General features: G+C 41.3%; 2 protein-coding genes and 1 long non-coding RNA gene across 4 annotated transcripts in view; 2 read left to right on the forward strand and 1 right to left on the reverse strand.

The window, feature by feature from the left end:
- Positions 1 to 13,462, forward strand: part of LOC110504505 (glycine receptor subunit alpha-2-like) — a 17,284-nt gene extending 3,822 nt beyond the window's left edge. The window contains exons 3-9 of the mRNA XM_021583262.2: positions 2,173 to 2,240; positions 3,927 to 4,150; positions 7,746 to 7,828; positions 7,934 to 8,077; positions 8,275 to 8,489; positions 9,595 to 9,744; positions 10,536 to 13,462. Coding sequence (XP_021438937.2) covers positions 2,173 to 2,240; positions 3,927 to 4,150; positions 7,746 to 7,828; positions 7,934 to 8,077; positions 8,275 to 8,489; positions 9,595 to 9,744; positions 10,536 to 10,814 — 1,163 coding nt within the window. The 3' untranslated portion in view covers positions 10,815 to 13,462. The remainder of the gene's footprint in view (positions 1 to 2,172; positions 2,241 to 3,926; positions 4,151 to 7,745; positions 7,829 to 7,933; positions 8,078 to 8,274; positions 8,490 to 9,594; positions 9,745 to 10,535) is intronic.
- Positions 13,463 to 26,188: 12,726 nt separating this feature from the next.
- LOC118964314 lies at positions 26,189 to 38,495 on the reverse strand. Its single transcript, XR_005051358.1, has 3 exons — positions 37,030 to 38,495; positions 36,597 to 36,939; positions 26,189 to 27,609 (listed from the first exon to the last, which is right to left on the reverse strand). It is a non-coding gene; the product is annotated as an uncharacterized LOC118964314 (long non-coding RNA).
- Positions 38,496 to 38,574: 79 nt separating this feature from the next.
- On the forward strand, positions 38,575 to 60,748 carry LOC110520430 (motile sperm domain-containing protein 2). Of its 2 annotated transcripts, XM_021597741.2 has the most exons (15): positions 38,575 to 38,884; positions 38,986 to 39,049; positions 40,646 to 40,798; positions 41,571 to 41,657; positions 42,313 to 42,467; positions 44,920 to 44,980; positions 45,767 to 45,805; positions 46,021 to 46,145; positions 46,890 to 47,060; positions 52,821 to 52,942; positions 55,778 to 55,871; positions 55,992 to 56,088; positions 56,891 to 57,020; positions 59,172 to 59,274; positions 59,522 to 60,748. In XM_021597741.2, the coding sequence occupies exons 1-15, from the start codon at positions 38,852 to 38,854 to the stop codon at positions 59,663 to 59,665; spliced, it is 1,578 nt and encodes a 525-aa protein (XP_021453416.2). In that variant the 5' UTR covers positions 38,575 to 38,851; the 3' UTR covers positions 59,666 to 60,748. The 2 variants fall into 2 exon arrangements, with proteins under 2 accessions (XP_021453416.2, XP_021453420.2); XM_021597745.2 differs by lacking the exon at positions 59,522 to 60,748 and having other exon boundaries at positions 59,068 to 59,271.
- The last annotated feature ends 200 nt before the right edge of the window (positions 60,749 to 60,948 follow it).

A 60,948-nucleotide genomic window follows, 5' to 3' on the forward strand; every position in this document is an offset into this window, starting at 1 on the left:
GAGGCAGGCATGCAGGTAGACCCAAGGCTGGGACACTAGTGATTGAACCGTGCTGGAGAGAAGGCCACTGTGAGGAGAGTAGCACAGGAAACACAGTCTGAGATTGGTCAGCAAGACTCACCCAGAAACACTGGCCCAGATCTATCCACTCCATCTGGGAGAATAGGAAACAAGTGTACACAAGATCTCAGAAATGGACTCGAGATCAGGGGAAGACTTGTCTGTTTTATGCTGGATTTTTTTTTTTGAAATTCAAGAACTATTTTTATTAGTATAATAAATTATTTATTAGTATATGGAAGAATGCTGGAGTTGTGAGTAGAGGAAATTAAAAGTACTGGAATGAAGAAAGTGATCTTACCTTGTCTGGTAAATTGGTGAGTTCAATTTTCTGGTCGACAGAGTATTCCAGTCTAATGTTTCTAATGTTTCTACAAGCAGCAAATTTTCCATTTATTAGGCAGCAAGCACAAACACACACATATACACAGGTAAAGTAAACAAGCATACACATAGATTATGTTATTTATCACATACAAACCATACTGTCACAACTCTACCCCACAGTGCTGCTGGAGCTTGACCTACATTTGCCTGCCAAGGTTGTTGTGTGGAGTTATTCCGTTACATTTTTCTGTTACTGATGCAGTTGCCCGACTACAAACTGAGGCGAATATTAATACCACCACGTCACATGCAATATTGATGAGGAATACACAGGGGAAGGGCTATGAACTCACAACTTCACTTAACAACACCTCTCTCTCTCCCTGGCTGACATTGTTGTTTTTATTCAAGACAGTGTTACTGTATTGGATAGAAAGTGTCAAAAACAGTTTTTCAGTCATTCTGTGACCTCAAAGATAGCGGTAGAATGCCTGTGAAACTAAGTTGACTGTCCTGCTCGTGATTGTTTCATAAGAAACATGTGCCACTATTTCTAATGCCAGTGTGTGCGTGTGTGTGTGTGTGTGTGTGTGTGTGTGTGTGTGTGTGTGTGTGTGTGTGTGTGTGTGTGTGTGTGTTACCGTGTGTCTCTCAGCATGTGTTTTTGTTTATCTGTTTTTTAACCCTATCAAGTAAAACATTCCTTGTCATCCTCATTGAGTTAGTCAATGACTAGTACCAGTTAGCATAAGCAGGCAACATTCTTTTGATTGAACTAAGTCAACATTTTTTAACGATACCACTGTTTGTTGAATTTTGGAGTTGATCCTGACATTTCTAACTATAACTGGACCAGGCCTGCTGTTGAAGACAAACGGCTGGTGATGAGATTAGTCAATGACTAGTGCAGCTGTTTTGACTTGCCTGGGGTGCTTAGGAGACCAACAGGCCCTGTTTATGTTGACAGAAAAACGTACTCGGAGAACAACAGGCCCTGTTTATGTTGACAGAACAACATATTAGGAGAACAACAGGCCTTGTGTATGTTGACAGAAAAACATACTAGGAGAACAACAGGCCCTGTTTATGTTGACAGAAAAACATATTAGGAGAACAACAGGCCTTGTGTATGTTGACAGAACGACAGGCCCTGTTTATGTTGACAGAAAAACATATTAGGAGAACAACAGACCTTGTGTATGTTGACAGAACAACAGGCCCTGTTTATGTTGACAGAAAAACATATTAGGAGAACAACAGGCCTTGTGTATGTTGACAGAACAACAGACCCTGTTTATGATGACAGAAAAACATATTAGGAGAACAACAGGCCTTGTGTATGTTGACAGAACGACAGGCCCTGTTTATGTTGACAGAAAAACATATTAGGAGAACAACAGGCCTTGTGTATGTTGACATATATACACACAGTCCATATTGTGGTGGTAGACAGGTAATAAAGCACATGCTCGCTTTCACAACTAATTATACTCAGATTTCTGTACATCCAACAGATATTGTACTGCTATCATCCTCAAACTCCCTCATCTCGATTTGCTAAACCACCCTGTGGAGATGGCACATGATGATTAAGTGCAAAAAAACATCTTGACTTTTTCTTGTCACCTCGTTCTCATTCCATTTCACAGGTCCCCCTGTAAACATTACATGCAATATTTGTATCAACAGTTTGGGCTCGGTCACAGACACCAGCATGTTAAGTGTTCTTGCTTAATCTCTTCTCTGTCAAACATGTCAATGTGTTATCTATCCTCCAACCTGCAGGTCCCCCAGTTAATGTTACCTGCAACATATTTATCAACAGCTTTGGTTCTATAGCAGAAACTACAATGGTGAGTTGGAGCATTGTGCTTGGCCATGTTATCTACATTTACATTTGACATTTGAGTAATTTAGTAGATGCTCTTATCCAGAACGACTTATAGGAGCAATTATGGTTAAATGCCTTGCTCAAGGGCACATCGGCATATTTTTCACCTCATCGGCTCGGGGATTCAAACCAGCAACCTTTTGGTTACTGGACAAATGATTTTAAACTACAGCCTTGCTCTTATGCTCCTCTGGAGTTTAAGATTGAAATCATCCAATTTCTTTAGTGTTCATGAGTTAATTTTCCTTTTAGTTTATGGATGTTTTGAACTTTTGCATCCTCATGTGAAATGATTCACTTTGACCCATCCCCATAGTCTATTGGTGGCTCCATGGTGAAATAGCACACTGACACTGAGAACCGCAATTGAATCAAATATCTTTCACATTATACTCAAGGCAATATTGTATTGCTATTCCCATGACACTCCCTTGTGCATGTGTTGGATTAGTTCTGTTTTAATAATTCACACAGTGAATGCCAGCACATAATTCATTTTAAATGCAGCCAGTAGCTGTAGGTTTGATGTCTTAGGGCCTGAGATTTAAGCATGTTGATCGGTTGTAATGTCCCATAGACATCCAACTGCCCAAGGGGTAAACAATATCAAAGCTGGAATCCACATTGAGATCCTATTCAATAACTACTCTCGCAATGCATTCATAATTAGTTAGAACTTTGTCCATTGAATGATTGCAATTTTTGGTAGACAATCTTTGCCAAAGTTAATCAACAGACGAGCCGGGTTTCTAACACTTGTCCACAGTTGTTCGATAACTCTCCACTCATAGACATACACATCTGGGACCACCAATACACTGCTGCCTACTGAATAGGTATGTTCTAAGAGGGAGAGAAAAAGCATCTAATTCGATGCAATCTGTTCATTCATTACTAACTGCATCTTCAAACGTCAATGGAGTTTCTTGGTCTACTATTCACACAAACATCCTCTATCTCCTATAACCACCATTTAGCAATAACAATTAATGAGGAAACTGATCATATAGATCAAGTAACTAAATTAGATTCATGAATTCAATTTTATTAGATTGCTCCTTTCAATACATGTGTATTTATTGCCGCATTTAACTCTTAAATTGTAATTTGGATTTTAGATTATGGTATTGTGTGGTGATTTACAAGCATACAAATATGCATTGAAATCCATGCATTGTATCCATTCATTCCTCCTATCTTTTATCATATTACAATTCTGTGTAAAAACAAGGAGCAATTTCTCGGGTTAAAGTTTTGTAGCACCACTTCAAATTGTGGTAGTGTTACAGTCAAAGTGTTAGAATTGTATTTTACTATTAGTATTAATATTATTTATTCTATCATTGGTGCTTTATTAGTGACTTTGTGCCAAATGACATGAGGTGATACTGCATGTCACTGCGATAGAACCAAATATCTGGGGCAGGCACTTGGCCTACATATTGACAAGACAATGTTGTTTTGTATTAGTGGCTCTATCATTCTAAATATGTAAATGTCTATAGGAAAATTATTTTCGTTTTCACTGACTGTGTGACACAATATATTCTGGTCACCAAAGTGATAGTACTGTATATTTAACGGAGATAGACAGTAGTTTATATGTCAAAGTAAAGCAGTTTAAAGCTGATTTCACTATTTCCCCAAGGATTACAGAGTGAACATCTTCCTGCGACAGAAGTGGAGAGACCCTCGGTTGGCATACAGCAAATACCCAGACTCGTCTCTTGACCTGGACCCGTCCATGTTGGATTCTATTTGGAAACCTGATCTGTTCTTCGCCAACGAGAAAGGCGCCAACTTTCATGATGTCACCACAGACAACAAGCTCCTGAGGGTCTTCAAAGATGGGACCGTCCTGTACAGTATCAGGTCAGATGTGGGGCGTGCATTGAATGGTGGGCTCAACTCTATTTCTCGGGGAAATTAGTACAATAGTACAAAAGGATGTCGAATGAGGTCATGTTCTAACATTCCCTGTTGGAAACATCCAAACAAAGAATAGATTCAAATCCAGTGAAATGTCAGCAGAGTCAGAGATTCCCTTCTACCTCCAGGCCCTTCACGCACTTGTAATTACTTTTGAAAGAAAGAAGTTTCTACATCCAAGACTACCTCTCAGGTTTAATGGGATTCATCTCAATAAAATATTCAGTCACCTGGAGGAATTGGATGCAATATGATCTCATTAAGAGTACATAGAAACACAAACCACCAGAGTATCCAAAGGCTACAGGGAATTTTTCTCCAAAGATGTTTAGAATATGTTCAGGGAAGGCATATAGAAATAACCCACTCATGTAGGCTATTCATTTCCCTGGGCATTAGCTACAAGTCAATATGCTTCATCCCTAGCGTTGCGCAGGATCAGTAAGATGGAATCACTTCAAAGTAAATGCAGCCCACTCGTAGTAGATGAGACGGGTTACATTTTAGTAATTCAGCCGACGCTCTTATCCAGTGCGACTTACAGGATCAATTAGGGTTAATTGCCTTGCTCAAGGACACATCAACACATGTTTCACCTATTCGGCTTGGGAATTCGAACCAGCAACCTTTCATTTACTGGCCCAACACTCTTAACTGTTAGGCTACCTGCCAATTGCCCCCTCTTACAAAAACCACTCCTACACTTAAGCACAAATCTGTGATTCAAGATCTGAAAATACATTACCTTTATTTCATTTTAATATCACTTCAGTCACACCACTCCTCCTTAGATTCACACCTCGAAGCAGCGGAATAATGCAGCTCAATTTGTTGTCCATTTGGAGAGCTGATTCAGGTGGTGGAGCCTAGGTGTGGAGGGAGGCAAGGGGATTCTGAGAGAACAGATGAAAGAAAGGTGGTTAGTCGCTTTCACCATTCATGAGAGAAGAGATGAGAGAGGGAGCAGACTGCTGATGACAATACATCTCAGAGACGGTCCAGTAATAAAAGTGTGATAAGAACATGCTGTGTGGGAGGAGGAGGCTCTCTCAGAGGAAAAGGAGGGAAGGAGAATGAGCATTCGCTGCAGACAAGGAGCATATGCTTAGTACATACAAAGGAAGTCAGAAGTTTACATACACTTAGGTTGGAGTCATACTCGTTTTGCAACCACTCCACAAATTTCTTGTTAACAAACTATAGTTTTGGCAAGTCGGTTAGAACATCTACTTTGTGCATGACACAAGTACTTTTTCCAGCAGTTGTTTACAGACAGATTATTTCACTTATAATTCACTGTATCACAATTCCAGTGGGTCAGAATTTTACATACACTAAGTTGACTGTGCCTTTAAACAGCTTGGAAAATTCCAGAAAATTATGTAATGGCTTGGAAGCTTCTGATAGGCTAATTGACATCATTTGAGTCAATTGGAGGTGTATTTGTGGATGTATTTCAGGGCCTACCTTCAAACTCAGTGCCTCTTTGCTTGACATCATGGGAAAATCAAAAGAAATCAGCCAAGACCACAGAAAAAACATTGTAGACCTCCACAAGTCTGGTTCATCCTTGGGAGCAATTTCCAAACGCCTGAAGGTACCACGTTCATCTGTACAAACAATAGTAAGCAAGTATAAACACCATGGGACCACGCAGCCGTCATGCCGCTCAGGAAGGAGACGCGTTCTGTCTCCTAGAGATGAACGTACTTTGGTGCGAAAAGTGAAAATCAATCCCAGAACAACAGCGAAGGACCTTGTGAAGATGCTGGAGGAAACCGGTACAAAGTATCTATATCCACAGTAAAATTTGTCCTATATCGACATAACCTGAAAGGCCGCTGAGCAAGGAAGAAGCCACTGCTCAAAAACCACTATAAAAAAGCCAGACTACGGATTGCAACTGCACATGGGGACAAAGATCGTACTTTTTGGATAATGTCCTCTGAAACAAAAATAGAACTGTTTGGCCATAATGACCATCGTTCTGTTTGGAGGAAAAAGGGGGAGGCTTGCAAGCCGAAGAACACCATCCCAGCCGTGAAGCACGGGGGTGGCAACATCATGTTGTGGGGGTGCTTTGCTGCAGGGGGGACTGGTGCACTTCACAAAATAGATGGCATCATGAGGGAGGAAAATTATTTGGATATATTGAAGCAACATCAGTTAAAGCTTGGTCGCAAATGGGTCTTCCAAATAGACAATGACCCCAAGCATACTTCCAAAGTTGTGGCAAAATGGCTTAAGGACAACAAAATCAAAGTATTGGGGTGGCCATCACAAAGCCCTGACCTCAATCCCATAGAACATTTGTGGTCAGAACTGAAAAAGAGTGTGTGAGCAAGGAGGCCTACAAACCTCACTCCGTTACACCAGCTCTGTCAGGAGGAATGGGCCAAAATTCACCCAACTTATTGTGGGAAGCTTGTGGAAGGCTACCTGAAACGTTTGACCCAAGTTAAGCAATTTAAAGGCAATGCTACTAAATACTAATTGAGTGTATGTAAACTTATGACCCACTGGGAATGTGATGAATGAAATAAAAGCTGAAATAAATCATTCTCTCTACTCTTATTCTGACATTTCACATTTTTTAAATAAAGTGGTGATCCTAACTGACCTAAAACAGGGAATTTACTAGGATTAAATGTCAGGAATTGTGAAAAACTGAGTTTGAATGTATTTGGCTAAGGTGTATGTAAACTTCTGACTTCAACTGAACATAATGAAAATCTGTGTAAAGTAGAAACAGAAAAGTATAATATACTGTATACTTAAATGCACTGCTATGATGACGACCATTATGGTTTTATTCCTTATTAAATTGTAAAAAATCTGATATTGACAAGATCCGAGATATGGGTCTCGTGTGGCTCAGTTGATAGAGCATGGCGCTTGCAATGCCAGAGTTATGGGTTTGATTCACATTCCCACAAAAAATTTAAAATAAATATCCACTCACTACTGTAAGTCCCTCTGGATAAGAGTGTCTGCAAAATTATAAGAAATGTACAGTATTTACAAATAAAAGTTTATTGGTTGTGTACTCAGATTATCTGATGTCACAGCTGAAATGCTTGTGTTTCTAACACAAACACGCAGACTCCTGTACTTACGTACTCACAAACAAATGCAAATGTAAACTTCTGACTTCAACTGTACTTTATACAGTCACACAGTAGGTATACATTGTAGGGAGCTTGTATTTTAGTCTCACATGAAACAGTAAACAATTAGAAAAAATGCAGAAAATATTTGGGTTCTGTGTAAGATTTTTTTATTTAACAGTAAATGTATCTGTTGAGTGAGGTATAGAGCATGCTACTCTAATAACTACACTGAAAAATAAATCCTGTTGTTTTTACAGTAACTTACTGGCGGCCAGTTACCTGTAAGTTACTGTAAAAAAAGGTACAGTATGTTACCGTACATTCCTAAGAATCTTTGGTTTAACAGTACATTACTGTAGGCTTTATTTGTACATTCACAAATAATGCTTCCACGGTTGTTTCATGACTTTTACACCTCTTCCTCAAAGGTTGACTCTCATTCTATCTTGTCCGATGGATCTGAAGAACTTTCCCATGGACATGCAGATCTGTACCATGCAACTGGAGAGCTGTAAGTGTCTGCTCCTTACAACTCACATGGTAAAGCACATGGAATATGGTTTGTGAAAATGCAATATCATATCAAACATATTTGCTGTGTTCATTCATTCCTCAGTTGGCTACACCATGAATGATTTGATCTTTGAGTGGGAGAGCAAGGACAAAAATCCTGTACAGGTGGCCGCTGGGTTGACCCTCCCCCAGTTCATCATGAGAGATGAGAAGGAGCTTGGCTACTGTACCAAAAGCTACAACACCGGTCAGAGAGCCACACAGAGACACACACAAACACACACACACACACACACACACACACACACACGCACACGCACACGCACACACAAACACACAAACACACACACACACACACACACACACACACACACACACACACACACACCACATCTCTCATCACACCGTCCCTGATCTGAGGTGTCAGTGTGTTTTGTTCTCCAGGTAAATTCACCTGCATTGAGGTGAAGTTCCACTTGGAGAGACAGATGGGTTACTACCTGATCCAGATGTACATCCCCAGCCTCCTCATCGTCATCCTGTCCTGGGTCTCCTTCTGGATCAACATGGACGCCGCTCCCGCCAGGGTGGCACTGGGCATCACCACCGTGCTCACCATGACAACCCAGAGCTCCGGCTCCCGAGCCTCCCTTCCTAAGGTAAGCCTGTTAATCCAAGCAGTAACAGGATGAGCGGACAATCTGATGGAGGAGAGAGGGGAGGGTCAATGGGCCATGTTCAGATCAATCAACCTTTCATTTTCCACCCATGTTAGAAGTCATACATACTGTAATCAGATACTGTTCATGAAATGTAAATATGCCTATGATTGAAGTCTCTGCGCATCACTGAATTTTGACTCAGATGTAAGTATCCTATGGATAAATAACAATCAATGGATTTACAGTATATCAAGAGAATAACAATGTAAAGTATTTCATTTTTAATCAATAAGTTGTAAAAACAGAGAATACTATTTAACATAACATTATCACAATTTATGTTAGAAATTACAATTACAACATTGATTTAGGAAGTGATATAATGTTACTTAATCAAATAGCAGTGGATACACTACAACTGTACATGGTCAAATATACAAAATTAGTATTCACACTTACGCTTGCAAGAGTGCTTCAGTGTGAGTCATCTCTTGAAAATCAACCATTCTCTCACACTTTGGCCCATGACCACATCAGAGGCCCACATGAAAGAGACACACTCTAATAAATATTTAGAGAGAGGTCTTTGAGAGGCCCAACTCAGAACAACAAGAGCTCAATATACCTTAAGAGCACTCGACAAAGTAAAGTTGTTTTCTCTCCATGCAAATGACCTGTCATTTCGAGACATAGACGAGGTCACTGTATGAGGAATAAGAGGGCCTCCTTTAGAGTCTAGCCTTCATCGCATCTCCGGCATGGACATAGATCAAATAGACCGATAAAGGCTCCAGTCGAGCTGCTACTGTTTCCATTGTGTTACTTTGGTAATTAAAGCGACAATTATTTCCTTCCACGCTATCACTGAAAATCGCTGATATCAACATGAGTTTTGAGAGTTTAAAGCACTCGTTAGCAAATACCACCCCCTTAATTATGGTGATTTAGAATTTACAGCAACTCTGATTAACATAAAAAAGGATGTCATTGAGAGAATATTATATTCCCATTGAAATGTTAATTGAACGAGGCATTGTGAAAACAGCACATGAAAGGATTATTCATTCCCAGTAAATTACTGTTTGTTTGGTTCTTGTCACAGGTCTCCTATGTGAAGGCCATTGATATCTGGATGGCCGTGTGTCTTCTGTTTGTATTTGCTGCCCTACTGGAATACGCTGGGGTTAACTTTGTCTCCAGGCAACAGAAAGAGTTCCTTCGCTTGAGGCGAAGACAGAGGCGGACTCACAGGGTAAATAAACACTCTAGGCTTGAGTATAATTCCCTATAAAACAGTCCCTGCAAAGCCCAGACTCATGACCACAGGTGGTTCGTGGCATCTTAATTGGGGAGGACGGGCTCGTGAGAATAAGTAGAATGGTATCAAATACATTCAATTTGCTCTGTTCCGGCTATTATTATGAGCTGTCCTCCCCTCAGCAGATTCCTGTGCTCATGACTGAACCATTTTTAAAGAGTGGGAGTTCCACTCTAGTAATTGTTCATTGCTATAGAAGAGATAGTGGAGAAACAGGAAAGATGGAGAAAATGTGTTGAAAATGCGATATGGGACTGGGATTCGACCGATCCCACACTCAAACAGACTTACATGCACCAAAGGTGGTGGCAGAAACTGTTAGACCAAATCCCAGAGCCTCATGACTGAACATATGAGCAGTGTAGGGCAGTCAGAGACGGATATTAAGTTGGCCATTTTTAAGGAAATGTGTGTCAGGTCATCTGAGGCTATCTAGGTGTGTCAGCTGGTTGTTGCTGCAGCGGAGAAACGGAGGGTGTAATATCTGGGAGACATTCAGCTGTGTCCCCTCTGTTAATGAAGCCGCTGTAGATGTCGCCTGGAGGCATCCTCAGGTAAAGTGTACAACACCTGAGTCACAGGCCAAGAAAAGGACGCAAGAACATGGCTACTGGCCATACACCAGAATATCATAGTGTGTGCACATGGGATTGTGTCTGAAAGTCTTTCTCTCCATTGAACAGAGGCATACTCACTGTGAGTCCGTCTTTGTTTTGTTTCACCAGGATGACGACATGAGGGATGGCTTCAATTACTCGGGTTACGGCATGACTCATTGTCTGAAGGATGGGTCGGCTGTTAAAAACGCTGTCCCAAACCCCGGCCCAGCACCACCTACCTCTAAAGAAAAAGAGGTGATAAGGAAGAGGTTTGTGGACAGGGCCAAGAGGATTGACACTGTGTCCCGAGCAGCCTTCCCTATGGCCTTCCTCCTCTTCAACATCTTCTATTGGATAACATACAAGGTCATCAGGCATGAGGACATTGGCATGCAGTCAGGGTAGTCGCTCTGCCCTGCAGGTTTTACCTATGGAACTCTCAGCTCTCTCTCTTTCTCTATCATTTCTCTAAATGAGAAACGCTAGGACAGCACAGTGAGACTAATGTATCTTATGGGACTATACATGGAGGAGAGGCACAGGGATGTTGATGGTGTTGGTGTTCTTTCAGGGAAAATATATAGGTGTTCATGCAAAATCTAAAAGACTAATGCACATGTTTAGGATTAACAATTGAACAATTGGTGAGTAACAGATGTATGTTTTCGATGTGTTCCTGTGAGCTAACGCATCCTGGAGATTCTAATGGGTTTTTACTCAAGGCACAGAACAATGATATGAAAAGGTGGACCAAATTTTATGAGACAATTCTGACTTTGCATTTGTACAACCTTGCAATGGAGCAACATTCCATGGATTTGTATGTGCAGTAGTCTGGGCCTTGTAGTTAAGGTGTGGTGAAAAAAAAAGTTTAATAAAAAGGTTGATTAGAGCAGTTTTATACAATTGTACTGCAGTTCCTCACTGTGTCTACAAGCAGCAATTATTGTGTTTATTAGGCAGCGAACACAATACACACACACACACACACACACACACACACACACACACACACACACACACACACCATATAAGGCCTACATCTGTTAATATTACAGATGCATTTTCCAGGTCGATTTGGTTTTACAGTTGGAGTGTAAGTTTTGTAAATTTAACTGTAATGAAATGTTTATTGTAATGAAGGCAGATGACATGTTTCTAAAACAGAGATTTCTACTTCTAAAGATTCCTCTGAGGACTGTTGAATGCATCCCCTCACTTCCACACTGCAGTGCCCTCTTTGGGCAGTACGTATTACAGTTGACATTGTATACTATACAGTATTGCAACTATGAAGTAGATCTTTATACTAGGGCCCTGTGTTTTGGTAAATCATGTCACATGACCTAGATTTGAACCTTTATTTAAAGCTTTTTCAACAAACGGTCCCCTTTTCGTTATATGTCAGATGGTCCAGCACATTCTTTAGACAATTGCTTTCATTTTTTTGTGAAATTCAAATTTCTGGAAAAGGCTTAAAGATGCATTATGCAGAAATCACTCTGCCATTTCCTGGTTCCAAAATTATTAATTGTTTGCCTAATTTCCTATTAAGTGACAAACAAGCAAGTATAGTGTAGAGAATCATTGTACCATCTATACTGCTTTGAAATATATTTTACATAACTAAAAATATTGTATTTTCAGCTGTTTGAAGCCGAAAGTAAAAGACAAAAAAAAAATCAACTTTAAAACGGGAAGCATAGAAATAGCGTACATAGACCATATCTACCGCTTCAATGAATATGACAGATGTATAACTCACATTTCTATGTGAAGTTTGTCAGGTCGCCCCAAAACATATTGCATCTTTAAAATAAAATATTAAAATCTAGGTCATGTGACATTATAGCCAAAAACACAGAGCCCTTCTCATAACACATAATAGTATAGAGCAGTTATTGGTCCTTGCACTTCTGACATAATATGAGGAAAGTTTTTTGTTGAATGGTGTTTCTGAAAAAGGTTGTTTACTAAACTGTACATCAATAAAGTTGAGTGTGCACCACACATATGCTCTCCCTCATCATAGTCGTGTGTTACTGTATTGTCCCATCTTCAAACAGGTTGTCATATCTTTAGATGATGTGTACTGTCTGTTTGGAACTAGCTGACCACATTTTAGAAGAATAATTATGATGCAGACTACAGAGTTGAATATTTCTAGAGGGATGGCAACAAGGAATCAATACTGATGAATAATGATTACAGACAAACCAAGAGCAGACATTACTATATTAACTTGGGAATAGAGAAGGTTAGAGGAGAGAAAAATCAACAACTGTCCTTTCTACTTACCTGGCCAATGACTCAGGGTGACTGCTGAAGCCTGGCTGGGCTCTCTCTCACTCTTTCTCTCTCTCTCCAGGTCGCTCCGTGTGACACAGACCCGGGGCGACAGCGGGCTTCCGTTAATGTGGGATAATGGGCCTCACGGTGCGTTGGCGAGACATCACAGCAGGTGACATTTACCTATGTGGACTACAGCTGAATAAAAAACGCTAGGGTGGCTTCAACGACACTGCAGGACAATTCTATTAGACACACACCCGGGGATAAGTGGTAGAACATATTAAATGGTCTCCACTCAGTGCAATTGTCTCTGAAGTTGTTTAATGTGAGAGCCATGCAAATTACTGCTGCCCAGAAAGGCATCATGTTATGCCCCGACACCAAATTACCATGTGAATTATTTGAATTAGACAGAAAATATAATATTGCTCTACTGTATATAGGACTTACCTTTTCCACTAGTCAATTCACTGAACCTTATTATTATTAAGCTGGAAATGAATGAGAGAGATCAATATATATATAGATAGATCAATATTGAGCCATATCCAAGAAAATGTGTAATGTTGGGGATTAAAGAGATTTTTCTGTACTTTTGTGTACTTTCTAGCCAGTAGTTCTGAAAGTAGCGCTCATGAGCCAAAAGTGGTCTGTCTCGCTCTGCTGTGTGTGCATCTTGCTAGCTGTCACTCAAAAGGCGAGGGGCTGAAGCTCATTGGCTAAAACTCTAATTGCTAGGTGCTGGTCCACGTGGGGGGAAAATGGCACCGCACAGCTTCCAGTAAACAGTTGCTTCCAAACTAGGTATTTCGTGGCTAATTGAGGTAAGAGTAATTCTGCTCACAGATTATGTATGTATGAACTACACATTGACACATTCAGCACAATGGGAATGACAGATCTATAACTCACATTTCTATGTGAATTTTGTCAGGTCGCCCAAAAACATATTGCATCTTTAAAATAAAATATTAAAATCTAGGTCCTTTTGAACACTTCCTGTTGAACGTGGGAACAAGGGAGAGCTCGGTTTGTTGTTTTGAAAAGTTAGTTGTTTTGAAAGTGTGTTGCAAAGTTTCTTAGTAGCTAGCTAACTTTTTAGTTTGGATCCCGGGATGCATTTGGCATAAGTTGCTAGGACTGAAACTCTCTGTCCAGTAATCCTGCTAGCCTAACTGTTAGTTACCTGCATATCAAGCTAACAGGGTTTACTGAGGGCTTGAACGCAGCCCGCAACGTGGTTAGCCATTGTGGCTGGGACCGCGGATTGTCCTGGGTTTGTGGCTGTCTAGATCCCTGCTGTTTGTTGTGTTCAATCTTCCCTGTGACCTGCCCTGTCTGGAACTGCAAGGAGTAACCTCGTAACCTATGTTGTTAGCTATCATGACAAAGACCAAAGCAGGCAGGAGTACCGTTGAGGACAGTGGTGTCTCTCTATCATAGGTAAAGGATCTTTTAAACTAATAAAAATAGTTCTACAAGCAGTTGTTACAACAAAAAGAAAATAGCTTCAAGTGTTTTGTCTAAATACTGGTCGATTCAACTAATGGACAACCTGACCAGAGAGGTTCAGGACCTGAAGAACAGTTTGCAGTTATCCCTGGGTCAGCTCGATGAGGTGAAACAGGAGAATAGCAAGATGACAACAATCTGTAAGTCATTGAGAGAATAACTACAGATACAGCTAACATCAGATAACATTCATATATTAGCCATTTCTGAGACTCACTTAATTTATATGATGATACAGCAGTAGCAATACAAGGATATAAAATATATAGAAGAGACAGAAATGCTTATTGGGGATGTGTTGCTGTATATATTCAGAGCCATATCCCTGTAACACCTAGAGAAGATCTTATGTCAAGTGTTATTGAAGTGTTGTGCTTGCAGGTTCTCTTGGCACATCTAAGCCTTTTCTTTTGGGGTGTTGCTACAGGCCACCAAGTACAGTCCATTTCTAAATATTATGTGTGAAATGCTTGATAGTGTATGTGATGTAAACAGAGAGGTCTACTTTCTTGGGGACCTGCATATTGACTGTTTTTCTATAAGCTGTCCGCTCAAGAGGAAGCTTCTCACTGTAACCAGTGGCTGTAATCTGGTTTAGGTTATTAATCAACCTAACAGGGTGTTTACAAACACTAAAGGAACAAATATCATCCACATGTATCGATCACATTTTTACTAATACTGTATCCATACCCATTGGATGCAAATATCACAATATTGTGGCTACATCCAGGAAGGCCAAGGTTCCAAAATCTGAGCCTAAAATAGTATATAAGAGATCATGCAAAATATTTTACTGTGACTCTTATGTGGATGATGTTCAAAATATTTGTTGGTCTGATGTGATTAATAAGGAGCATCCAGACACTGCACTTGATGAATTTATTCAATTGCTTCTTCCAATTATTGATAAACAGGCACCTGTTAAGAAACAGATTTTTAGAATTTTTAAGGCTCCATGGATTGATGAGGAATTGAAAAACTGTATGGTTGAAAGAGATGGGGGCAAAAGAAGTGGCCAATATATCTGGCTGCACATCTGACTGGCTGACCTACTGGAAATTGAGAAATGATGTGACTAAGCTCAACAAAAAGTAGAATAAACTGTATTATGAAGCCAAGATCAATGATATAAAGAATGATAGAAAAACAACTTTGGAGTACTTTAAATTAAATTATGGGCAGAAAGACAAATTCAACTCCATCGTTTATCAAGTCAGATGGCTTATTCATCCAAAACCATTTGATGTTGTCAGTTATTGTAATGATTACTTCATTGAACAATGAGCCATCATATCCATGCATTAAAAAAACAATGAAAGAAAAGTATTGCAAGTTTGAATTTTGTAAAGTTAGTGTGAATAAGATTGTTATTGTTAATAATCAATAATGACAAACATCCTGGCATTGACAGCCACTCCTATCTGTCATATCTTTAATCTGAGCCTAGAGGAAAGTATTTGTCCTCAGGCCTGGAGGGAATCAGTGGTTAAGCGGCCAATAGAGGTTAAACGGCCTTTAGTGGTTCTAACAGCAGACCTACAGTGGGGTCAAAAAAGTATTTAGTCAGCCACCAATTGTGCAAGTTCTCCCACTTAAAAAGATGAGAGGCCTGTAATTTTCATCATAGGTACACTTCAACTATGACAGACAAAATGAGAGAAAAAAGCCAGAAAATCACATTGTAGGATTTTTAATGAATTTATTTGCAAATTATGGTGGAAAATAAGTATTTGGTCACCTACAAACAAGCAAGATCTCTGGCTCTCACAGACCTGTAACTTCTTCTTTAAGAGGCTCCTCTGTCCTCCAATCGTTACCTGTATTAATGGCACCTGTTTGAACTTGTTATCAGTATAAAAGACACCTGTCCACAACCTCAAACAGTCACACTCCAAACTCCACTATGGCCAAGACCAAAGAGATGTCAAAGGACACCAGAAACAAAATTGTAGACCTGCACCAGGCTGGGAAGACTGAATCTGTGTCCCCCTGCTTAAGCCAGTACATGTCCAGGCCTGTCTGAAGTTTGCTAGAGAGCATTTGGATGATCCAGAAGAAGATTGGGAGAATGTCATATGGTCAGATGAAACCAAAATATAACTTTTTGGTAAAAACTCAACTTGTCGTGTTTGGAGGACAAAGAATGCTGAGTTGCATCCAAAGAACACCATACCTACTGTGAAGCATGGGGGTGGAAACATCATGCTTTGGGGCTGTTTTTCTGCAAAGGGACCAGGACGACTGATCCGTGTAAAGGAAAGAATGAATGGGGCCATGAATCGTGAGATTTTGAGTGAAAACCTCCTTCCATCAGCAAGGGCATTGAAGATGAAACGTGCCTGGGTCTTTCAGCATGACAATGATCCCAAACACACCACACGGGCAACAAAGGAGTGGCTTCATAAGAAGCATTTCAAGGTCCTGGAGTGGCCTAGCCAGTCTCCAGATCTCAACACCATAGAAAATCTTTGGAGGGAGTTGAAAGTCCGTGTTGCCCAGCAACAGCCCCAAAACATCACTGCTCTAGAGGAGATCTGCGTGGAGGAATGGGCCAAAATACCAGCAACAGTGTGTGAAAACCTCGTGAAGACTTACAGAAAACGTTTGACCTCTGTCATTGCCAACAAAGGGTATATAACAAAGTATTGAGATAAACTTTTGTTATTGACCAAATACTTATTTTCCACCATAATTTGCAAATAAATTCATAAAAAATCCTACAATGTGATTTTTCATAATCAGAGGGCTTATATAAATACTATGCATGCCAGTCTCTATTGGCTTGAGGAGAGACTGACTGCCTCACTTCTTCTTTTTATAAAAAACATTGTGTTGAAAATCTCATTGTTAGCATAGTCAATTGACACACAGCTCTGACACACACAAACTTACCCCACCAGACATGACACCAGGGGTCTTTTCACAATCCCTAAATCCAGAACAAATTAAAGAAAGTGTACAGTAACTCCGCTCCATCTCATATTGCTCAAATGAACAGTGAACTTGGTTTCCAAAAATAGATAAAGCAACACCTCATGGCACAACACCTCTCCCCTACTTGACCTAGATTGTTTGTGTGTATGTATTAATCCTAATAAAATACCAAAGCGAGACATTTACCCCCCCCCCCCTCTCTGTTCTGTAACAGGGATATTTCCGTTTTTTTTTTTTATACATTTGCAAAAGTTAATAGAACCTGTGTTTGCGTTGTAATTATGGGGTATTGTGTGTAGATTGATGGGGGGGGGGATTTTAGAATAAGGCTGTAATGTAACAAAATATGGAAAAATGTCAAGGGGTCTCAATACTTTCCGAATGCACAGTATCTCCAGCTATAGGACAGACACTTCAGAACACACATCCTTTAGATTTTTGGGGGGACTATCTGTTGTTCCATGTGGTGAATATGTTATTCAATACGTTTGTATGGGCTAATAGCATGAAGGCCAAAAGTCATTTTTTATCAAAAAAATGTTTTATGTTTCAAGGGGTCTTCAAAATCAAATAGCTAAATGGTCCTTGTTAAACAATCCCATATTGCTTAGTGGAACCCCCCTCCCTCGGCTTGAACAGGATTTATGGGTTAAAAAAAGACTTACTAGTCGCCAAAGTGATGTAGTGTATGTGGCAGAATATTGCATACAACTGCAGGTGATAGTGCATAAGGATTATGCATTAGGATTATGCATTGATCCATAATGTTAATACTCTACAAATAATACCACTTTACATCACTGTTCATTATTGGTCTAAAAGGCAGTCTTATAGAAACATCCAATCAAGTTGAATCGTGACAGCTTATAAAAATACAATTATTTTCAGCATAAAAAGTAAAAATAGACAGCATCTTAATTGTCTCAGATAGAGAAAACACGACTTTCAATCATTCATTAGGCTTCAAGACGTTCTGGGAAGGAGAAACAAGAAATTACAGGGTTTCCATAGCAACTGCACAGAAATGGAAAGTCCAGCATGTGGGGATTGATTGGATTTGGAAACTGGTGGATCCTTTAGTTCACAGAATATATTTTTGGTCTTTCTCCTCTTTAACAATTTGGGAGATTAATATGTTAACAAACAAACTGTTTTACGTTATTCTAGGGATTAAACCAGCTTTATATAGATGACCACAGCAAAGCTTTTATCATTATCATCCATTTAAAACCAATGTTTACCCATTATACTGCCTGGAACTGCAAAACAGCCCGCCAAGTCTACACTAACTAACAAAACCACCCAATGGGCTCCTGAGTGGCGCAGCGGTCTAAGGCACTGCATTTCAGTGCTAGAGATGTCACTACAGACACCCTGGTTCGAATACAGGCTGTATCATAACTGGCTGTGATTAGGAGTCCCATAGAGCGGTGCACAATTTGCCCAGCATCATCTGTGTTTGGCCGGTGTAGCATGTTATTGTAAATTAGAATTTGTTCCAAACTGACTTGCCTAGCTAAATATAGGTACAAATAAATACATGTTAATTTCCACCTTTTTAGAGGTTGGACACAGACTTCATGTGCTACTAGATGTGAACTTATGTGGGGTCCTACTGATGTTAGTGTGTGAGGATGGTCTGGACATATTGATCTCAGCTCCTTTGTCATGTCTCAAGGTAGCTAGTCTATAATCAATGAGACTGGACTGCTTTGATCCCCCTTGAGGCCTGCCAAGACTGGTTTCCCTGCTGTCTTGGGAATGGTTTCAAAGCACAGCCATTATATCATTCTAAATCTCTAGTCCAAAGTGCATAAATAAATATCCCTTTATAATTTCTGAGTTTTACTGCTCAGAGAAATGGTTACTAACGAAAGCTGATAAACACTGTTTATGCTCCTGATGGGACAATTATAGGAATGATATGAATTAGACGGAAAAACCCCACACTTTCTGACTGTATCTGGAAAGTTCCACTAGTCAGAAACCCAAGAAGTCAAATCAGAAACTAAAAATAATGTGGTTAAAAAAAGAAGCCTTTTGTGAAATAATACGCCCACTTGACTCTTTCCCCTCTTACTAGCTCTGACTTTGCTGATAGCTACTCTATTGAGGAAACATGTACTTCCTGTGATATGTGGTTGTCCCACCTAGCTATCTTAAGATGAATGCACTGACTGTAAGTCTCTCTGGATACGAGTGTCTGCTAAATAACTTAAATGTAAGTGGTAGAATGTGATAAGGAGGGAACGCAGGGGAATCGCTAAGTTGAACAAATATCAGTATACATTATTGATATTTGATAGAGTCCTCCACTTGCGAGTTACGTCTGAGGACTACTTTAAAAGGAGCTGTGATGGTTCCATTGAAACACATTACTGGGAATAGCTTTTAAGATAAAAAAAAATTAAAATCTGCATAGGAAATGTTGAATTTGGAAGACTGTAAGTCGGCCACTTGGAATTGTGGTCAATAAACACAGGGTGAGACGTTACTTCCGTCAACGATGAGTCGAGGTATAGCCAAAATAAATCTTCTATGTAGAAAAGCTAGGTAGAGTTGTTCCTACTTCTCTTTTTTGATAAATAAGCCTATGTATTTTCACATACATTTAACTGACATGCCATTGTTTCCCCTCAGATTTTTTTCAGCTGGGTGGCAAGGGTAACGTGCATACCATTATTTCAGAAACCCTAGACCCACTCCAATTTGCATACCGGCCCAACAGATTGTTGGGTTCTGAGAATATGAAATATACTTATTTATGTCACTGAGGGAGTGCTGAGGTTTAGAGGGTCTACACTAGAAGTGCATTGTTATTGGAGGAAGGTATATAGTGTGTGCAATTAAGCTTGGAATGTGTTGGGCGCAGGGAAGCGATTACATGTGGCAGGCATTGATAATGGAAGAGAGCCATGGATTAGTGACGGAGGGGGTTGAGGTCAGGTCACCTTGAGGGAGAAATAAAAGTTTATGGCCCGTATCACTAGTGTCCTGCCTAGCAGTAAAGAACGATGTTTGTACAGATGTGTAGGAGGAGACTCAGCCTTGAGGAACGGTTAAATATCAGTGCTTGTATGAAAATGTTTTTGTCTAATGCAGCCTTATTGATTCTCTGGGAAGAATACATTTGTGTTAAGCTTTCATAGTGTTCATATGAAAGTGTTTACTCTGAGAATTAGAACCTAACAAATTCCGCAGATGATGCAATCTCTACTGCACTCCACACTGACCTTTCCCACCTGGACAAAAATAACACCTATGTGAGAATGCTATTCATTGACTACAGCTCAGCATTCAACACCATAGTGCCCTCGAAGCTCATCAATAAGCTAAGGACCCTGGGACTAAACACTTCCCTCTGCAACTGGATCCTGGACTTCATGACGGGCCACCCTCAGGTCGTAAGGGTAGGTAACAACACATCTGTCACTCTGATCCTCAAGACAGGGGCCCCTCAGGGATGCGTGCTCAGTCCCCTCCTGTACTCCCTGTTCACTCATGACTGCATGGCCAGGCACGACTCCAACACCATAATTAAGTTTACCGATGACACAACAGTGATAGGCCTGATCACTGACAATGATGAGACAGCCTATAGGGAGGAGGTCAGAGACCTGACCGTGTGGTGCCAGGACAACAACCTCTCCCTCAACGTGATCAAGACAAAGGAGATGATTGTGGACTACAGGAAAAATAGGACCGAGCACACCCCCATTCTCATCGACGGGGCTGCAGTGGAGAAGGTTGATAGCTTCAAGTTCCTTCGTGTCCACATCACCAACAAAATAACACGGTCCATGCACAGCAAGACAGTTGTGGAGAGGGCCCGACCAAACCTATCCCCCGTCATGAGACAGAAAATATTTGATATGGTTCCTCAGATCCTCAAAAGTTTCTACAGCTGCACCATCGAGAGCATCCTAACTGGTTGCTTCACTGCCTGGTATGGTAAAATTGTCAAAGACTCCAGCCACCCTAGTCATAGAATGTTCTCTCTGCTACCGCACATCAAGTGGTACCGGAGTGCCAAGTCTAGGTCTATGAGGCTTCTAAACAGCTTCTAGCCCCAAGCCATAAGACTCATGAACACCTAATCAAATGGCTACCCAGACTATTTGCATTGCCCCTCCCCCCTCTTCTACACCACTGCTACTCTCTGTTGTTATCATCTATGCATAGTCACTTTAATAACTCTGCCTACATGTACATATTACCTTAACTAACCGGTGCCACCGCACATTGACCCTGTACCAGTACACCCTGTATATAGTCTCGCTATTGTTATTTTACTGTTGCTCTTTAATTACATGTTACTTTTATTTCTTATTCTTATCTGTATATTTTAAAACTGCATTGTTGGTTAGGGGATCGTAAGTAAGCATTTCACTGTAAGGTTGCATTCGGCACATGTGACTAATAAAATTTGATTTGATTTGATAGAGTGCATTGCTACTAATGTTAGCGCAATGACATGCTAGATTTCCCCCAAAAACTTCCAGACATTGATCTAACGACTCTCCATTTAGAAGCGTGTCTCGGCAGAAATGTATGTACAAAAAATACAGTTGAAGTCAAAAGTTTACATACACTTAGGTTGGAGTCATTAAAACTCGTTTTTCAACCACTCAACAAGTTTCTTGTTAACAAACTATAGTTTTGGCAAGTCGGTTAGGACGTCTAATTTGTGCCTGACACAAGTCATTTTTCCAACATTTGTTTACAGACAGACTATTTCACTTATAATTCACTGTATCACAATTCCAGTGGGTCAGAAGACTCCAGCCACCCCAGTCATAGTATACACTAAGTTGACTGTGCCTTTAAACAGCTTGGAAAATTCCAGAAAATGATGTCATGGCTTTGGAAGCTTCCTGTTAAAATAATTTACATCATTTGAGTCAATTGGAGGTGTACCTGTGGATGTATTTCAAGGCCTACCTTCAAACTCAGTGCCTCTTTGCTTGACATCATGGGAAAATCAAAAGAAATCAGCCAAGGACTCAGAAAAAGAATTGTAGACCTCTGGTTCAAGTCTGGTTCATCCTTGGGAGCAATTTCCAAATGCCTGAAGGTAACAAGTTCATCTGTACAAACAATAGTATGCAAGTATAAACACCATGGGACCATACAGCCGTCATACCGCTCAGGAAGGAGATGCGTTCTGTCTCCTAGAGATGAACGTACTTTGGTGCGAAAGGTGCAAATCAATCCCAGAACAACAGCAAAGGACCTTGTGAAAATGCTGGAAGAAACAGGTACAAAAGTATCTATATCCAGGGTAAAACGAGTCTTATATCAACATAACCTGAAAGGCCTCTCAGCAAGGAAGAAGCCACTGATCCAAAACCGCCATAAAAAAGCCAGACTTTGGTTTGCAACTGCACATGGAGAAATGTCCTCTGGTATGATGAAACAAAAATATAACTGTTTGGCCATAATGACCATCGTTATGTTTGGAGGAAAAAGGGGGAGGCTTGCAAGTCAAAGAACACCATCCCAACCGTGATGCATGGGGTGGCAGCATCATGTTGTGGGGGTAATTTGCTGCAGGAGGGACTGGTGCACTTCACAAAGTAGATGGCTTCACGAGGGAGGAAAATTACGTGGATAAATTGAAGCAACATCTCAAGACATCAGTCAGGAAGTTAAATCATGGTCGCAAATGGGTCTTCCAAATGGACAATGACCCCAAGCATATTTCCAAAGTTGTGGCAAAATGACAACAAAGTCAAGGTATTGGAGTGGCCATCACAAAGCCCTGACCTCAATCCCATAGAACATTTGTGGTCAGAACTGAAAAAGTGCGAGTAAGGAGGCCTACAAACCAGACTCAGTTACACCAGCTCTGTCAGGAGGAATGGGCCAACATCCACCCAACTTATTTTTGGGAAGCTTGTGGAAGGCTACCCAAACGTTTGACCCAAGTTAAACAATGTAAAGGCAATGCAACCAAATACTAATTGAGTGTACTGTATGTAAAATTCTGACCCACTGGGATTAGTAAAGCTGAAATAAATCATTCTCTCTAAAATTATTCTGACATTTCACATTCTTAAAATAAAGTGGTGATCCTAACTGACCAAGGACAGGGCATTTTTACTAGGATTAAATGTCAGGAAATGTGAAAAACTGAGTTGAAATGTATTTGGCTAAGGTGTATGTAAACTTCTGACTTCAACTGTATAGCAGCAGTTGCAACAATTTAGCAGCGGTGGGAGACTGCTGCTAAATCAATATAGGGGAAACGCTGCATAGTCCTGCAGTGAGAGTAACCTGTGACCTTAGTCAATACATTCCCTTGCAAAAGTATTCATCCCCCTTGGCATTTTTCCTATTTTGTTGCTTTACAACCTGTAATTTAAATGGATTTTTATTTGGATTTCATGTCATGGACATACACAAAATTGTCCAAATTGGTGAAGTGAAACTTAAAAAATGACTTGTTTAAAAAATAAATAAACGGAAAAGTGGTGCGTGCATATCTATTCACCCCCTTTGCTATGAAGCCCCTAAATAAGATCTGGTGCAACCAATTACCTTCAGAAGTCACATAATTAGTTAGATTGCACACAGGTGGACTTTATTGAAGTGTCACATTATCTCAGTATATATACACCTGTTATGAAAGGCCCCAGAGTCTGCAACACCACTAAGCAAGGGGCACCACCAAGTGAGCGGCACCATGAAAAGTTGTGGAGAAGTACAGATGAGGGTTGGGTTATAAAAAAATATCAGAAACTTTGAACATCTCACGGAGCACCATTAAATCCATTATTAAAAAATGGAAAGAATATGGCACTACAACAAACCTGCCAAGAGAGGGCAGCCCACCAAAACTCTCGGACCAGGCAAGGAGGGCATTATCAGAGAGGAAACAAAGAGATCAAAGATAACCCTGAAGGAGCTGCAAAGTTCCACAGCAGAGATTGGATTATCTGTCCATTAGACAACTTTAAGCCATACACTCCACAGAGCTGGGCTTTACGGAAGAGTGGTCAGGAAAAAGCCATTGCTTAAAGAAAAAAATAAGCAAACAAGTTTGGTGTTCGCAAAAAGGCATGTGGGAGACTCCCCAAACATATGGAAGAAGGTACACTGGTCAGATGAGAATACAATTGTAGCTTTTTGGCCATCAAGGAAAACGCTATGTCTGGCGCAAACCCAACCATCCCCACAGTGAAGCATGGTGGTGGCAGCGTCATGCTGTGGGAATGTTTTTCATCGGCAGGGACTGAGAAACTGGTCAGAAGTGAAGGAATGATGACGCTAAATACAGGGAAATTATTGAGGGAAAAATGTTTCAGTCTTCCAGAAATTTGAGACTGGGATGGAGGTTCACCTTCCAGCTGGACAATGACCCTCAGCATACTGCTAAAGCAACACTCGAGTGGTTAAGAGGAAACATTTAAATGTCTTGGGATGGCCTAGTCAAAGCCCAGACCTCAATCCAATTGAGAATCTGTGGTATGACTTATATGTTGCTGTACACCAGCAGAACCCATCCAACTTGAAGGAGCTGGAGCAGTTTTGCTTAAGAAAAATCCCAGTGGCTAGATGTGCCAAGCTTAGAGAGACATACCCCAAGAGACTTGCCGCTGTAATTGCTGCAAAAGGTGGCTCTACAAAGTATTGACTTTGGGGGGGTGAATAGTTATGCGCGCTCAAGTTTTCAGATTTTTTTGTGTCTTATTTCTTGTTCGTTTCACAATAAAAATATATTTTGCATCTTCAAAGTGGTAGGCATGTTGTGTAAATCAAATGATACAACCCCCCAAAAAAATCCATTTAATTCCAGGATGTAAGGCAACAAAATAGGAAAAATGCCAAGGGGGTTAATACTTTCGCAAGCCACTGTAGCTATAGCAAGCAGACCAGGGGCAGAGCGATCAAGGTTGACATGGAAGATCTCCTGTCACTCAGCATCAACATAAACAATGACTCCACTCCTCTCCACCAACATTACTCATCATTGTTAGTGTCAACATTACCGCAATGATGCCTTTGGAAACAGTCAATCAAGTATCTGGGGCTTGTTTGTCCCTTAAAGACATGCTCCGGAACTTTGGTGACTAATAAGTATTATTTTACTTCCCGCTTTGGGCTGGATGTGTCAATGTGTAGTTCATACATGCATAATCTAAGACAGAATTACAGTCTTGCCTCAAATAGTCGTGAAATCCCTAGTTTGAATGTAAGGTGTTTTTGGAAGCTGTGCTGCGCCATTTTCCCCTACATGTTCCCCCATGTGGGGCAGCACCCTAGTAAGTTGAGTTCAACCAATGAGCTTCAGCCCCTTGCCATATGAGTGACCGCTAGCAAAATGCACCCACAGCAGAGCAAGAGCAATGATCTGGTACACGTGATGTATTACACAATTTCAGGGACCACTTTTGGCTCGTGAGCACTACTTTTAGAACTACTGGCTAAAAAGTATACAAAAGTACAGAATAATCCCTATAATAGACTATTAAATTATTAATGTAACAGTAACCTAAGGATTCCAATAAATTGTACAAGCTACAGTGTACATGACCTTGTCTTGTCAACAGATTTAAATCTGGAATGACTGGTCAATTGCCTTCATGTTTTAATAACAACCTACATAAACTATTTTGGCTCTGGAGAAGAAAGATGCAATCCTGCAAGCTTCATGTCTGTTCCTCTTCTTCAATGGTGCCTGATGACATCCTCTGTCAGAAACCACATTCTTCATTGTGATGGAAGCACTTCTGCAGATGGAAGGCAGCAGGAGCCCTGCAGTCATCCTTCTCAAACGTAATGAAAGTTAGCATGCAATAATGGGATGACAAAACAAATCCCTATACATTCTCCTCAGCCTGCCAGGCAGTGAGGTTTGAAGAGGGCTCCAGGCAGAAAACCATCCCCAGCTGATACCATAACAAATCGAGCAGGTGCCTCAGTGCAGGGTGAGAGTAAAATAGTGTGAGTGTTGTGAAAATGACAGAGAGGAGAAAAACACAATGGCAGGTATCACCATAGGACACAATTCTCAGAAAACAGGTTTAAAGTTGAATCGTTTTTATTTAAGTATTCTGTAAATAACAGACACCTTTAGTCAGAAATAACTGATCTAACAGCTTGGGATGATGACTCATGAGAGGGCTGCAGTTGATTCCCTTGGAGAAAGGACACAATAGTAACTGTACTACATGTGGTCATCATGAACCATCATCCAAAATGGGTTAATTTTATAGCATGTTACAGAGAACAGAACTGAACCATGAAGGGCAGAATTGCTACTAAAAGGTTTTGCAGCCAAATCCAGCTACCAACCAGGGAAGGAGATTTAGACCTTCCAGTTACCTCCTTTATGCCATCCAGTTACCTCCTAACATTTCATTCTGAACACACACAGCATTTCCCACTTCAGAACAGAGTATGAAGCCGGCCTTTCCCAGCGTGCAATGCACAGCAGCACACATTAAAGAGTGTTTCACAGGCTGCCGGTCTGAGGGGAGAAGAGTGGGAGAGAGGAGTAGCGATCACACAGAGATGAGGTGTGAAGAGCAGGACGTTGTCCAAAGGAGACACGCATTCACCCACACTATTGGTAGACAGGTTTACAGTAACAGATATGTAAACCTACCAACTACAGTAGCATACATGGTGAACCATATCGATCTCTGGTTTGAAACTTCTCCTTACCAATGCATTGGGTAGCACTCAGTTCAAAATGAGATAAGAGCGACATCACCTGGACTGAAACTCAATATTTCATTGAATAATGGGCACTTACAGAATATTAGAAAGCAAATTAACGTAACCGTACAATCCATTGGTACTCATGAAAGCATATAAATAAAAGGAAGTACTATACATGTCAATGCAGTGCAGAGCTGAATGAGTGACTGTGACTCTATGAGGGTGGCTATATCTCCCTCCAACTGAACCTGGGCCAGTATCAGGGTCAGCCTACGACAGCGTTCCACGTCCACCAGGGGGCTAAACCTCCTCCTACTCCTCTCCCTGTCCCACGGCCACACCTCCCTGCACCTCTTGAGTCGCTATGCAGAGCCTGGATCAGGGGGCTCCATCTTTCTCATTCCGCTGCACTTCCTCCTCTTCTTCTCAGTCTCCCCCTCCTCCTCGCCAAGGAGCAGAGACAATCTTCGTACTGGGCGACTTCAACTAGGGCGGTCGGGGAGCCAGAAGATCCCTGTCTGTGGACGTAATGGAGCATGACAGCACATTTGACACTGCCAGAGGTCAGCAGTGGGGTCAGGTCAGTCACAGCGGTCACTGCCAGTCTGTGTGTGTCTGTGTCACAGGCTCCACTGGCACCATCTCGCCTGCTTATCTTGGCCGTAGGCACTGGGTGAGAGCAGTGAGATGGGATCTTTGTGTGTGGGGGGGGACACTTGGCTGTGGGTCTGAATGACCGCAAGCGCCTGGCACTGGCCTGCCTCTGTCAGGATGGATAAAGTCACACTCTCCGCTAAGTTGGAACAGAAATATATAACACGTCAGGAACAATCACTTGGACATGGTAGGTTGCCGCACAGGGAATCAATTACATTTAGCATTCATGAAGTGAGTGAGCTAGTGAGTGCCAGCAGCATACCACCATGCATCCCACTGCTGGCTTGCCTCTGAAACTCAGCAGGGTTAGTCCTGGTCAGTCCCTGGACGGGAGACCAGATGCTGCTGGAAGTGGTGTTGGAGGACCAGTATATATGCCCTGTGTAGGATGCCGTCTTTTGGATAGGATGTTAAACAGGTGTCCTGACGGTGTGTTCACTAGAGATCCCATGGGGTGCTAAATTCCCAATCGGGCCCCCATACTATTATGACCACTCAATCATCCCCAGCTTCCAATCTGGCCCTCATACCATTATGACCACCTAATCATCCCCAGCTTCCAATCTGGCCCTCATACCATTATGACCACTCAATCATCCCCAGCTTCCAATCTGGCCCTCATACCATTATGACAACCTAATCATCCCCAGCTTTCAATTGTCTCATTCATCCCCTGTAACTATTTTTCAGGTTGTTTCTGTAAATGAGAATGTCTTCTCAGTCAACTTACCTGGTAAAATAAGGGATATGAGTAATTTAAAGAAGTCTCAAAGTGCCTGGAGAGCGTATGTGCTACTTGAGCTGTACCAGCAATTCCATCATAAGGATGATGCTCTCCAGACAACTGGAGCAACTTGGACTCTTGATTGGTCTGCGCTTCCACAGAAACAGCTCCAGGGCTATTGGAGAGCATGTTGCCATGGTGACCAGACAGGCATGTGGCTGCTGTGGAGTAATTTCTCAGAAAGCCTGTAGTTATCGCCTGAGAGACTGGCGCTTAACAGTAGCTCTTCTACACTTTAGGCTGTGGAAGGTGAGATGTTATTGACGTCTTGCTTTGAGAGCACTTCACAGGGATAAGCAGCGTTTGATGTTAGGTTTGTTTGCTATATATCCTCATCAATGCAATGATCAAAGTCGTGATGTTGAGACAAATGTCCGGAGGGGAAACATTCTCTTTCAGGTGTGATTTAAGTGAGTGGTTTTGAAGATTAGTATTCAGGCTTTTTTTTCTGGCTTTTGGTTTGGGGAATTGCTCTCGTTGGTAGATAAAGACATCTGGTCAGACACCAGTTGTGGGATCTAACCGCTGGTAAGTGCCGTTCACCAGGCAGGAACCATGATTGACTGAACCCCATTAACACATTCAATCATTATATTAACACTGCCACTATCATTACCATTGACATGCCCTCAGCTCCATAACATTAACAAGATATCATGAAGATTTGAAGTGTTACAATTCACTACTATTCGCTACTGGAGGCGGCAGGTAGCCTAGTGGTTAGTGTTGGGCCAGTAACCAAAAGGTTGGCTGATCAAGTCCCCAGGCTGAAAGGGGCAGAACAACAGATTTGTACCTTGAGTGTGGCAGTTAACCCACTATTTCTAGGCAATAATTGTAAATAAGAATATGTTCTTAACTGACTTGCCTTGTTAAATAAAGGTTAAATAAAAATGAAGCATAACTGAGGAAAATAAGATATTTCCTGGCTTCCACGCATAGCCTACAAGCCACTGATGCAGACCTTTGGAACATCTACATTTTAAAAAGTCTAATAAATACACGTAATATAGCCTACACCTTCACAATAAATCCAGTATTTATTTTAGACAGTTCTAAAGAAGCATGATATAAAGAAAATGCAGTCTATTTCAGAAGAATAGCATACTCTGAGTTGTCCTTATGTTAGGTCTGATGTGGCTATGCCAAATTAATGTGGGCTACACTAGTACATTTAGCATGTTATATTATTTTATATTATTTTATAGTATGAAGAATACAATTGAACAAAGCTGAAAAAAATATAAATATTTTCTCCAAACGATTTGAGGGAGTGCGCACATGCTGTTATTCTGTGTTGAGCGGTTATTAACAAAGAAATAGGTACTCCTGTTTGCTTAATTTAGAGTTATTCATGTAACTTTAGTTGGTCTACAAACATTGGGCTATATGTTTTGTACATTTTTAGTACATTGTATGGCTACATGAGACTAAAGATGATTTGAAAAAAAGTTGCTTGAAAGGTATGAGCTCTAATGAGTTTTTTTGCACAGGCTGTACACACTTCAATTGCCTCATTCACAATTTGACAAGCACTTGATAATGCCTCAAATTTCATGGCGGCATTCCCTTTGTCCCTCTCCCTGAGTGCTGCGCAATCCGAAGCGCCTCTCACTCATGTCTCTCCATCACGTGATAGGGTCTTTCTCAAAGGCTACAAGTGAAGACAGACACTTCGGGGACACAACAGCACACGTCCTTATCCAATTTTGAGGTGCATATTGAAGATATTGGAAGAACTGTCCACATTTACTTTGTGTCAGCCAACAAGATGAGTAGTCCCAACAAACAGCAAAATCGCTAGCCTATGTCAATCTACCATCCCCCATAGTACAAAAGTCGATCTATTCTGTGCAATAAATAAATATTCCAAACAAAGTCTGGGACACTTGTGGGGTGCAATAGATCCCAAATTAATACAAACACTAGCATAAAAAAAAATGTTTTTTACCCAATGTGGATGACGCAACAGATCAGAAAGTTTAGCTTAACATGTTGATAAACTATTAGGCTGTTTCTTCACGCAGCAATGGGCACATGGCAGTAGGCTATAAGCGTGAATGTTCCATTAGCAAGAAAACACCATTATCAAAAGTGACCGCAAATGCGATTATGCATGTAATGCTTTTATTATAAAGGTGCATTTTTATGGTGAAAATTATCTTCCCCAAACTTGAAACTCACAAGCAGGTTTTGTATGCCAGTTAGGCTCTAAAACCCGTGCAAAGCGGATTAATGTGTTTAATTTTAATAAGTTATTTGGCCACTTTAGTTGTGATACAAACCTTACCAAAACATGTAGGCCTATGGTCTAGGCTACATGAGGTGTGCAACTACGATCAGAAAATGTTGCAAAAAAAAGGCAGTTTCTTATGCTGGGCATCATTCATCATTGTGCCTGCAGCACAAACACCAAAAAGTTCTGGGACACTGTAAAGTCCATGGAGAATAAGAGCACCTCCTCCCAGTTGCCCACTGCACTGAGGCTAGGAAACACTGTCACCACCGATAAATCCACGATAATTGAGAATTTCAATAAGCATTTTTCAATGGCTGGCCATGCTGCAAAATCTTTCCACCTGGCCACCCCTACAGCCCTGCACCCCCCACAGCAACTCGCCCAAGCCTCACCCATTTCTCCTTCACCCAAATCCAGATTGCTGATGTTCTGAAAGAGCTGCAAAATCTGGACCCCTACAAATCAGCAGGACTAGACAATCTGGACCCTCTCTTTCTAAAATGATCAGACGAAAATGTTGCAACCCCTATTACTAGCATGTTCAACCTCTCTTTTGTATCGTCTGAGATCCTCAAAGACTGGAAAGCTGCCACGGTCATCCTACTCTTCAAAAGGGGGAGACACTCTAGACCCAAACTGCTACAGACCAATATATATCCTACTCTGCCTTTCTAAGGTCTTCAACAGCCAAGTTAACAAACAGATCACTGACCATTTCGAATCCCACCTTACCTTCTCCGCTATGCAATCTGGTTTCAGAGCTGGTCATGGGTGCACCTCAGCCATGCTCAAGGTCCTAAATGATATCATAACCTGCATCGATAAGCGACAATACTGTGCAGCTGTATTCATAGACCTGGCCAAGGCTTTTGACTCTGTCAATCACCACATTCATATCGGCAGACTCAACAGCCTTGGTTTCTCAAATGACTGCCTCGCCTGGTTCACCGACTACTTCTCAGACAGAGTTCAGTATGTCGAATCGGAGGGACTGTTGTCCGGACCTCAGGCATTCTCTATGGGGTGCCACAGTTCCAGTTCTCTGCTGCCAATGACTGGAACGAATTGCAAAAATCACTGAAGCTGGAGACCCATATCTTCCTCACTAGATTTAAGCACCAGCTGTCTGAGCAGCTCACAGATCACTGCACCTGTACATAGCCCATCTGTAAATAGCCCATCCAACTACCTCATCCCCATAGTGTTATTTATTTAATTTAGCTCCTTTGCAAATGTATTGCCTATAGAAATGTTGCACAACATGAGCACATGAAGTGTTTGACTAGATTTTCAACCACATTTTCATTAATGTCAGAGTGATTAGAAGGACAATAGAGTGTTGAGTACCAGGCAGTTAGCAAGTTTGGTAGGCTAGTAATGACCAGCAGCAGCATCAGAGATTGGAAAGCCTAATTACCATGACTAAACGGTCACCTGGAATTTGACTGGGGGTTATACGGTCACCGCAATAGCCCTAATTGAAGGTATAACCTGCATCTTCTCATCTGTTGCCTGATCCTCTGACTTGTCATCCTCATCCCATAGAGAAACAAGTCCTTCCTGTTCGAGGATCAGACACTACCATCAACACCAATATGATAACAGTTCCTTACAGTTGAAGTCGGAATTATACATACACCTTAGCCAAATACATTTAAACTCAGTTTTTCACAATTCCTGACATTTAATCCTAGTAACAATTCCCTGTCTTAGGTCAGTTAGGATCACCACTTTATTTTAAGAATGTGAAATGTCAGAATAATAGTAGAGAGAATGATTTATTTCAGCTTTTATTTCTTTCATCACATTCTCAGTGGGTCAGAAGTTTACATACACTTAATTAGTATTTGGTAGCATTGCCATTAAATTGTTTCACTTGGGTCAAACGTTTTGGGTAGCTTTCCACAAGCTTCCCACAATACATTTGGTGAATGTTGGCCAATTCCTCCTGACAGAGCTGGTGTAACTGAGACAGGTTTGTAGGCCTCCTTGCTCACACAAGCTTTTTCAGTTCTGACCACAAATGTTCTATGGGATTGAGGTCAGGGCTTTGTGATGGCCACTCCAATACCTTGACTTTGTTGTCCTTAAGACATTTTGCCAAAACTTTGGAAGTATGGTTGGGGTCATTGTCCATTTGGAAGACCCATTTGCGGCCAAGATTTAACTTCCTGACTGATGTCTTGAGATGTTGCTTCAATATATCCACATAATTTTCCTCCCTCATGGTGCCATCTATTTTGTAAAGTGTACCTGTCCCCCCTGCAGCAAAGCACCCTCACAACATGATGCTGCCCCCCGTGCTTCACTGTTGGGATGGTGTTCTTCGGCTTGCAAGCCTCCCCCTTTTTCCTTCAAACATAACGATGGTCATTATGGCCAAACAGTTCTATTTTTTGTTTCATCAGACCAAAGGACATTCCTCCAAAACGTACGATCTTTGTCCCCATGTGCAGTTGCAAACCATAGTCTGACTTTTTTTAATGGCGGTCTTAGAGCAGTGGAGTTCCTTGCTGAGCGGCCTTTCAGGTTATGTCGATATAGGACAAATTTTACTGTGGATATAGATAATTTTGTACCTATTTCCTCCAGCATCTTCACAAGGTCCTTCGCTGTTGTTCTGGGATTGATTTGCATTTTTCGCACCAAAGTACGTTCATCTCTAGGAGACAGAATGCATCTCCTTCCTGAGCGGTATGATGGCTGCAAGGTCCCATGGTGTTTATATTTGGGTACTATTGTTTGTACAGATGAACGTGGTACCTTCAGGCATTTGGAAATTGCTCCCAAGGATGAACCAGACTTGTGGAGGTCTACAATTTTTTTCTGAGGTCTTGGCTGATTTCTTTTGATTTTCCCATGATGTCAAGCAAAGAGGCACTGAGTTTGAAGGTAGGCCCTGAAATACGTACACAGGTACACCTCCAATTGACTCAAATGATGTCAATTAGCCTATCAGAAGCTACTAAAATCATGACATAATTTTCTGGACTTTTCCAAGCTGTTTAAAGGCACAGTCAACTTAGTGTATATAAACTTCTGACCCACTGGGATTGTGATACAGTGAATTATAAGTGAAATAATCTGTCTGTAAACAATTGTTGGAAAAATTACTTGTGTCATGCACAAAGTAGATGTCCTAACCGACTTGCCAAAGCTATAGTTTGTTAACAAGAAATTTGTGGAGTGGTTGAAAAACTAGTTTTAATGACAAAAAAAAGAAAGAAAAAAAAGAGAGGCGGCCGAAGAAAGAATTGGTTTTGGGGGTGACTAGAGAGATATACCTGCTGGAGTGTGTGCTACAGGTGGGAGATGCTATGGTGACCAGCGAGCTGAGATAAGGGGGGACTTTACCTAGCAGGGTCTTGCAGATGACATGGAGCCAGTGGGTTTGGCGACGAGTATGAAGCAAGGGCCAGCCAACGAGAGCGTACAGGTCGCAATGGTGGGTAGTATATGGGGCTTTGGTGACAAAACGGATTGCACTGTGATAGACTGCATCCAATTTGTTGAGTAGGGTATTGGAGGCTATTTTGTAAATGACATCGCCAAAGTCGAGGATTGGTAGGATGGTCAGTTTTACAAGGGTATGTTTGGCAGCATGAGTGAAGGATGCTTTGTTGTGAAATAGGAAGCCAATTCTAGATTTAACTTTGGATCGGAGATGTTTGATATGGGTCTGGAAGGAGAGTTTACAGTCTAACCAGACACCTAAGTATTTGTAGTTGTCCACGTATTCTAAGTCAGAGCCGTCCAGAGTAGTGATGTTGGACAGGCGGGTAGGTGCAGGTAGCGATCGGTTGAAGAGCATGCATTTAGTTTTACTTGTATTTAAGAGCAATTGGAGGCCACAGAAGGAGAGTTGTATGGCATTGAAGCTTGCCTGGAGGGTTGTTAACACAGTGTCCCAAGAAGGGCCGGAAGTATACAGAATGGTGTCGTCTGCGTAGAGGTGGATCAGAGACTCACCAGCAGCAAGAGCGACCTCATTGATGTATACAGAGAAGAGAGTCGGTCCAAGAATTGAACCCTGTGGCACCCCCATAGAGACTGCCAGAGGTCCGAACAACAGACCTTCCGATTTGACACACTGAACTCTATCAGAGAAGTAGTTGGTGAACCAGGCGAGGTAATCATTTGAGAAACCAAGGCTGTCGAGTCTGCCGATGAGGATGTGGTGATTGACAGAGTCGAAAGCCTTGGCCAGATCAATGAATACGGCTGCACAGTAATGTTTCTTATCGATGGCGGTTAAGATATCGTTTAGGACCTTGAGCGTGGCTGAGGTGCACCCATGACCAGCTCTGAAACCAGATTGCATAGCAGAGAAGGTATGGTGAGATTCGAAATGGTCGGTAATCTGTTTGTTGACTTGACTTTCGAAGACCTTAGAAAGGCATGGTAGGATAGATATAGGTCTGTAGCAGTTTGGGTCAAGAGTGTCCCCCCCTTTGAAGAGGGGGATGACCGCAGCTGCTTTCCAATCTTTGGGAATCTCAGACGACACGAAAGAGAGGTTGAACAGGCTAGTAATAGGGGTGGCAACAATTTCGGCAGATAATTTTAGAAAGAAAGGGTCCAGATTGTCTAGCCCGGCTGATTTGTAGGGGTCCAGATTTTGCAGCTCTTTCAGAACATCAGCTGAATGGATTTGGGAGAAGGAGAAATGGGGAAGGCTTGGGCGAGTTGCTGTTGGGGGTGCAGTGCTGTTGACAGGGGTAGGAGTAGCCAGGTGGAAAGCATGGCCAGCCGTACGTAGAAAAATGCTTATTGAAATTCTCAATTATGGTGGATTTATCAGTGGTGACAGTGTTTCCTATCTTCAGTGCAGTGGGCAGCTGGGAGGAGGTGTTCTTATTCTCCATGGACTTTACAGTGTCCCAGAACTTTTTTGAGTTAGTGTTGCAGGAAGCAAATTTCTGCTTGAAAAAGCTAGCCTTGGCTTTTCTAACTGCCTGTGTATAATGGTTTCTAGCTTCCCTGAACAGCTGCATATCACGGGGCTGTTCGATGCTAATGCAGAACGCCATAGGATGTTTTTGTGTTGGTTAAGGGCAGTCAGGTCTGGGGAGAACCAAGGGCTATATCTGTTCCTGGTTCTAAATTTCTTGAATGGGGCATGTTTATTTAAGATGGTTAGGAAGGCATTTAAAAAAAATATCCAGGCATCCTCTACTGACGGGATGAGATCAATATCCTTCCAGGATACCCCGGCCAGGTCGATTAGAAAGGCCTGCTCGCTGAAGTGTTTCAGGGAGCGTTTTACAGTGATGAGTGGAGGTAGTTTGACCGCTGACCCATTACGGATGCAGGCAATGAGGCAGTGATCGCTGAGATCTTGGTTGAAGACAGCAGAGGTGTATTTAGAGGGGAAGTTGGTTAGGATGATATCTATGAGGGTGCCCGTGTTTAAGGCTTTGGGGAGGTACCTGGTAGGTTCATTGATAATTTGTGTGAGATTGAGGGCATCAAGTTTAGATTGTAGGATGGCTGGGGTGTTAAGCATGTTCCAGTTTAGGTCGCCTAGCAGCACGAGCTCTGAAGATTGATGGGGGGCAATCAGTTCACATATGGTGTCCAGAGCACAGCTGGGGGCAGAGGGTGGTCTATAGCAGGCGGCCACGGTGAGAGACTTGTTTTTAGAGAGGTGGATTTTTAAAAGTAGAAGTTCAAATTGTTTGGGTACAGACCTGGATAGAAGGACAGAACTCTGCAGGCTATCTTTGCAGTAGATTGCAACACCGCCCCCTTTGGCAGTTCTATCTTGTCTGAAAATGTTGTAGTTTGGAATTAAAATGTCTGAATTTTTGGTGGTCTTCCTAAGCCAGGATTCAGACACAGCTAGAACATCCGGGTTGGCAGAGTGTGCTAAAGCAGTGAATAGAACAAACTTAGGGAGGGAGATCTCTCTGAAGAAGCTGGAGCAAGGTCAGACCACTCTACAGAAACACATCAGGGGGGGGTATCAACAACAACATGTTGGATAAACGGGAATATCGTTGCATCTGGACAATAGACTCCAAACATTACAACCGTTTAATAACTGTACCCAAATACTAATAACAGCTTTGATGCTGCTCTCTTTAATGTAACAATATACCTGTAGTCTGTCCTGTAGAGTTTTGACAGTTAGGAGGTAGTTCTCTTGAGCTGTGTCAGATATGGTCCGTCCTTCTCCGCTCTCATGTCCATGCTGAAACATACAACAATCTTCACACATCAGAACTGGGTTATAAGTAGGGTGTTATAAGACTGGTAAAGAAGAGCAAAAAAGTACAGCGTCTCTCAGAATAGGTTGTCCCGCAGAGATCTGTGATGAGGTATTGATCCACTGGACCCACAGTAGGGCTCTGGCTTCCAAAGACCAGCAGTATCTGATCTGTTCCACAGTTCACAACGTCATCCTCACGGAGGGAGCTCACACCTAACCAGCATGATGCTACCTGAGGGAGACAGAGCAGGGCCATGACAATTATACAGTTTTACACAGTAAGCAATGAGCATGATGATCTCACAAAATAGCATTCCAATACCTGAAAAGTGTCTTTCCATACTGCACGTGGTTGAAAGAGATGGCAAACAGACTTCCATTCCGTCCAGTGTTGACCATCTGAATGTGGTGAGGTTCTTCAAAAGAAAACCTGGCATACCTTTCAAATACAGCAACTGCTTTTTACTGGTCGCTGCCACCAGTTGATTTTGACACACTGTTCACCTCTTCAGCTGAGATCACAAATCTACACGGTGTGATGGAACTGTAGGCACGAGGTAAGATCAGAGCACCGTTAAATACTTGTCCTTCCTCTACAAAATACCCCAGGGTTTTGCTCCTCCCTGGAGAGTCCAATTGATCATTCAGGCATTCTTTGGATAGTGTTTGGGAATCTAGTATGAATATTTTCCTTTTGTTGAGGGGATCCTCACCAATAAAGTTCAGAGCGAGCTTGATAGGCATTTGTCTAACTTCACCTGCTTGTAGAGAAATGTAAAAGACAACACCTTCATGGCTCCATATTACACTGGGGCCCTTCAAGACAGTAACATTTCCTTTAATCCGGTATGGTAGTTTAAACTCCATATGTGGCTCTTATCTATTTGACCTGCTCAGAGTGAGAAGCCTGTACTTGAACACATCCCCCTACTTATCAGTAAAATGCATGGTGAAGTCACTGTTTTCCACATGTAGGGCAAAGATGCATGCCACCATATCAACATCTGATTAACTCTCTCTGTTGATAACAGCCATATTACCACCATTCCCGTTTGAGAAAGTGCAGCCATCCATTGAAATGTCAGTCTGCTGAAAGCCAGTTCTGATCCTCTTCAACTTTCGCCATCTCTTCTCTGGGAATGGAGCGTTAGTAGTTTCATGTGTTGGCTGGGACAGTCTTGTGTCATTGTGGTATTATTGCCGCGTTCAAGTGATAGTCAGAACAAGGAAACTGGGAAATGTTCGACTTGTTAAAGGTTGTACAGTCGTGGCCAAAAGTTTGTGTCATTCTCAAAACTTTTGGCCACGACTGTAGTTACACAGTGACTGTAGTTACGCGGTACGCGTTCAACCATTTAGCAAGTTGAACATTTCCGAGTTTCCTAGTATAGAGTAGCACGTGAACCAAGGTTGAACTACGCAGCTGCTGACGTTAACTAACGTTACATAATACATACATGCATACATGATTTAGTTATACAAATTATAACAGATGATGCTTACCTACACATAGGTAATGGGCAATAGTTTGCCGAATACTTATCTATCAGAGTTATTGGTCAACAGTTTCTCGAATACGCATCTATCACTACACGAAAGTCTAAACATCTCGCCAGAAGACTGGGTGCGCTCGATTCATGTCGCTCGCGTGGAAGACGTTGAGTGATTTTGATGGGCTACATCCAAAATGGTTCATATACGTTTAAATTGTTATAAAGCTATACATATGATATTATAAAAAAAGTTATACGCTAATATAAGTATCATACAAGGCTTTAAATCTGATATGCAACTACTTTTGCTCAGTATTGGCCGCTCATCCGTGTATCCGGGGCAGCACATAACGCAAATGAAGTAAGAAACTTTGCATTGTGGGTTAGCCAGTATTGTCTCCGGCAACAGACAAATGTACAATACATATTGTTGTTATCAATGCTTACGTTGATAAATATCTAAATAATCCATTAAATATTCTTTACATTTGATTGAATGGACCTGAGATGTCTTATTTTTTAGGTATCACTTTGATGATCTAGCCAAGAGCTAAAATGGCAATACAAGGGCAACAGTTTCATACGCTAGAACTGATTTATTCCTCAACTTCAATGTACCCATTCTAGCCAGAACAGCAGAGTCACTTGAACATGGCGGAAGTTGGGAAGTTTGAACCAGAGCAGGTAGCTTACCATTTCATTTTTCTTGCAATAATACGTATATTTTGCCAGGCAATTTGTAATGCATTCATTACACATGGCTAACTAATCTTTCTGTACAACAGGACATTGAGAAGAAGATTGAGGAGACGAGACAGAAGTTCAACAATGAGTATGTCCAAGGACAAGGTAAATTCATGCTAACAGGCTAACTAACGTTAGTTAGGTAACAACATGTATTTTTACAACAAGACCCCCATAATCTAGCTAATTAACATTCGCTCCTGTAACAGCTAGCTAGCTGTTAGCTAAAAGCCAGATATCATGGGCTGTTCGATTGCATTCCATCCATCTAGCTATTTTACTTAGCTAGCGCAACACATTATCATCAGCTGCTTTACCAGTCAGTTGTTTGACAGATTGTTCTGATACATTAATTAATGGATGAGTAATGACTATTAGTTTGGCTACTGGCAGTGACATGACATATGTCTGTATTAACACCATAATTATGATCTAAACTCGTTTTTTTGTAATAGAAAATACACTTTTATTGAGTAACCTACTTGAGGTGTGTCCTTTAATAAAGCCATACAATATCACATCAAATTTTATTTGTCACATGCGCAGAATACAACAGGTGTAGTAGACCTTACAGTGAAATGCTTACCCCCCCCAAAAAAAAGGTATGAGATAAGAATAACAAATAATTAAAGAGCAGCAGTAAATAACAATACCGGGGCTATATACAGGGGGTACCGGTACAGAGTCAATGTTAATGTGGGGCACTTATAACAGAGAGTAGCAGCAGTGTTCCAGAGGGGGGGCGGGGCATGCAAATAGTCTGGGTAGTCATTTGATTAGCTGTTCAGGAGTCTTATGGCTTGGGGATAGAAGCTATTTAGGAGCCTCTTGTACCTATACTTGGTGCTCCGGTATCGCTTGCCGTGCGGTAGCAGAGAGAACAGTCTATGACTAGGGTGGATGGAGTATTTGACCATTTTTAGGGCCTTCCTCTGACACCGCCAGGTATAAAGGTCCTGAATGGCAGGAAGCTTGGTGATGTACTGGGCCATACTCACTACCCTCTGTAGTGCCTTGTGGTCGGAGGCCGAGCAGTTGCCATACCAGGCAGTGATGCAACCCGTCAGGATGCTCTCGATGGTGCAGCCGTAAAACATTTTGAGGATCTGAGGACCCATGCCAAATCTTTTCAGTGTCATGAGGAGGAATAGGTTTTGTTGTGTCCTCTTCACGACTGTCTTGGTGTGCTTGGACCATGTTAGTTTGTTGGTGATGTGGACGTCAGGGAACTTGAAGCTCTCGACCTGCTCCACTACAGCCCCGTCGATAAGAAGGGGAGGGGGGCATGCTCGGTCCTCTTTTTCCTGTAGTCCACAATCATCTCCTTTGTTTAGATCACGTTGAGGGAGAGGTTGTTGTCCTGGCACCTATAGGCTGTCTCATCGTTGTCGGTATGCCTTTCAGTTCCCTGTTAGGCATTGTTGAGAGACCAATCCATCTTTCAAAGAACACTTGTTTCCTAAACAATCTTTATATTGGTAGATACATTTCAGCATTTTAGTAAATGAGGTAGCTGAAGGCATCCTTGTTTTAGTATAGGAAGCTAAGTGCTGTCTTCACTCTATGGTTGGGTCTTGTCATAAAAGGTTATAAGCAACATACTCATAGTTGCTGTAGGTGTTATGGTTGTAGGTCAGACGTTGGAGTAGGAATTCAGTTTCATGTCAAGTGATTTAAGTTTTTTACTGTTCTCCCTCACAGAATCTGACAAATATGACTCCAGAGATGTGGACAGGCTACAAAAGGATGATGCTCTGGTGGAGGCATACCTGACATGGCGACTATTCTCTGTGGACGATGCCCTGAAGATGATTGATGACAGTTTTATGTGGAGGAAAGAATTTAGTTTGAATGGTGAGCGGTCTGGGCACATATTTAACCTCTAGTAAAACTGCACTGCACGTGCACTTGTTTTCAGAGAATGAAGAAGGTGTAAGTGTCGGTCATCAATTAATCACTCTTGAAGTGATTCATCTCGATCTGAGAAGCCTGTGGCTGTATTTGTACCCTACAACATGTGACTTTGGCCTTGCTTAGGGTTGGGTGTAGAAAACAGGAACAGCACACATTCTCATTCCCTGCTAAACTAGTATCTTAACTGTATTTTAAATACAGGCAAGTTATACAGTGCAGTTTTATTTGGGCCTATAAGTATCACCACACTGTGGGATGGTTCGGTTCATCAGTAGCTGTCTTTGTGTGTCAATGTGTTATAGATTCTTGACCTTCTCTCAGATAAAGGCTTATTGTGTGCTGTGGTAATATTTCCATCTGTTCCGCATGGAGACAATCCTCTCTATTTTTCTTACGTTTCACTTTTAAATTGCTACATTTTACTCATACAAATACAGGGTTTTCTAGCCAGACAACATTCAGTTTGTTAAATCGGTGTCATGCAGAAATTAGATTTACAAACGTTATCTCTTCCAATTGCCTAACTTCTGATATTGACAATGCCTTATTGTCACTTGTTGACAAGATTTGTCGGTCTTGTATGGTGGCAAGGAGTTAGGAATTACTTTGGTTTTTATGATAATTATTTTGGCCAATAATTGTTCTTGTTATAAAACATTATTATTGATTGCTGTTTTATATTGTTGGCTGATAATGTTTTGTCTTGTTTCAGACCTCACTGAGAGCAGCATTCCAAAGTGGATGTTTGAGACGGGGGCTGTCTTCCTCCACGGCTACGACAAGGAAGGCAACAAGCTCTGTATGTTGATTAATGATGCTCATACTGCACCATATGTATAATTAGATTTCTCTCTAATAATTACTCACAGACACTATTATTACCCCTTACAAAAGGTTACCAAAAATTGTAAGCTATTGCTTTGTAATATGTTTAACACATAAAGTACCAGTCAAAAGTTTGGACACACCTACTCATTCCAGGTTTTATTTTTAATTTTTTGCTATTTTCTACATTGTAGAATAATAGTGAAGACATCACCACTATGAAATAACACATACGGGAATCATGTAGGAACCAAAAAGGTGTTAAACAAATTAAAATATATTTTATATTTTAGTTTCTTCAAAGTAGGCACCCTTTGCCTTGAGGACAGCTTTGCACACTCTTGGCATTCTCTCAACCAGCTTCACTTGGAATGCTTTTCCAACAGTATTGAAGGAGATCCCACATATGCTGAGCACTTGTTGGCTGCTTTTCCTTCACTGTTCAGTCCAACTCATCCCAAACCATCTCAATTGGGCTGAGGTCAGGTGATTGTGGAGGCCAGGTCATCTGATGTAGAAAATAGTAAATAATATTATTTATTTTACTTGAATGAGTAGGTGTGTCCAAACTTTTGACTGGTACTGTATGTTGAGGTTATTGAATGCAATAATTTTGTCTGTGTTCTCAGTCTGGTTCAAAGTCAAGCTACATACCAAGGATGCAAAGACCAGCATGGACAAGAAGAAGTATGTGGCCTTCTGGCTGGAGCGCTATGCTAAGAGAGAGCCAGGGATGCCACTCACTGTTGTGTTTGACATGGCCGATTCAGGGATCAGCAATATCGTAAGTGAACACTTACCTTTTTGATTAAGATTGTAGTCTTTTCTTGTATTTGTCACCTTCCCTTATTATTTTAAAATTTAACCTTGATTTAGCTAGGCAAGTCAGTTAAGAACAAATTCTTATTTACAATGACAGCCTACTGGGGGGAAGGGGGTTAACTGCCTTATTCAGAGGCAGAACAACAGATTTTTACCTTGTCAGCTTGGGGATTCGATCCAGCAACTTTTCAGTTACTGGCCCAATGCTCTAACCATTAGGCTATTTGATAGTGTTTGAAGAATCAAACCAGGGCTACAGCTCTGATTTATACCAATGTCGCTGTTGATCCACTCTACATAGATTTAAGGAGGGCTTTATTGATCAATTTCTGTCCTCATAATTAAACATGTTTTCCCCATTTTCAAAAAGAAGTAGCCTGTCTGTTTGTGTGTGGTTATGAGTGTCATTGAAGTCCTGTTGAACTTTCTAATTTTGCTTTCTGTTTGAGCTTGGGACTTTGAGGGATTGATGCTCTTCAATGGTTTAACACATTGAAAGTGACCTTTAAATTAGTTTGGTCATTCCAAGTCGACTGACTGCCTAATTCATAGACTGACTTTGTCTCGATCGGAGTTTCCCAGCAGGCACTCTCCTTTATGTCAGCCAGCTCGCTTCACTGGCCAAACTCTCTCTTGGAGAAATGCCCTAATTAAATACACACAAGCCAGAGAGAGAATAAATAACTTCACAAAACCCTAATATGAAATTAGTGTGTTAGTAGATCAGTTTGGGAAGCAACCTTAATGAAGTTTGCTGAAATAGGCACTGTGTGGGCTGGAACAGGCCTGGCTAGTGTTATCTCTAACTTTCTTAGTGAGTCTAGTGCAGTGGTTCCCAACAAGTGATACTAGGACCCCTGGCAGTACTTGGCCTATCCACAGGGAGTACTTGAGAAATCTCATGAGACCATAGGGCTACTGGTAAAATGCACATGAGAGGGTAAATCAGGGGTACTCTGGGCAGACCAACATTCAGTAGGTGGGACAGTAACCGAAAAAGGTTGGGAACCATTGATCTGGTGCAGTGTTTCCCAACCCTGGTCCTCAAATGCCCCCAACAGTACATATTTTTATTGTAACCCTGGACAAGCACACCTGTGTACTGTTTGGGGTACTCGAGGACCAGAGTTGGGAAACATTGGTCTAGTGCATGGCAATGAGTCTCTGTAGGGCATAGGATGTAGCCAGGCTGATAGGCTCCTCTTCCTAAGGGTCTGACTAGAATATTGATAGTTCTGTTGTCTGATGATAATATGGCCATTATGGTAATGAAAACATGTGGTACCTTTGACTGAGCAGGGGTCTACAGTGTGACCACTATACTTGAATATGTGCCTAAATATGTTGTGAGGCCTGGAATTTTAATTTAGGACAACCAGTGCACATAGAAAAATTAAGGATTCTAGCTTTAATATGTCATTTTTCGCTGTGCTCTTACATTTCTTTGTGTGCGTATGCATTTTTCTACTTAGGTGCCCACATGCTCCTTGTGAAAAAGGTCAGCGTAGAGCCCTGCTCAGTAAATTCTCATGGAGGAGGCATTTCATGGTTAGCTGTAATCCATTAAACTGACTGTGAAATGTTTTAGATACTGTTGGTCTTGTGGGATTGTATAAAATCCCACCTCTGTCTTTGTTTGAGGCCTCAGGACAGATAGTATTGGGTTGTTTACAGGGCTTCCAACACTCTGTCCTGCCCTCTGGAGCATGTTTATTTTTTACCCGTGCACTACACAGCTGATTCAAATAATCAAAGCTTGATGATGAGACGGTTATTTGAATCACCTGTGTAGTGTTCGTGCGAAAACCAAAATGTGCACCCAGAGGGGGCCCCAGGACCGAGTTTGGGAAACCCTGGTTTAGAGAACACTTTCGCACAGACAAAAAGGAAACATTTGAGTTTCAAAGCTGTCTGTAGTTCTCAGCCAAGGCTTGATACTGTATGTAGAGCAAGTTTATTCAACCTTCTATGAAGATCAAGGTTACGCAATCATAAAGTAAACAACCAGACTGTGCAACGTTTCAGCAAATACTGTGAATGGATTACAGTTAATAATCAAATTTGAGCAAAGTAAGAGTAAAAGTAGTTGTGGTGTTGCATGGGGTGCAGTGTGCACTGCACACACACTACTTTTGTATCACACATTTTTCCCAGAAATATATTTAATATGATTGAGTTGAGGGAAGGTGTTTGAAAGTATTGACTACAGCTTTGTTCAGCTTTGTGACAAAGTTGAAATGGTTATGAATTGGGTCATTGCACAGCTAGCTTGAGGCAGTAAATATCTCCGGCTGAGCAAACGGGTTCCCTATTGAAAGGCCATAAAACGTCTTTGCTAGTCAAAGCCTGCTTTGAGGCTGTATATAGTACTGTACTTTCTGAGTCCTAATTATATTCTCTTTCATTTTTTTCAGGACATGGATTTTGTGAAGTATGTAATTAATTGCTTCAAAGTGTATTATCCAAAGTTTCTATGTAAGTATATCAAATTTGAAACAATATGGAGTTCATTCACAGGTTGATTGATAAACGTTGTATGACACATATATGTAATTGTTCCTATTATTGACCCACATCCTGTTTAAAATGGATTTTATTAAATGTATTATAAGAAACAAAAGTACATGGAATGCCGTCATATGATTCTGTGTTAGGGCCAATGCTACATTAGTACACCGAGCTTTGGGAACACCTTCCTAATATTGAGTTGCAACAACTCCCCTTTTACCCTCAGAACAGCCTCATTTTGTCCGGGCATGGACTCTACAAGGTGTCGAAAGCGTTCTACAGGGATGCTGGCCCATGTTGACTCCAATGCTTCCTACTGTTGTGTGAAGTTTGCTGGATGTTCTTTGGGTGGTGGACCATTCTTGATACACTCGGGAAACTGTTGGGTGTGGAGAAACCCAGAATATCCCGTTCAAAGGAACTTAAATATTTTGTTCACCCTCTGAATGGCACACATACACAAGAGTGGCTTACCAAGGAAAACTTCCGAAAGGACTAATTCGAAGTAAAAACGAGTTGGCACACATACACAATCCATATCTCAATTGTCTCAAGGCGTAAAAGTGCTTCTTTAACCTGTCTCCTCCCCTTCATCTACATTGATTGAAGAGGATTTAACAAGTGACATCAATAAGGGATGATAGCTTTCACCTGGATTCACCTGGTCAGTCTATGTCATGGAAAGAGCAGGTGTTTTTAATGTTTTGTACACTCAGTGTATTTCACCCCTCAGTCATGGTCTTGTCATTTCAGCCAAAATGATCATTGTCGACATGCCATGGATCTTGAATGGTGAGTCATGTAGTTATTGAAACGATTTGCAATAGAAACGGAATCATCGTAATTTGGACATCGTAGTTCAAATCAAAGTTTATTCATTGCGTACACAGATTTGCAGGTGCAGCGAAATGCTTATGTTTCTACCTCCAACAGTGCAGTAATATCTAGCAATGCAATAACCAAAAACAACAAATTACAAGTTGGTACATGTGTTTTTGTTTTTTTAGCTGCATGGAAGATTGTGAGGACATGGTTGGGTCCAGAAGCCATCAGCAAGCTCAAGTTTGCATCTAAAAATGAGATCCAAACATTTATTGGCCCTGAATACCTGCCTCCTCACATGGGTGGAACGGTATGTACCCGCAGTATTCAACTCACTGAAGATGGCAATGACGCCATCTATCTACCTGGCTACATATATTTTCATCTTACTATCATCTGATAAATTCCCTTTTCAAATGTCAACATTTGACAGGTTTTGCCTCTATTTCTTCCCTCACTTGTCATGAGAAAATGTGACTAACCTGTGATTAGTCAATATTTATATTTATTTACTGTTGACTTAACCCAATGAGTCCCACTTAACACCGGTCCGTTTTGGACTTCTAACCCCTTTTAAACATCGTGTTGGATTAATCTATTTCTTCTGCAGACTAATGGTTGGTACCTACGGCTGTGTGATTAACGGGCTGAGCTAGAGCGGTTTTTGTGAGAAGGACGGATCCCGAAAGGGGATTTTTAAATCTTTAGAGTCCAATTTGTCAGTGACAACTTCACACAGTTGTCACTGATGAACTGGATATTCATTTCCCAGTGAAGAAACAATATCTGTACCGAAAGCATTCATATAAATACATTTTTTATGAGGTTTTTGTTTCGGCGGACCTTATTTATTTAATTGACGTTCATGAATGCAACTGTTTATGTCAACTTGTTTTGTGTTCTACTTGTAGCCCTGGTTTTCCTGAAAAGAAAATGGTAAAACACTTCATTGTGAGACAGAATATAAGGGCCGGACTTGCAGATAAGTGAAAAGCTGATTTTTGCTGGGGTCTCGGCGCTGATAGTATTAACCCTATCGCTGACTTCATTCCAGGATCCCTTCAGATACAGCTATCCTCCCCTTCCTGACGATGACTTCCAAACGCCAGTATGTGAGAACGGACCAATCGTCAGCGAGGACGACAACGAGAGCAAGGACTTCGAATCAGACAGCAAGGAGTTAGAGTCGAGCTTCAGCTCCGAGGTCGCCATCGGGCCCAAAAAGGTACAAAACCTTTTTAACAAACTTTTTGTTTGTTTATTTCTGGAACTCCTCCCTCTGAATGTAGGTACAGTAAGGAAGACAGTAACGCATAGAAGTGCATTAAATATTCACGCTGGGGCTGCATATGAACTCATACTCCGCCTTGAATAGCCTACTACTTATCCACTTAATTGTCAGAAGTAGTACATGAGTCTGTTGCCATGTTTCTAATGTAGCCTACTGTTAAAACTGATGATGGCTGCTGCTATTACTCATTAACAGTAGAGTCAATACAGTTAGTATCTGCAGTGTGCTGATTACTGACGATTTAACCCTGCATTGGGCTCTCTACGAAACAGCAGAGACCTTTTCTCTTCGTCATTAGCCTTAATTAACATTAAACACACCCCGTTCTCACTTGTCAGTCAAATAAGACATTAGAGGTTCAGTCAAGTCCCTCCTCACTTTGATGTGCCGTTTTCCTCCCAGACCCTTTCATTTCTCAACGTTTAGTGTGAGATTACAGCATGTAATCGGGCTCCTCTATGGAGAGAGCTGTGAATTGTAGAGGCGGTAATGTCCTAATTTGGCAGCTGTTACGCTCTTCCTCATTGTCTCAGTCAAGGTGACTCCCCATGTCTCCAGATGCAGCTTAATCCTTCCTGTCCACTGACTGTACCCATATAACACATCACAGTCCCTTCTTCAGTCTCCCTCCTCTCATCTCCTGAGCACTTCTCTGGCTACTGAGAATGTGTCATGTCTGACTGCCGTCACAGAAGCTCTTCCTAGCTGTGCTAGAGACTGCTTTTCCCCCCGCATGCTTCGTTCAGCATACCTAACTTCACAGAAGTTTTTAAAGCACTTCCCAGAATACTTCATTTATTTTGTGTTGCCGCTAATGATTTTGGCTCAACCTTGTTGGAGGCTGGGTGATGAGAGTGAGACAGACGTTGGGGTGATGTGGTTTGTCACAGGCTGTTATTTGTGTGTGCGATGGTCTCAGATGGTTAGTTGGCAGCCCCACCGGCCCGGACGGCCCCCGTGCAGCCAGGCACCATCACAGAGACCCTGCAGCTCTTGGCTTTAACACACCTCCTCACAGACACCATCTAGCATTCTCTGCTGTCGTCAGGCTGCTGCACCCTAGCAACGGTCAGGGCTTCATTGTCAGCATATGCAGCACAAATTTATGTATCTCTCTCTGTCTTTCTCTTACTGTAGCTACGGGTCTTCATTTATTTATCCACAGTTGATATTTGGCCTCTTCTTTGTGACACAGAAAACAAACACATTGTAGTGAGTAGCTAATAGATCAATATCAGCCTGGAATGTAGGGTACACCCTATATATACATTTCTGTCATTTGAAGACTAGCCTGTATGAGTAGACCTACCTGTTTCAATAAATATTATTCAGTGTAATGTGAACTGGATGGGAGTGAAGTGATTTTGTTAATGTGGCCTCGGTGTCGCTGCGCTGGGTGTTGCTGGGTGTCGGTGTCGCTACGCTGGGTGTCGCTACGCTGGGTGTCGCTGCGCTGTGTGTTGTCTCTACCGTGACAGACTCGAGGGAGGGGTGTGTGTGACTGCGCTGTGTCGAGGCAAACTCCTGCGCCCTTAAGCCTTCTGGGTAACCTGCACCACTGTCATAGCTCACAGGGGCTCTGTACACACACACACTGGTGTTTACACACACACACACACACAAACGAACTTGCGCTCCAGAGTTGCCCTGTCAGCTACACATCACAAAGCTGCTCACATGAGCCTTTTAAGCCTCTTCATTGTCAATGATGATAAATTGGCAAACCAGAATCTAAGCCTGATCAAGTTTGTGTGTGGTTTTGTGTTTCGACCTTTGTGCAATTTAGTGGATGAATGTATGTTAATGGGTCCATCAATACAAGTGAGCAATGTTCCCTCTAAATTTTTTTCAGCACTATGCAAATTTCAGGTCTTCTGAACGAAAACCTTAACATTGTGAAAGTTCTGTGCAACTTCCAGCACGCGATTACTGTGAACACTGAGACTGTACCCGCTTACAGTTTCAGACAGTGGTCAAGTAGCCTACTTTGGTTTGATCTTATTGTAGGCCTATCAGTGGCCTACCATAAAAAACAATGGCGAAAAATGCATCCCATAAAATGTTTACATGGAATTAGCTGTTATATCATTCAACCTACAGTAGCAGCCAATGTGTGGTGTTCAATGTAGGCCAACATTAATGAGACTTTTGGAAAAAAACATCTAGGTCTTGACATTAAACCGTTCATCCACTTGTCCTTCAGACAAGGAGGCGGCTGAAAATGTGTTGTTTGATGCCAGAAGCCACTTTACAAAATACAATATCTGTATATTCCCCATACCATTATTCCAGAGAATCAGACAATTTATACTACGCACTGCCTGTGGGCTACTTAAGACCGTCTCAAAATACAACACTGTCCCTTTAAGACAAAAAAAAGCTAAAAAAACTAGCTAGCAAAGAATATGAACAAATGTGCACACGTGGCTACATGCAACTGTCTTTTATTTAAATATTTAAGAACAAATTCTTATTTACAATAACAGCCTCGCTTTGATAAAAAAATACATGAAAAATGCATCTATTCAAGATTGCTCATACCGTAGCCTATACACAGTCCAGTTCAAAGTGAATGGCACAGATCCATATATGGCAATGGCTATTTGCATATAGGCCTACTGCAGCTCTGATTGGTTATGGCACACCTGTCTGTGTAGAGTACGGGCCTGAGTCATGCCTGTCAATGCAATATAGAATCCTACTCCAATGCTTTCTGCCTACAAGAAATTATCTTTCACACTTCATTTTGCATACTAAGTCTAATGGATAATATTGCATTGACTCGATCACGTTTCTCACAGTAGAGTGAAACATGATAGTGTTAACTAAAGGGGAAAACTCAAGGAAGGTGAGTGAAGTTCAATCTCGTGCTTCTCTGCGTGGGGGAATATTTATTCTGCTTGGTAGTCTGAGGGGAGCTACGCGCCCGCGTGCAGCTTAAAGGGATCGTTGCCTGTGAGCAGAATGTAGTCTTTGGTGCCTCTGATTTAACCAGTCCCTAATGATCTACCTAGGCTATAGGCTAATCTCTTGGCTTGCTGGCTTTAAAGGCATACTTCGGGATTTTGACAATGAGGCCCTTTATCTACTTCCCCGGAGTCAGATGAACTTGTGAATACCATTTTTATGTCTCTGTGTCCAGTATGAAAGAAGTTAGAGGTAGTTTTTCAAGTTAGGATTGGCTTACGACACTACCTCTAAATTCCTTCATACTGGACACAGAGACATAAAAATGTTATCCACAAGTTCATCTGACTCTGGGGAAGTCCCGAAGTATCTCGTTAAGGTCCTAACACCAATCATGATACCCATTGTTTACAGCTTGTCTGTCTGCACACATTCCACTGTCATGATCATGTTCTGCTGCTCCTATCTCTACATAAAGCCAGTCTCAGTACTGAATGAATACCTGTGGCTCTCAACAGTGTGTTGATACAGTAGCTTCCCAGATCAGCTAATTTCCTTTCTCTCTGTTTTGACTCAAGGGCTGGTTTTGGTAAGGCATTGTATGATCTCTGCCTCACCAGCAACACTGATTCCTGGAGAGTTCTGCATTCTGAAAGGGCAGTCTGAGGGTTTTACTCATGTACCAGCCCCGCCATCGAGTCACCATCATGAACACGTTCAGCCTTTCATTGAATCCAAAATGGACCTTGACCAAACATTTAAAATATGACCCCCACAATGTGTTGCACTTATCACAATGTCATGATTTTGAAGAGATTCATAGCCAATCAAGTAGGCTATGAGATACATAACTCACAATAGTCTATCAGATAATAAGAAGGAACGTTTGCCCCCTTGATTCCTGTTCCTGTGACCAGCATTATAACATGGTGATATTTTATCCAACTTCAGTATTTTACCTAACTTAATATAACGTTAGGGAAATAATGTTTTGTAGAGAAAGTAAAGCATGTGTGCCAAGTGTATACGTAACATGCCTTATCGAATTGTACTGATCTTTTAACCCAAAATTATACTTTATTTTATCATTACTGTTGTATTAATATCAACTGTACTGTAATGATGTACTAATGTACTAATGTTTATAATACTAAGAAAAGAGTATTCTACTACCACCAGCATGAAATCCTTTATTTTTACCACACTCAATGTTAGCACATTTGCACTGACACTGAAGTAATACAATGTATATTCAACTACCTTATGCCATATTATAACTGTAATTGAAAGCACTTCCTCTGTGTATCGATGCCTCTCTTTAACGAGAGAGTACTTATTTAAAAATAATCTGTGTTGTGCCTTATTGTCAATACTCTCCAGATGATCAGACTATCACTCCATGGTCTGTTGGGGAAGCTGCCTACAAATCATATTATCAAAACAAGTATTTCATACGGTCTACATTTCTTAGACATTTTTGGATCTATGGATTTCTAAATTGTATCTCCTGCCTAGATCAGCCTTATTCATTCCAGTTTGTGTATTTGTTATTGTTGTGATTTTCACATTTTAGCTAGTAGGTTTGGACTGTTTCAGTGTGTTGATATTACATGTTAAGACCTTTTCATTAATGTTAGTTCATGCATAATTTGTAGTTCTAGTGCCAAAGATTATTGTAAATATCTCAATACTGAGTATTTTGATCCTGGTTTTGACTAACCAGAATGATACACTGAAAGTGTTGTTTTACTAATGTTTAATTAAAAATAAAATGTGTTATGAGTTTTACTTTTATGTACCGTAGTTATTTTATACAGTGTATATAATCAATAGAAATGCTGTATTTTGTATTTATTCAATCAACCAAGCAGTCTATTGAAGTCAATTATGGTCATGTATCTTTCAACAGCAGCTAATGAATTCCCATTCTCCCCATATCTTACTCAGTACTGTATTGCACTTGATTTGAACACTGAATAAAAATAAACATTTCAGAAGCAGCTCAAAGTCTCTTGATGTCTTTATTGTGTCATCTGTGTGTGGTGTGTGTCGCAGCAGCCTGCTGAAGGGGGAGTGTGTGTGTGTGTGTGTGTGTGCATGTTGCTTATCACAGCAGAAAACACACTCCATCTGACTCATTAGTGCTTGTACGTGCATCATAGGCAGACCCCAGTCACCTCTCTATCAGCTCTCCTATCTTTTCACATCCTCTCCTGCTGTACTCCCCATCTCCCATCTGCCTCACACAAGCTGTGGGACTGGCCTTGGTCAATATGGTATGGAAACCAAATGATGCTCGTCCCACCACAACTTCATCTGTCCTTCCCCAAATTTCTGCTAACATTGCACAAACCATGTGTATATCAGCTGTTCTGTAGTCTTGTGACATTGTGTAAATGGATGTATGAGGGAGTCTGTTGCATTTGGGTGAAAGTTTACAGTTGAAGTGAAAGAGCTTACTTTTGTGTTCTCTCTGTGTTCTCACAGGATGTGAGTGTGTTCCTGTTGCCTCACTGTACTGTGAGCAAGGGTCAGGGATTGTTATGGGGATTGATGTATTGATTGTGAAATTAAGTGTCATACAAAAGCTCCCTATTTTTAATATGTTTCATCCCATCATTTGAAATGGACTATAGTTAGGCGTTTAATAGTTTTATTTAGAAATTAATAAAGATATGTTAATCATTTGTATCTTTAGAACACCTCTCCAAACAAAGCACCTTAGAATCATTTGATCAGTGTGTTGATGAACATTGTCTCACGAAGCCACTGTTGTCCTTGTTTCAGGTGTATTTCTCAGAGGAGAGCCTGAGCAGTCTGAAACTGGACGACAACGACAAAGGAGACAGCCGGCCGAAGGGAGCCAGGAAGCCACTGACCACATTCAAGGCCCCTCTGCTACACGTCAGGTATTCAAGCCAACTTTCTCAGATCTCCCTCTCTTAGCCATCTCTTCCTGAATATCAAATAAATCCCTAGCCCCTAAACGGTAGATACACATGTATCTCTGAAAGGATCAAATAGGTGTAGTTCTTTCACCTTGCCTTCTGGGTGGAATTTTCAACGTATTATTTATCCAGTAGTTGCAGATGTACAAGGGTTTCTAGGAAGTCGGAAGAGACTAGGGTTTGATTTGGAATTCAGCATATCTCTCAGCTGCACTCGAGGCTTAAAGAATAGTCGACTGGTAGCACAGTGACACGGCTATAGCCAATCCATGTCCACATGTTGGATTTGAAGGTGTTGTAGAGCTTAGAGTGAATGTATTGTTGACACTCAAGCCCAGAGCCAGATATCGATACATTTGTATCTGGATGGATAGATTAATCTTGTAGTATTTTAACAGAAATAAAGGATGTCTGCGATTGAATGGAAATCAGTTGGTGCAGTTAATTTGCAGTAATAATCAATGGAATTAATTGATCACACCGATGATTACTGCCCATATTAACCATGGAACAGCCTGTAGTACCATCATTCAAATTGGATGGCCCAATGAATGTTGCAGTAGTGATCAAGCGACACTTTTGTTCAAAACAAAACAATCTTCACCCTGATGTTGATTATAGACCGGCATTCTTCACCCTGAGGTTTATTATAGAACGTTGATGCCATGGGTTCCCAAGCGGGAACTACACCCCCTCCCCGTTCATCTGAAACGGTGGCGCAGGGAATGCAAAAATATTCTTTGAAATATTTAACCTCCACACATTAACAAGTCCAATACCTCAAATGAAAGATAAACACCTTGTTCATCTACCCAGCGTGTCAGATTTTTAAAATGTTTTACTGCGAAAACACAGCACATATTTATGTTAGACCACCACCGAAACAAAGACAAGAGGCAGCCATTTTGTCCCAGAAAATATCAAATGATAAAAGCAGGATTAAAAAATAAGTGTACCCCACTTTGGGTGGAGTTTTCTCCTTCTCGCTAAATATTGTACATTTTTATTGCTAGCAAGAAACTAAGTGATACAGGCATTAAACGGTTCCTCTTCCCTTAACGTAACCTGACCTGATCTCGACCCCCTTCATCACTAGTCCATGGCTCTCTCCCCTTATCAATGCTGCCACATGATCGTTTTCCCTACACTCAGTACATTCCAAGCTTAATTGCACACACACCATATACCTTCCTCCTACAGATAACCATTAACTTCTGGTGTAGACCCTCTATATTTCAATAGGATACCTGATAATTAACCCTATCCCAAGTTAAGGAGTTAGAACCCAGAATCCATCAAGGTACAGTACTTGAGAGCTGCCTCCATTGATGGGTATTCCGATGTTAAATTAGATCATTCCTATGTTCCTGAGTCCTTTCCGTCCAGTTCAGTTTATGGAGAGCAGACTCTTTGATGTGAGATTTTTCACAGCTACGGGCTATGTATTAGAGTGATAAAAAATATTTATTTGAGCCTTAAATGCAATTATGTCTCTGAGCTGTGTTAGCCCTGATTCCAGTGAGTCCACGAGGAAGGCAGAACCAGAGCTGGAAGGGCGGAAGAGGGGATGCTTTGATCTTCAGAATGTGTTTGTCACAAGGTTTCCTGAAGTCTAGAGAGTCATTCCGGGCTCAGGGGAGCGCTGGGGTCCTCACAACGCTTTACTGGGGCAAAGAACAAAACAATCTGTTGTTTAGAGCTCTGTACAGCTAGACTTTTTATATACGCTACACAGGAATTTTTAGCATGTTGGCCATTTCACTGAGTTGTCATTAGGTACTGAAGCATGCCAGCAGCAGTAAACAGCGCAGTGTGGAGAAGTGTTCACTGAGGTTGAATTATCCATTTTACACAATTATCCCTTAAACATGAGCCTGGTGAGGCAGTTGGGGGGGGTGGGGGGTGGTCTGTTAGGGGCTGGGATGGGGTGCGCTGAGTGTTGGAGAGCGAATTAGAGCGTCTCGTGGCTACTTTCTCAGGCCATGGATTTTTCCTCGGCTCCTCCAGATTTCACAGCTTTGATGCAAGATCACAGATATTTTCACCCTAGACTTGGGTAATAATGTGGTTTAATTCTCCATTTTCCTCACAAATGGGTTCAGCTACGCCTGCTAGGCTTGAGCCTGCCTTCTTCCCAGGGGCCTGACAGACAGCTCCATATAGGTCAGGAGGAGCACAGCACATCAGAGACTGAGGGTTTGGCCCCAGGGAACATACAGTTAGTCGGGGGCTATTTCTCTGGAATGAACCTCCTTGAAAAATATTATAAAGAACAAATAAAGAACATATTGACATCAATTGAGTCGGATAAATGGCAACTACACATGGTATCGATGTAGTGTACAAGGCTTTTTGTTTATTTAAAGCAGAAAAAAACACGCAAGCACAGATGGACATAATCTGCCATGTCTTAGCTAGAATATTGAGCTAGATGGTGATCCAGCAGCTGTTTAGTAAATGTGTAACAATGGAAGCTAACAGAATCTACAAGTCCCTGGGTAATCATACTGCAATCACTCTCAGGAAGCAACATCTAAGCTCACAAAGCTTTGCCAAACAGATCGATTAAGCTAAGATATCACGAAGAGGAACAACAAAGCACGCTGTAAAGCAAGACTTGTAACAGATGTATTGGCTTGTTTTGAACACCAGCTAGCCATTGTGGCTGATGCCTTCATAAAGAAAAATACATTTGTTTGTTAAGTCACAAATTCAATCGTAGCCGGCCGCCTTGTCTTCATGCAGCCTGTGCTGTTTCTCCTCTAAAATGTAATGTCTTTTCTCTCTTACTTCCAGTCCAGCAGAGGAGCTGAGCTTTGGGTCCAAAGAGTCAGACAGGAAGTGTCTTATCATCCTCGATAATGTGTCCAAGAATCAAGTGGCCTTCAAGGTATGTGCATGCCGTTGTGTGTGCAAGCGTGACACTCTGTGCTTGTGTGTGCCCCTGTGTGTGTATGTGTGTGAAAATAAACAAATCTCCAAGCTGACTTGACGGTGTCTCCCTCCACAGGTACGAACCACAGCACCTGAGAAGTACAGAGTGAAGCCCAGCAACAGCTGCTGTAATTCGGGCGCTTCTGTGGATATAGTGGTGTCCTTACATGGAGGTAGAGTACTGCACTTATCTCTCGCTCTCTCTCTCTCTTTCTCCCCACCCACTCCTCTTATCTACTTCCTTCGGATGTTTCCAGATGCACCAGAAGAAACTTCAGAATAATCAAAAGGTCCAGTCTCAGTCTAATAACTTTGGAAAGTGCTGACAGAGTACAGCTTTCTTTTGCCTGACATACATATTTTAAGAGTGATAAAATAATAATCTCTTATCTTCCCCTAAGCTGAGCCTTTCAGAAATCTACCGGCGGGTAAATAAACTTTATTGAGCCAGTCTCAGTACTCTGTGGAAGGCTGAAACCCCTAAGGTCAATGTTTTCCTCTTGATCACTTGAGACCAACATTGAGTAGGGATGCAGGGACTTGGCTGATAAGACGTTCAGAGGCCTTCAAGCATGGAAATGTCAGTCATGGCTTCTGATGTGCTAGATATGTTTTTTTTTGAATAATCAAATTCTGGCATTATTCCAAAGTTTGAGGGTTTCCTTCTCTCTCTGGGTTGAACTTAATTCAGTTTTCGGGAGCCACCGTCTATCGCCTATATCTTGTTCATTTGTTCGAGTTTAGTGGATAAGAACCCTCACTTTTTCTGTTCACAGCTGTGACAGAGTTAGCTCTTTCAGATCTATCTTCTGATTATTGGATTCTGACAGCAGCGGGGTTTAAACTATATACTTTGTACAGCTGATCCCATCCAAATGTAGGAATCTAGATACATAAACTGAACAATATACTGAGATAAAAAAAATAGTTCAATGAGTTCATGAGTTCAATGAGTTCATGGATGTGTTTGTGCAGGCTACCAGGCATCTCTGCAGGACCGCTTCCTAGTTATGGCTGCAGAGATGGAGCAGAACGCTGGTGCTGGATCACCAGAGCTCGCTCACTTCTGGAAGGACGTGCCCAAAACCAAGATCATGGAGCACAGGTACATCATCATCAATGCCTCCTCATGGATGGGAATATACACTGAGTGTACAAAACATTAAGAACACCTGCACTTTCCATGACATAGGCTGACCAGATGAATCCAGGTGAAAGCTATGGTCCCGTATTGATGTCCCCTGTTAAATCCACTTCAATCAGTGTAGACGAAGGGGAGGAGACAGATTAAAGAAGGATTTAAAGGCTTGAGACAATTGAGACATGGATTGTGTACGTGTGCCATTCAGAGGGTGAATGGGCAAGACAACATTTTTTAAGTGCCTTTGATATGATAGTAGGTGCCAGGCGTACCGGTTTGTGTCAAATATTGCAACACTGCTGGGGTTTTAAAGCTCAACTTTTTCCCGTCTGTATCAGGAATTGTCCACCACCTAAAGGACATCCAGCCAAGTTGGCACAACTGTGGGATGCTTTGGAGTCAACGTGTACAATCCATTCCCCAACGAATTGAGGCTGTTCTGAGGGCAAAAGGGGGTGGTGCAACTCAAATTAGGAAGGTGTTCCTAATGTTTGGTATACTGAGTGTATGTAAATGAGTAAAGCAATTCCTTTTGAGCCAAAGGGCAAGCAGTCATTAATATGCCACCATCAACATCTATAATGACCTCAAGATAACTTTGATTCACTAAACCCATCGTGGTCTTGCAGTGTACAGCACAGATTGCCTCAGCATGGCTGGGGTATGTCAGTGACCTAGCAGGCTGATTATCCCCTTTCCTCAGTCTTCCCTGATGTGACCAATGATGTATATAAACCCTGGATTGCTGACGCTATGTATTGGCCATTGAGAGGCTTTGAAGCCAGCGGTTGACCATATGGGCAATCCCTAGTATGAGCACTCTTCCATAGTAATAAATGGAGTTCTACAGTATTTCAAATGTTTCAAGGGCAAAATTACAGCTGCAATATGTAACTTTTGGGCGACCTGACCAAATTCACATATAAATATTTGTTATAGATCTGTCATTCTCATTGAAAGTAAGTCTAAGAAGTGGTAGATCAATTCTATGTGCGCTAAGTTTCCTTTTTGTATATTTTACTTCCAGTATCAAACAGCTGAAAATACTATATTTTTTGCTTTGGAAAGATATTTCACAGCGGTTTAGATGGTACAGTGATTCAATGTAAGGGTATGGGAAACATATGTTAACATTGTATAAGCAAGTGAAGTAGATAATAAACAAAAGTGAAATAAACAATAAAATGAACAGTAAACATTACACTCACAAAAGTTCCAAAAGAATAAAGACATTTCAAATGTCATGTGCAAATGGTTAAAGTATGAAAAGGGAAATAAATAAATATGAATATGGGAGGTATTTAGAGTGGTGTTTGTTCTTCACTGGTTGCCCTTTTCTTGTGACAACAGGTCACAAATCTTGCTGCTGCGATGGCACACTGTGGTATCCCACCCAATAGATATGGGAGTTCAAAATTGGGTTTGTTTTCAAATTATTTGTGGATCTGTGTAATCTGAGGAAAGTATGTGTCTCTAATAGGGTCATACATTTGGCATGAGGTTAGGGAGTGCAGGTATTCTGCCACTGTGTACTCTCTGTTTTGGGCCAAATAACATTCTAGTTTGGTCAGTGTTTTTGTTGTTAATTAATTCCAATGTGTCAAGTAATTATCTTTTATTTTTTCCCATGATTTGGTTGGGTCTAATTGTGTTGCTGTCCTGGAGCTGTCCTAGTAATTCTCTACACTATACTTGCTTGTTTTGTCACATAAACTGAAATTGTAGTCGGGACAGTAACATTAGTACATTTTTAAATATTATTTGTATTTATTTTTATGTTTAGCTCACATAATATAATAAAAAATGATGCATTAAGGCAGGGGTGTCAGACTCATTTCACGGAGGGCCGAGTGCCTGCTGGTTTGGGGTTTTTCCGTTCAATTAAGACTTAGACACTCGGCCCTCTGTGGAATGAGTTTGACACGTCCATTAAGGTGTCTGTAATAGAATAAACGTGTCAAACTAATGTAGACATTTAATAAATGCTAAATCTTTTTTTATAATTGAGGAGGAGTACCAAGATGGCTGCGCAGTGGCTTCAATACAGCGCCCACGGTCAGTCATCCAGGGTTTATACACATCATTGGACGTGACTGTGTCCTGTCCTTCCTGTAGATTACGATGTCACATCCTGGAGAGCACTAAGCCCATCCTGACCTGTGGAAGTGACAGCCCAATTGAAGGAGGAGCCAATGGCCACCCGGACCTGCACACGACGGTGAGCTCTACACTCCTATTGGATGATGCTCCTCCACCCACAACAATACATTAACCTATATAATATTAATCAATGTACAGTATTTGCTGTATTTTAACTTTGATTTAATTGGTTTATCTTCTTTTTTCCCTCCCTTTCTTTTTACACTATTACAAGCATTATACATTTTCATGGTGTCAAATTGATATGGGAAACTGAAAAGTGAATACATTAGTAAGATGAAGTTACCAAATGCTCTCCTCTGCAGCTGATGCGTGTGATGGTGTGTAACGCCCGGCTGGAGCAGAAGCTGGACAAGTATCTGTGGGTCCAGCAGGTTCTGATTGGTCTGGTGCTTGTTGTCATGATGTTCACCTTCCTGTGTCTCTACAACCTTCCTGGGACTTCCTGACCTGACAACATGGTCTACCTCCTCCTCCCATCTAACATAGAGACTACAGCAGCTGAAAGCTTAACCAACAGAGGGCTGGTGTTGGACTCAGTGATAATACGAGAGTAGGCTCTCTTCTCTACAAGAGCTGTCGTCATGGAGATGGAGGGCTGCTCTGTTCCGTAGCAGTGAACTTGTGGAGTTGCCCAGAGAGATTCCTCATAGTTTCCTGGGTGTTGTGAGAGGTACTGTACCTTAAGAGTCTCGACACTGTGAAATGGAATCAATAATGTATTTTTACTACTGATCATGGAATTATACAGTGCCTTCAGAAAGTATTCATACCCCTTGACTTATTCCACATGTTTTTGTGTTACATCCTAAATTCAAAATGGATTAAAACATACATCATTCTCACCCATCTACACACAATAGCCCATAATGGCAAAGTGAAAACATGGTTTTAGAATTTTTTGCACATTTATTGTAAATTAAATACAGCAATATATAATTTACGTAAGTATTCACACCCCTGAGTCAATACTTTTAGATGCATTTTTGGCAGCTATTACAGCTGTGAGTCTTTCTGGGTAAGCCTCGAGCTTTCCATACCTGGATTTTGCAACATTTGCTCATTTATTATTTTAAATATCCTTTAAGCAATGTCAACTTGGTTGTTGATCATTGCTAGACAACCATTTTCAGTTCTTGACATACATTTTGAAGTAGATTTAAGTAATTACTGGAACAACTCAGGAACCTTCACTGTCTTCTTGGTAAGCAACTCTAGTGTAGATATGGCCTTTTGTTTTAGGTTATTTTCCTGCTGAAAGGTGAATTCATATCCCAGTGTCTGGTGGAAACCAGACTGAACCAAGATTTCTTCTAGGATATTACCTGTGGTTAGCTCTATTACGTTTATTTTTTATCCTGAAACTCCCCGGCCCTAACGATTACAAGCGTACCCGTAACATGAAGCAGTCACCACTATGCTTGAAAATATAGAGAGTGGTACTCAGTAATGTGTTGTATTGGATTTGCCCCAAACCAAACACTTTGTATTCAGGACAAAAAGTTAATTGCTTTACCACATTCTTTTCAGTATTACTTTAGTGCCTTGTTGCAAACAAGATGCATGTTTTGGAATATTTTTTATTTTGTACAGGCTTCCTTCTTTTCACTCTGTCAATTAGGTTAGTATTGTGGGGTAACTACAATATGGTTGATCCATCCTCAGTTTTATCCAATCACAGCCATTGAACTCTGTAACTGTTTTAAAGTCGCTATTGGCGTCATGGTGAAAT

This window comes from Oncorhynchus mykiss, chromosome 3 (genome assembly GCF_013265735.2).
Source record: "Oncorhynchus mykiss isolate Arlee chromosome 3, USDA_OmykA_1.1, whole genome shotgun sequence".
Taxonomy (NCBI): domain Eukaryota; kingdom Metazoa; phylum Chordata; class Actinopteri; order Salmoniformes; family Salmonidae; genus Oncorhynchus; species Oncorhynchus mykiss.

Excerpts from the sequence above, each read along its gene's own strand:
- LOC110520430 (XM_021597741.2), top strand. The coding sequence starts at position 38,852 with ATGGCGGAAGTTGGGAAGTTTGAACCAGAGCAG. Across the intron at positions 38,885-38,985 it reads GGAAGTTTGAACCAGAGCAG|GACATTGAGAAGAAGATTGA; the intron begins GTAGCTTACCAT and ends TCTGTACAACAG. Across the intron at positions 42,468-44,919 it reads ATTCAGGGATCAGCAATATC|GACATGGATTTTGTGAAGTA; the intron begins GTAAGTGAACAC and ends CATTTTTTTCAG.